At 34.3% G+C, this 72,089-nt stretch overlaps 2 protein-coding genes and 1 long non-coding RNA gene across 6 annotated transcripts; all 3 read right to left on the bottom strand.

Moving 5' to 3' along the window:
- Window positions 1-1,283: 1,283 nt before the first annotated feature.
- On the bottom strand, window positions 1,284-4,586 carry LOC128211175 (uncharacterized). The gene is made up of 4 exons (XR_008257231.1): window positions 4,522-4,586; window positions 2,487-2,537; window positions 1,981-2,058; window positions 1,284-1,839 (listed from the first exon to the last, which is right to left on the bottom strand). It is a non-coding gene; the product is annotated as an uncharacterized LOC128211175 (long non-coding RNA).
- Window positions 4,587-12,273: 7,687 nt separating this feature from the next.
- LOC128210209 (aquaporin FA-CHIP-like) lies at window positions 12,274-34,161 on the bottom strand. Of its 4 annotated transcripts, none has more exons than XM_052914409.1 (8): window positions 34,148-34,161; window positions 19,444-19,601; window positions 18,816-18,947; window positions 18,445-18,632; window positions 17,928-18,132; window positions 13,880-13,960; window positions 13,425-13,536; window positions 12,274-13,036 (listed from the first exon to the last, which is right to left on the bottom strand). In XM_052914409.1, exons 2-8 carry the CDS (start codon window positions 19,534-19,536, stop codon window positions 12,954-12,956), a joined length of 894 nt encoding a protein of 297 aa, XP_052770369.1. In that variant the 5' UTR covers window positions 19,537-19,601; window positions 34,148-34,161; the 3' UTR covers window positions 12,274-12,953. The 4 variants fall into 4 exon arrangements, with proteins under 4 accessions (XP_052770369.1, XP_052770366.1, XP_052770365.1 ...); XM_052914406.1 differs by lacking the exon at window positions 34,148-34,161 and adding an exon at window positions 25,025-25,333; XM_052914405.1 differs by lacking the exon at window positions 34,148-34,161 and adding an exon at window positions 24,415-24,912.
- Window positions 33,444-38,749, bottom strand: LOC128210208 (histamine H2 receptor-like). The gene is made up of 3 exons (XM_052914404.1): window positions 37,932-38,749; window positions 35,902-36,255; window positions 33,444-34,225 (listed from the first exon to the last, which is right to left on the bottom strand). The coding sequence occupies exons 1-3, from the start codon at window positions 38,601-38,603 to the stop codon at window positions 34,142-34,144; spliced, it is 1,110 nt and encodes a 369-aa protein (XP_052770364.1). The 5' UTR covers window positions 38,604-38,749; the 3' UTR covers window positions 33,444-34,141.
- Between the last annotated feature and the right edge of the window lie 33,340 nt (window positions 38,750-72,089).

Raw genomic sequence — 72,089 nt, 5'->3', positions numbered from 1 at the left:
TATTAAGTATAAAGTAAAGGAGTATTTTTGTTCTATTTCAATTAATGGCATTTAAACAATTATTTCAACTAATATTTTGCTCAATTATACCAGTATCAACAGTTCATTTGCAAAACATGAAAATCAGTGAAAAAAAAACAAACTCAGATCATAATTTTCTAATATTGTGCTAACATATATTATAATGACATAGCCTCCCTTTACTTACAGTGTATGTTAAACTTTAAGAAAGCTCAAGAATAACCCCTTTTCCTTCATTATCTTTACTTCGATTCCGTTAAGCAAGGACTGCAGAGTTTTCTCATTTATGGCTGTAATTATTTAAGAATATAAGCTAAGTCCATTAACACCCATAGCTATAATACAGAGTTCCTATACCACTAAGACAGTCTCCTTTTAAGCTTATCTTTATAGGTTTAGATCATTGTTTTCAAACCAACATCCTCTTGACCACAATGTCCCAATAAAAATTGACGAACTGTATCGAAATCGAACAAATTGACATAAGAAGTAGAATCTATGAAACTGCTTTGGCGGTATTACATTTATTATAACTGTAACTGAATAATGTAATTACATTTTTTAACCTGTGCTACTGAAAGCGACATCTTGAATGATGTATTTCGTTGTATTATCATTCATGGTTTTTTGTTTATACGTGCTGTCAAACATCATTGCTATAATATTGTTTTTATTCCTACATTCTACATAAATTAAGTTGAATACATATATATCATGCGAAGTTCGCAACAAGGATGATTCATTTCTTTAATATGACTGCTGTACTACATAATTAGAAAACACAGAGCACAGTACAGTCGAAACTCGTTGAATCTATATCGCTTGGCTCGAATTCCTCGTTGGTTCGAACTTGATGTAAAGGACCGAATTTCCTTTACTCTATGTAAGCATTCCACTTGGCTCAATATTTGCGAGGCTCGAAGTATTTATGCGGCTCCTGGAGCTATCTAGCCAACGGGTTCAGACTGTACATGACTTGACTCAGTCACATGCATTGATTTTTATGAAGCTACGTTATTTGCTTAACTTCTTACCAGTACATTTGTCTTATTGTGTATCTAAATGTGCAAAGACGGGCGCTGGAGCTGATGTGGATGTTGGGGCTATTTTTCGTGATAGAGCTGTAGTGAAAAACACAGCTGGTATTTGAAATGGTCACACGATCCTGTATTATCCACAACAATTTAGAACAAATTACATGAACGTAAAATAAACAACCAAAACGACAACAACAATAATTGTTTATTGCCCTTCATATTGAACACATATTCATACATTACAGATGTTTACTAGTCCTTAAGTGTATACTTATAATTCAGAAGGCAGCATATTTTTTTCTGGTGCTTGCTTTTATATCCCGATACATACCTAATAATAATGAATTGTTAATTAGATTTAAGAATGACAGAATTTTATTTCACGTGCGACAAAATTATATTTTTAATTATCCAACAATTTTTCATTATAAACACTCTATACTTGTCTAAAAAATAAAATTGTACGTCGATTGGTATATTTTTAGTGTAAAGCTCATTTAAAGCAAAGTGGCATTGGAAACAAAAAATAAACGCTGATTAAAATACTGATAATAACTTAAACCCTTATTACTTATGTATAATGGCATATATTGTGATGGTTTCTAGGTGAAATACATAAAAGTCTCGGTTATTTTGATATATTATGTCATAACAGTTTCAAACGGTACGTAAGGCAGCAGTTTGGTCAGTTTTCATAAGTAAGTATGCGGGGACATTCTGTTAAACACAAAGGTAGTTGTTCCGATCCGTGCCCTGCCAATACGATTTTTTGCACTCGCACCTGCAAAATAATATTGCCAAGATTAGAGAATTGCCAAAAGGACATCAATTTCCCATTAATGTTGTTTGTAAAAAAGTGAATAAATGAGATCATTTTAAAGTATGTAAAAATGTTAGCTATATAAACCAAAATAATGCATACCAGATACAACCATATATGGAAATGTACTTTCTCTTGCGTGGAATTCACTTGCAACCGGCATTGCAGGTAGTGGAACCACTGCAAATATCATAGTGCTATTAATCATTAAGAGGTAACTTGAGAGGGAGACAGGGAAAGAGTGGGGGAAAGAGGTTTGGCACAAAACAACAGCTTTTTTTAAACTTGCATAAGCGATTACATTCATGTTAAAACTAGTGTAAACATGACACATTAATTCTATCAAATCCATACTGAATAAAACATTTGGCAATGGCGTTGACAGTTGAATCGACCTAACCTTTCAAAAGGATGATATAGCAACAATTGAAAGCTTGTTTGATTATGGAATGATCTTGAAAAAAGAACGCGAATCCTTGATTACCGTTGAAATATCGATATGGCATCCTCCAGGTAAAAACAAATTATAAAGAAATCTACAGAAATGGTGATAATCCGAGAAAATAGCAAGCATAATTGTAGTGTTCAAGTAATTTAAATATGTTTACCTGACAACACATTTAAGACGACCACTTGACCGGCATTCGCTCTACCTTCATCTGAAACACATATTGACCTTAAATTAATTGCAGGAGGTGCCTAAACAAAAGAACTTGAACATTTGGTCGATGCATATATTGTGAAGCTTATTCGGTGTTACCGCCGACTGTAATCCTTTTTAATATTTAGCCTGTAACCACCGGGGTTAAATAACTTGGAACATGTTTTTCATTCCAGTATTGATTACTGTACATGCATAGTAGCCTTCAGTATGCTGATTACCTGAGACTACAGGTTTTCATTGATCAGCCTCATTGAATGCATTATGTTATATACTGTATAGGGCTACTTAAACACAACATATACCTTATTAAAAATTGACATAATTTTTACTTAGTTTAATCTAACGTTCCCTAACCCCATTATCATAAAATGCTTACACCATCTTTGTAAATTGAACTCAACTCAACTTTACATAATTGCAAGCCCTGATCTGTGCTTGGGACAATGGGGCTTCAATCTACAGATGGACGGAATAATGTTAGTGGTTACCTTATTTCCTGGTACAAACTATATGCTTGAGTATTTGTCTACTAGCACTAACCTGTTTGAGTTAAACAAGCATGTAGTTTGACATAAAACTAAGCATGTAACACAAGCTAGTGCTATGTGAGAAATAAAAATAGCAAAAACTAATTCCTATACTGTGAATAATGGAATAATGTAACCACTGATGAATTGTATTCCCTTATTCTCAATTACCATATTCCTGTTTCAAACTATATAAATGGCTAACTCTCAACCGACCAGTTCATGGACAATGAGCTTCAATTTACATATGTAAGGAATAACGTTTTAAAATGGCTTCTTTATAAGTACAAACTATATGTGTGTTAACCTCTCAACTAACACCAGCTTGTTGTCGGGACAAGGGTCTTCATTTACAGGCTGGAGGAATACAATTTCTCAGTGGCTACCTTATTCACAACTAAGGAATTAGTTTTTGCTATTTTATTTCTCACATAGCACAGGCTTTTGTTACATGCTTAGTTTTGTTACAAACTACATGCTGATTTATTACCCAACTATTACTAGCCTGTACTTGTAACATAAGACCACTATCAACAGATGCAATGGCAAAGATTGCACAGTAACACCTGAAGTCCTAAAACTGTACTCTCAACTAGCACTAGCCTATGCTTCGGAAAAAAGGGGCTTAAATCTACAGATGCAAGGAATAACATTCCTGGTAAAAATAAGTGCTTGTTTTGACAAAACAAGCACTAGCCTGTTCTTTGGACAAAGCGCCTAATTGCCAAATAAAATAAAAATGAAACGTGGCTACCTCATTTATGGTGCATTGTATGTGCTTGTTCATGTTCAACTAGCAGTAACCTGTCTCAATACTTTTTTACAAGAGGCTAAATTACACAAATACAATACATCAATTGAATGTGGTCTGTTACAAACTGTATGAATAGTTAACCCGCAACTGGCCAGTTCTTTGGACAAGGGGCTTTAATCTACAGATGCAGAGAACATTGAACAATGGCTTCTACGTTCCAAGTATTGACTATATGTTTGTTAAACTTCAAACTTACACTAGCCTTTGGTCGGGACAAGGGTCTTCATCTACAGGTGGAAGGAATATACCAGTGGTTACCTAATTACTTGTACAAACTAAGTGTTTTTCAATCTTAATACAAGCACCAGCCTGTGCTTGAAACAAGGAGCTTCAGTAAACAGATGCAGGGATTAGAATTTAACAGTGGCTACCTAATTTTAAGTGATCAGTGTAATTGTTTAGTTATTTTTTAGCCCTAATCAGTGCATGGGACCAAGGCCTTAAATATGATTATTGAAGGAATACTAGCACCATTAAACAATGCTTATGGAATGATCTTGAAAAAGGTATCTCCTTGCTTACCGTTGGAATATCGATATGGCATCGTCCAAGCTAAAGCAGATGATAAAGAAACATACCGAAATGGTGATAAAATATCGAGCTTAATAGCAGTTTTCAAGTAATTAAAATATGTTTACCTGACCGAGGATTTTCGGCGACAACTTCATTCACAGTTTGTCAGCCATTTGCTATTCCTGCATCTAAATAAATATTAACCTTAAATTAATTGAAGGAAGGGCCTTAACAATAGTAATTGAACATCTATTTGGACGGTGCATGTATTGTCAAGCTTATTCGGTTTAACCACCGGCTTTATTCCTTTTTTAATGTTTAGCCGGTTACTTCCGGGGTTAAAATAACTCTTAACATATATTTCATTCCAGTATTGATTTACGTACATGCATGTATAATATACCTTCTTCAGCTTTCGGTATGCTGATGACGTAATCAGCTTTATTGAATGTATTATGTAATGTACTGTATAGGGCTACTTAAACACAACATATACCTTATTAAAAATTGACATAATTTTCACTTAGTTAAATCTAACGTTCCCTAACCCCATTATCACAAAATGCTAACACCATCGTTCTAAATTGAACTCAACTCAACTTTACATAATTGCAAGCCCTGATCAGGGCTTGGGACAATAGGGCTTCAATCTATATATGGACGGAATAATGTTAGTGGTTACCTTATTTCCTGGTACAAACTATATGCTTGAGTATTTGTCTACTAGCACTAACCTGTTTGAGTTAAACAAGCATGTAGTTTGACATTAAACTAAGCATGTAACACAAGCTAGTGCTATGTGAGAAATAAAAATAGCAAAAACTAATTCCTATACTGTGAATAATGGAATAATGCAACCACTGATGAATTGTATTCCCTAATTCTCAATTACCTTATTCCTGTTTCAAACTATATAAATGGCTAACTCTCAACCGACCAGTTCATGGACAATGAGCTTCAATCTACAGATGCAAGGAATAACGTTGGAGAATGGCTTCTTTATAAGTACAAACTATATATGTGTAAACCTCTCAACTGACACCACCTTGTTGTTGAGACAAGGGTCTTCATTTACAGGCTGGAGGAATACAATTTCTCAGTGGCTACCTTATTCACAGGTAAGGAATTAGCTTTTGCTATTTTATTTCTCACATAGCACAAGCTTGTGTTACATGCTTAGTTTTGTTACAAACTACATGCTGGTTTATATTTCAACTATTACTAGCCTGTATTTGTTACAAATACCACTTTCAACAGATGCAATGGCAAAGATTGGAAAGTAACTACCGCAGTCCTAAAACTGTACTCTCAACTAGCACTAGCCTATGCTTCGGAAAAAAGGGGATAAAATCTACAGATGCAAGGATTAACATTCCTGGTAAAAAAGTGTTGTTTTGACAAAACAAGCACTAGCCTGTACTTTGGACAAAGCGCCTAATTGCCCAATAAAATAAAATTGAAACGTGGCTACCTCATTCATGTTGCATTGTATGTGCTTGTTCATGTTCAATTAGCAATAGCTTGATTCAATACTTTTTGACAAGAGGCTAAATTAAACAAATACAATACATCAATTGAAACGTGGTCTGTAACAAACTTTATAAATAGTTAACCCGCAACTGGCCAGTTCTTTGGACAGGGGGCTTTATTCTACAGATGCAAGGGATAACATTGAACAATGGCTTCTACGTTCCAAATATGGACTATATGTTTGTTAGACATTCAACTTACATTAGCCTTTGGTCGGGACAAGGGTCGTCATCTACAGGTGGAAGGCATATACCAGTGTTTACTTAATTACTTGTACAACCTAAGTGTTTTTTTCAATATTGATACAAGCACCATCTTGTGATCAGTGTAATGTTTGTAGTTATGTTTGTAGCCCTTATCTGTGCATAGGACCAAGGACTATAATTTTGGAAGGAATAACATTAAACAATGCTTATGGAATGATCTTGAAAAAGGTGTATCCTTGATTACCGTTGGAATATCGATATGGCATCGTCCAAGCTAAAGCAGATGATAAAGAAACATACCAAAATGGTGATTATTCGAGAAAATATTGAGCTTAATAGCAGTTTTCAAGTAATTAAAACATGATTACCTGACCGAGGATTTTCGGCGACCACTTGGTTCACCGTTTGTCCGCCATTTGCTATTCCTGCATCTGAAATAAATATTAACCTTTGATTAATTGAAGAAAGTGCCTTAACAATAGTAATTGAAGATCTATTTGGTCGGTACATGTATTGTCAAGCTTATTCGGTTTAACCACCGGCTTTATTCCTTTTTTAATGTTTAGCCGGTTACTTTCGGAGTTAAAATAACTCTTAACATATATTTCATTTCAGTATTGATTTACGTACATGCATGTATAATATACCTTATTTAGCTTTCGGTATGCTGATGACGTAATCAGTCTTATTAAATGTATTTTGTAATGTACTGTATAGATCTACTTAAACACAACATATACCTTATTAAAAATTAACATAATTTTTACTTAGTTTGATGTAACGTTTCCTAACCCCATTATCACAAAATGCTAACACCATCTTTCTAAATTGATCTCAACTCAACTTTACATGTTTCATTCTGTGCTTGGGACAATGGGGCTTCAATCTACATATGAACGGAATAATGTTAGTGGTTACCATATTTCCTGGTAAAAACTATATGCTTATTTATTTGTCTTCTAGCACTAACCTGTTTGAGATATAAACAAGCATGTAGCCATTGTGCAATGATATCATACTTGTTACACATTATGTAGCTTCTTTATTTCTGTGAAAATCTATGTGTTAGTTATACTCTCAACTAGCACTAGCCTATGCTTGGGACAAGCGACTTGAATCAACAGATGAAACGATTAAAATTTACCAGTTGCTACCTAATTCCTGGTTAAAATCGCAATTAGCAATTACCTTTAATTCCTAAAAGGAGCTACAATCTAGAGATTATAGGAATAATATAAAGCAGTGGTTACCTAATTATTGGTACAGATGTAGTGCTTGTTTACAATTTCTAGTACAAGCCTTGTTTTAGCCTGTGCTTGTGACAAGGGGCTAAAGTCAACACAAAACAGGAATAATACTGAAACTGGGCTATATCATACTTGTTAGACATTATGTGCTTGTTTAACTCTTAACTAGCAATAATCTTTGCTAGTGACAAGGGGTTAAATCTACAGACGCAAGGATATCCTAACTCCTGTAACAAACAACATGTTTGTACTCTGTTTGGGACAAGTGGTTTCATTCTGCAGATGGCAGAAATAATCATACACAACGTTGAACAAACCATATGCTTCCTGCTCTATAAAAGGCATTTATATGTGCTTGGAACAAGGGGCAACAGTTTATTGATTGCAGAAATGAAATTTAACTGTGGTTACCTTGTTCCTGGTTCAACATTAATGCAAGTTTATCTCTGAATTAGCCCTTGCCTGAGTCGAATGTATACTTAAGGTCTACAGGTAGAAAGAATATCTTTTAACAATGGTTACCTAATTCCTAGTACAAAACCAGTGTTTGTTTATTTCGATACTAGCTCTAGCCATTGCTTTGGGAAAGGGGTTTCAATATACATGAAGATGCATAAAACTAGATTGAACAGTAGCTACCTAATGACTTGGATATTGGGCTTCAATCTGCAGGGAGATGCATGGAAAGAGATTGTCAGTAGCTACATAAATGCCTGGGGCAAGGGGCTTCAGTCTGCATGAAGATGCATGGAAATATATTGAAAGTAGCTATCAAATTCCTGTTATAAACTATGTTCTTGTTTATCCCTCAAAATTCCGCGCCTGTGCATTGAGCAATGCTTGTTTATTCCTCAACGAGCTCTATCTGTGGTCATGTGCAAGGGGCTAAACTCCACAGGTGCAAGGAGTAAATTGATATTTGGCTACCTATTTTCTGGAACACACGTTCTACTTGTTAAACTCTCAAATGGCACTCGCCTGTGTTATTGACAAGGACCTTCAATCAACAAATGCAAGATTCAACATGGCATATGGGCTTTTTCCTAGTACAAAATAAGTACTTATTATTTTGGTGTTTTCGGTTTACCCAGCCCAATATCATTGATGCGCTCTTACTACATATTTAAATGTATTTTTACGCGTTAAATTACTGTAAATACTTTGTGCAGAGTTTTAGGAAGACAAAAAGCGATAAACAATTGTCATTGCGTTAATAGAAATAGTGTATAATTCAATAACAAAACCAAATATAAATCATCAAACCGTCAGCCATTTGGAAATTGTTGGAATCCCATTTTTTTTAAATAGATCATGTGTAAGGAAATAGCCTTTAAACAATGCTATTGTATACTTTAAGCTACGGCTTATTTCGAATTCTAGCTGTTGATTACATTGTATTACATACTAAATAATTTCGTGTATTTTTTAAAGTTCATGTATTTCATGTCCAGGAATGATCTTTTCTTCCATAATACTAAGATCCTTATATTTAATCAATTGCTTTAAACTAAAACAAAGCAAATTAAATTACTCAGTAAAAACAATATTCAATGCATTACAACGGTTTCCACTGCACCGATGAAATCCGCAGTAGCCTTTGCAGTGAGGTTGTGTCTAAAACATAGAACGTCGGTTCTGTAAACAAGATGCCACTGTTATACTCATGTCAATTGGCCAGTTTGTCAATGCATTCGGAGATGTTTGTAACTGTAAAAATCAGCGAAGAAGGAGCGGATATTTGTTGATTTCAGTCTAAGTCTTCAGGCTAGTGTCATAGAAAATATAGTTTTTCATTGGTAAGAAGCAAATCGATATTTTCAATGATAAAACCACATATTTCATTGCAAAACATAAAAGGAAAACAATAAAATTTCACCTTCGAGTATACAGTTTTGTGTTGTATTATGCATAAGTTATGGGTCATGTATTACAAGTAAACGAATTTATTCATATTGAAAGACAGCAACCTTTTTTTCGCAAGAACTCGGACAAGTAGTGACGTTAATATGACGTCATGGCCAAATAAATGAATCAGCTTAATCGCGTATGCTTACATACAACAATACTACCATATGTAATGCAGCACATATAAACAACAGAAACGCTTATGTATGGCAACGCAGACCATAAACGCTGGTAAGTGCTTTTCTGTTATCCTTTTATCGCCGAAAATAGTGTTTCCCGTCAACCATAATGAGTATACCAGGTTATGACATGCGTCCTGTCTGTACGATACGCTGTCGATTTTGTCCTCGAACATTTCTAGTTTAAATATGATCTGATATTTATATCAGCCATAGTTTAATATACCGTGTTTTTACGTGAACAAGCATGCGACAGTATCATTCAGAGACGTTGACCTTTTATTTTTTAAGTATATTCATAATATAATTTGTTTATAATGTACATATTTATACATGTGAATTTGTGTTATCGGGTGTGATAATATAAAGTCTAACCCCGTTGGCCCGAACTACCTGGAACCGTCAAAACTCCCTCGATTCTTGGAAGACCCAAGCCAAGCGGGAAGGCTTATCTTTTGTTTGAAGAAAATCGGACCTTTACATTTAGTTTGAGCCAATGAGGAATTCGAGCCACGCGATATCGAATCAACGGGGTTCATGTGTATTTTTTTAAATAACACAAAATGCAAGATTTAACTGAATCAATTCAAAACACAATGATTATTTAAGCTTTTCATTTGAAATAGATATGATCAGGACATTACTACCTGAACTTGTTTTAAGCCATAACATGAATGATGTTGCTCCTGGAAGGAAAAAAACAATTAGGACAACACTAGGCTCTGTCAGCTAATAGGTACATTGCTTTGAAATAATCGAATGCAATCAAATAAAGCAATTGCTTGGTGTTCCCATGATCAGGGAAAGGCAATTAGACGTATACTATACAAAGATAGTAGTGGTGAACACTGGACTCGTATTAAATCTATTGATCTAAATGAATTATATCTTAAATTTACAATTGCGTGGTAGGAAAAAAGTCCTCTAGCGTTTGTTTCAAATATAGCAAATGAGGAATCTTTAAGGTAAGACATCCATCATTATTACAACTATTGCTAATGGAAAAGTTTACTTTCAAAGTTACGAATTGTTTAGTTTAAATATGGTTGAAGTTTTTTGATATAGGCAAAACGTTCATAAAAACAAAATGATATATTGCTGTATAGTTTTAGTACAATTTTGTTTTATTAACTCAATTTGATATATTATATCATAATAGTAACGTCATTATGATGGTGTTACTCAAATATGTAATTCATGTAAAAATAATATATTGATAAATCAATACAAAACAATGAATGGTAATAGTATCGAGGTTTGTATCTAAAATGCACTAACTCATCTTTGCAATATATATGTAATATAATTATTTTACTCTTTAATGCCGAAATTGCAGAAAAAAAATACAATTAAAGTGAATTGGTTGAAGTCGAGCCGGTACAGTCAAACACACAGTCAAACACTTATAGTTTTAAACTTATTTAATTTTACAACGACTGTGAAACAACTTATTGCAACTTTTATTATTCACTCTCGTTGGCACAATGTTGTGCGACAGTGTGATCTCGTGTTGTTGGGGAAACCGGATAACCCGGAGGAAACCAACCACAGGGTGACCACAAACCAAACTCACGTGCGCCCAGGCCAGGAATCAAACCCGGGTCGCCTTGGTGAAAAGCGAGTGAACTAACCACTGCGCTAACCGGACAGCAACCAATTATAAACAACTGATGCAATACCCAGTCTTATTTCAGTTGAAGTAAAATCTTAAATAATACCCTTTAAAACGTTATGAATAGTATATTTTGAGTTATTTATTTCACATATAAGTAATCAGCAGATAAATACCTTTCAACATTATAACTAGTCACCAAGTATCAGCATTTAACATTAAGTTAAATGGGGCTGTCAGAGAACTAGTTTATTTGTCAAATTCTATAAACAGAAGCATTGCGACCCATATTTAGTCGGATAAAATGATTTGTTGTTTGAAGTATGTATTTGCCCTAAACTGTTTTGCAAAAAAGATAAGGATATTACTTCTTTCAGCAACTTCTAAACCAGAAAAGAGACATACCTTGTCATCCCCAGAGATTGTCAGCATTGTTCTTTTGCAAGCCGTTCGGTAGATTGACATGTAACTGAACACGAATATAAGAGCGGGATAGACTTAAAAAACACTGAATACGCATGATAGGTCCACGGACGCGTCAGGAGCTCATGTAGCTATTGTACCATCACAAATGGACGATGCCATAGCGGTCCACGGCAATCAGCACCGTATTCACATATGACTTTTTAGTAGCGTGACTTCTAGTATATCCGCATATATTTTATGATCCTCGTATTATTGACATTAGTAATTCTCACTGTATAAATGATAACGGAATGTAGCATTATTTGGTCAGCTGGTTCGGTACTTTCTTGTCAATACAGGGTAAGTCTCACACAGGCATTAAAGAGGGAGGAGGGTTTACGTGACTGTTGTATACACTGGTGAACGTTAAAGGAACACAGTAGGTCTAACATTTGTCTTTGCAATATGCCCCACAACCAAACAATATTGATACTATCACAGGGGCAAAAGCAACCAGATAGTTCATTTGCGTCGTAAGTTCAATGAACAACCCCACGGGGTTTTTTGGAGTCGGGAGATAATTCCTTATTGCGGACTTCTTTAATAAAGGTTTCACGTAGAGTATATTCAATGAAATATATCTGTCATTGGTTCCATTTTGGAGAATTCTGAGTTAGAAGTTTACCATCATAAAATCCCGTTTGAAATCGTTCGTTTCGTTTTGTATTTTCACATATTAACAAATATCTGGAGCAAAACAAATACAGCATATTTATTCATTTATTATTAAATATACAACAGCAGTATAAATCAGAGTTCAAGGGTGCAAAAATACAAATATTTAAGCTGCACGAGTACGTTATAATAATGCTATGAGAATATTTTGTACATAATTATTATCAGATAACACATTTCTTATACCATTTTAGGGTCAAAAATAGAACGCTAGGGTGACATGTACATGTTGAAATACAGCTTCATTTGTTTGTCACGTGATAGCTTCTCGACCAATGATTACATGAATATATACCAAGCATTTAAAAGTATCAGGTATAATACAATACACAATTCGTCCACTGTTTTAACACATACAATATGTCCATCGTTAATAATTAAGATACTCTCAGATACAGATAACGGTATATAGTATACGCAGTGGTTCATGTTTACTGATGTATGGGTCTTTGCAAGTGAAACAGCGTTCTCAGAACTTGGAACATTCGAGACGAAGTCACCGATGTGAACAGTTTGAACATACAAGCGCAAACAGGTTTGTCACGTGATTGCTTATGCCAATGAAAACGATGAATATATGCCAAGCATTTTATAGTATGAGATATAACAGAATACACAATTCGTCCACTTTTTTAAACCCATGAAATATCCCCATGGGTTACACTTAAGAATGGTATATAGAGTACGCAGTGGGTCATGTTTGCAAAGGTATAGGTCATTGTAATTGAAACAGCGTTCTCAGAATTTAAAAGATTCTAAAATAGTTCTGCCCGATTCACCAAAGTAGTCCTTGGGTAGTACGATCACATCTTTGGAGTCCACTGTAAAATATATAGATGTATTAAAGATAATGTGAGCTGATGTGTTTTAAGCGTTGTGCCGCGAAAAGCTTTGTGCCTTAAATATAGCTGCGACAAGATATCGCTGATACAAGCGATATTCCTAAGATATCACGATAACTGTTATCCTCTTACGTTAGGAAAATGATTAAGAATGACGTCATATACAAATTTGTTCGTTTAAACGGCTGAAAATATAGGTTGATGCAAACTTTTATTTGTAATGTATTATCATATAACCGATTTAACTTCGATGATAAAAAAACATATGATTAATAGTGCATTAAAAATAAAAATAAAAAAAACAGCATTTTTGCATCAATCTTTTTATACTTGATTAAATTTACTACGAAGGCTGATTGGTACTGACTAAGCTGTCTGGCGGTCTCCGGGAAGGAGGGTGTCTTCTGGTACGGAGATAACAAGTACTTATAGGCAACCGCCGCGGCCACACCGCCCACCATCGGACCCACCCAGTATACCTTAATAACACAAATATGGATTTTAATATTAATTATGAGTATCATCATCGTAGTTGATACCATCAACAACAACAGCAGCAGCAACAACAACAACATCATCAACAGACAGCAACAACAAACAGCAGCAACAGCAAAAATAAGCCGCTGCATAACCTCCAACATCACCATAATCATCCCCACCACCACTACCACCACAACCATCATCATCATCAGCAGCAGCGGCAGCAGTATCAGCATCTTCATCATGATCATCACCATCCTCACCAAGCTTTGCATAACTCAGTTATATCATACTATTTCTTTACACAAAAACATGTAATCTGGATTTAATTACGTTATTTACCCAATGCAAGTCGAAATTATTCGAAACGACCGAGGATGCGAGGGATCTGGCGGGGTTCATGCTTGCGCCGGTAAACGGAATCTAAAACAAGCATTTACTTATAGTTTACACGTTATCATCAAAACTAGTCGATGAAGGATATCACCGCAATTAAATTCCAATTAAAATTCCCTACGAAATGACTGTCACAGACATGTATTCAGCAAAACCTTGCACTTCCATGGATCAAAAGAAAATGTTTTCATTATAAATATTCTATGAGGTAATGATGACTTGAATGTTACACTATATAACGCAAGAGCAAGTTTTCAAGTCCCATTAGTGTGTGTGTGTGTGTGTGTGTGTGTGCGTGTGTGTGCGTGTGTGTGTGCGCGTGCGTGTGCGTGTGCGTGTGTGTGTGTGTGTGTGATTTGTTATAATGTGATGTATCTTCAATTCAATTTATAATCCTTTTTCGTGCTTCTGGAGAATTTATTTATCATTAGTGGGACTGCCTTCGCAAGCGCTTATCAGATCTAAAGCAATATGCTGTTGTGGTAGAGTTTATAATGGTCAAGCGAAAATTCAGTTATCCAACATTGGTTAAGTGCAACATTGGTTAGCAGCTGCCTTTTCGTAGATCGTAATGTTATTATTGTCGAAAACTAGGGATCTCATTCTTGCAATTATGTCAAGGAAATATAAATAAGTGATCATTAAGAAGCGTTAATATGCTCCATGAACAAGGCTTAAACGTTAAATCAGTTATTCAAACTTTGGTTAAGTGCAACATTAGTTTACACATGTTTCTTTCGTCTCATGCCTTGTCATTTTAAAGTGTTTTGATTACGATGTGTTACAGCAGTCTACCATAGCATCACTAATATAAATACAGATCATAAAATGCAGAATCTGTGTAAGACCGACCATTAAAGAAACAACATTAGCAATACACATCCCAATTGGAGACGAAACGTGCTACTTTAGGCTTAGATTTTCTACAGGTGGTGTTTCGAGTTGTCCATAGCAATTTGTGCCCAATTCTATCACCATTGACTTGTGTGCAAAACTGGCCTGCTGGAAATTGAACTTACGGTGGTCACACGTGATACAGGCACTATTAAAACTGATCTACCAAAAATCATTGAATATGAACTTCATTTTAAAGTATTAACTCAAATAATATTGATGGTGAATGGATATTACTCGAGGTGTTGTATTCTTTTCTTTTTGATACCCAAATCCGATACGAAGATGGTAGTGGGTCGATGGAGAAAATAATGGCGGGGCGAACTATTTTTTCATGACGTGGGAGCAGGGAATATATTTCTTTTAGGCCGGAAGAAATGCCATCCTTACAGTGCTTTGATTTGTATTATGTAAGTGATTTGAACCTTTGGTGGCTCATAGTTTCAAAAAGTGTTATGAAATATTGTAAGGTGAATGAATGTATACTTACGGCTATTTAAAAGATCTGTAGGAATATGAAATGGCGGTAATGTCTTGGTTAATCATAAAGCGCATTTGAACACAATACAAACTGCTCTTGGTAAGCTTCGGTGATCAATCGGTCGTCTATCGTTAACATTTTATAGCCTTATTTCCATGTCGTGTTTCTAATGTTCTGAGTAAATCATATTTAAAGTCTAAATAGATTCTTTTAAGGAATATATTGCGTGATTGTTGTCATTAACGATGACATGAATGCAGTTGGGCTGGTAAATGTGTGTGAAGACCGATGATGACATCAATCACGCAATTCATTTCTTATTTTTACACCAGTAAGTCAATATTTATTTCCAGAATTGTTAAAAACATCTTAATTGCATTTAAGAAAACCCTACAGTATTTTTGCACTCCAAATGAAGTGTTTGGTATTATTTATATCTCTATCATATATAGTCTATGGCTGTCTATTGCTCATGTATTGGTAAACAAAGTCGGACATGCTGTCATATGTTTAACAACCCTCATTAACATCATCAAAGTTAAATGTTAGCGTAGTTGTTTGCTCACCCGCTTGTCACCAAGGCGACCCGTTTTTGATCCCCGGCCTGGGCGCATGTGAGTTTGGTTTGTGGTCGCCAAAGCGGACAAGTGGGTTAACTCTGGCTTGTGCGGGTCCCACCACAACACAAGACCACACTCTCGTGCAACATAGTGCCAATGGAAGTGACTTACTAGTTTAAGTTAATATAACTTTCTTTACACTCGTTGTTCAATAAACAAAATATAAACTAAAGTTATATGTTTGGGCCATTGCTTATAATGTTTCGTTCATTTTTAGGCAAATAAGGTACTTAGATACGATTAAGTTTAAGATCAGGGGGATCTTATTTGTCGACAATGCCGTGCAAATATCAACAACAATTTTAATAGATAAAAAGAGTTTGCACATGAGACGATTATGATTGACAAAACACACATGTTAGTCAATGTGTATAATTTTCTCTTAAAAATGAGTTATGTCCCTTGACTTCTCAGAGGCGCTGTAAAAATCAAATAACGGTATCATTATAACGATCTTTACAAAAAATACAGTCATTGACGATAGTTTGAACATTGGTCGACACACATATCGTTTTAGAGGAAAGTGGCCATGTACCTGAGAGCAGATGGTTTGGAATACAACATGAACTAATAAAAACAGTTAACTTTTAATTTAAATTCAATTCACTGTTTAATTGACTGTTTTGGATTTTGGATGATGTACCCTCATCTTAAACTGTCGTTAAAGCTGATTCATTACTTGTTATTTTATCACACTATACCTAATGGTACGCGTCACCCTAAGGGTATAAAATGGATTTTCCACATGTAACCTATTGGCTTGGTATGTGTATATCATAAAACCAGTGACTGTATAAAACATCGGACAGGCTAATACTGTCTAATAGAGCTGGTGTCTGCTGACCAAGCAGTTATCTGCCGAACTTGTCCATACAGAACGAGTGTATCGAAAGTAAATCAATCATGTTACATAATATTCTATATTATTCAACGATATGGCAGCGTTTAACATGTTTACCTTGTGGTAGCATTTAAATAGGTAAACGAATGTTAAGAATACAATTTATTACAGCCAAATAGTAATGGCAATTGACCAAAGTTCTTCAAAAAACACCTCCGCTATCTACGCTTGTTTTCATTGTTTATTTTCAGTTTCTTTATTTAAGGATGTGCACATACCAAGAAGAGTTTTGACGACGCCCACTAAGATAAAGAAATATATGTGCGTCAAAACTGCACCTTTTCTATTTAGTAATATATATATATAATCAGACTGAGGTGGTGTAATTTGATAACCGGAACCGTCAATATCTTTCTATTTATCTAATATATCATGAAACATTCCACATGCTTGCAAAACATTAAACTTCAAACTTTAAAATTAGCAGCATTTTCACAAATTATGCAATTATTATCACCCTGAAAAGCGATACCTATCACGAAAATGTAATCTGGTGGATGCAGACTGGAATTCAATTTTCTGTCTAAAATGTTTTTCTTTAAACTTTTATTTCATGCATATTTTACGAACATTTTAATGAAACAGATGGCTACCTCCAAATTGTTCGCAAACGCTTATAAAATATCAAATGGATTTTCTTTTTGTTATATAACGTGAAAGTGATCGTTCGCTTTCAGTCTTTCAGATTCTAAGCTGCAAAGAACTATTTTTACAAATGTATTTTACAAAACTGAACGTTTTCACTGAGGTCAGTCATTTGCTTGCAAGAACTCCATGTTGTATGAGCTAGTATCCAAAATAAAGTTTACCGCAGAATTCGAAAACTCGGAACCCAATTATCAACTGGCTAAGTCGCATAGAATGGCAATGTAAAGTAATTACGATGAAAACGTAGAGCAAAGATCGCTTTCGGTATCATGTGAGTAAAATAATCTTACCTGAACTGTCATTCAATATTAGAATTGAGGGATATTGTCGCTAAAGACTCGTTTTATAGCCTTTCCTTAACTTGTTTCATACTCTTTTTGGATTCAATAGTAAACCATGTAAGATCCTGTTTTCATCTCATGTTGGCAGGACAAATCCTTGCTCACTTACAGAGGCGAAGTGAAGGACGGACACAGTGAGTCCAATACCAAGGGCCGGGGATCCAAACAAGGCTCTGCTGGGGTCTGTGCACCCGAATATGGACATGACCAAAATAAAAGTGAACACTATCTCGCACGCAACCGCTTGGCCTCCATTAAGGTCAGGATTTATTGTGGTCAATCCAAGGTTGTCGTTCAACTCACCAGGGGTCACACTGGTGAAAAGAAACGGTTAGACAAACGTTGGTTAAAGTCAAAATGTTATGGGATATTGTGGTTTTCAGTACTGCGTACCTTTAGATCAAAGGCAGACCATAAGCCTCACTTTGAAATAAAAAAAAATGCCTAAGCGTTAGCATATATCAAAATATGTGCATCGTATACATACGATGAAGTTCGTTATGCATTAATTTGTACACTAGTTCAACCCTTAAATAAAATGTTAAAGTCTCGCAATGAATATTATGTCGAAGTCGTTAACTTGATGAAGACATTTTATACTAATATAATGCTCTAAAACCAAGTACCCTTTCAAAAGAAGTGAACCAAGCATCCCACCACAACACTGAGCCACGGTGTAAAGAACAGCACGTGCTGGGCTGATCTCCATAGCTACGGCCATTGCCAAGGAAACAGCTGGGTTCATGTGACCTCCAGACACGTGACCAATCATTTGGATACATACGGCAATCATCAGACCAAATGTTAAGCCGATCTGAAATGATATTTCATCATCACCAGCAGCAGACACAGCAACATCAGTAGAAACAGTAATAATATAAGCACCATCATCAACAACGTCAAGCACAAGCATTTGTATATGCAATAAATAAATAAACGTTATAAACGTATGTAAATGTTTTATAAGATTATATAAAGCTTAAAATTAACGCGTTACCCTGACGAATTTCCCTGCTGGGTCTGTTAAAGGGACGATATCCACGGCAGACATGGTTCCTATAAACACAAACACCAGCGTGGCTAGGAACTCTGCCAGAACAGCTCGCCATAGGGGCCACGTCTGCAGCTCCTGTGATTTGATAAACAAAAACAATTAATATTGTTTCTTTTATTGTGAAAACCAACGTGTATAATACTTTTCGCATACGGCTTGCAACATAGACCAACTCGGCCACTCCAAGAGAAATCAATAAAATTAGTGTGTGTGTGTGTCAAGATAGGGAAAATTACTTGGCTAAGGCTTTTTAGATTAAATATAGTTTGCAAAGGCCGAAGTTTCTCCTGTTTTAACAATGAATATCCTTTGATATAGATCTGACAAAAAAGAGAGAACCTTTATAGTGCTGCAGGTCATGGATATTCGAATAACTCAACCAGCATGGTACATCATTGTAAATATATTTACTAACATTAAATTTAAATTATGGACAACACGATATGCGTGTTATAACTCTTAAAACACGTTTTAAGGCAATTTGCCTATGATATCAGCTATCTAATTATTTAGTGGTATAAGCCGTACCATTTTTGTAAATAAGTATGCTAAAATTATAGTTGTTTGTAACCTGCAGCCAATTCCCGGTTTCGGTATCGCCTCCCTTTCGTAGCTTGTCGAGGCGGGACGCCAGATATATGAAGTAGCCGTCAACTGGCGACATGACGTTATCGGTAGTTGAACAAATAAAGCTTAGTTACGCATTCCGATCAATAACACCGCTTTCACCTACAACACATGCAAACAAAATTATAACCAACCTTCAGCAATAATTATGTTATTTGTAAAGATTATATTTGATAACGAAAATAAAATTAAAATGGAAGGTATTTTAACTGCACACTCGGAACAAAGTTACTGTTACGTGATACCGCGTCTTGTATTGATATATTTCTAATAAAAGTCACTTTATATGAGAATGCCCCCCATAGCACAGCTGCAACCATGTGTATAATAATTGAGATGAACAGGATGAACTTACTTTGAATCGTGTTATTCTAACAATATGCTTGTTAAACAGTTGCGCTCGGTACACACGGTTATTTTATATAAGTGTAAATGATAAAAGTCTTCTTAGATATTTTTCAGCGAGAACTCTTTAATACTCTTAATTGTTTAATTAAGTGGCATTATTACAAAACAATTACTAAAACTAAGGTTTAAATACTATGGCACATTTTTAGCACCATATAATTTAAGAAATAATAAGGAAAGAAACATCGGCTCAAAGGTACATTTTCACAACTCATAGTAATATTAAGCCAGCCTTGTAATGCCGAATGGATGGAAATATAAAGTTTTTTTTGGATGATTAAAGACCAATTTTAGCTGTATATAGATAATGGATAATATTGCATTTTTTCTACTGTGTATATGTTATTTCAGAGAGTAAGACTTTTCCCTTTCATTATGGTTGTGGATATGTGTTGATTTTTAGAAAGATTTGTAGCCCTCTGTAAATTAAAAGAGTATTAGGACTCTTACATACATGTATATTTTTACTATCAGCAATTTTTAATTCACTGTTCGGATCATTCGCCTGATAATGATTCGACTTTTTACAATTTAATGTCACTACAACCCGTTAAAAAGTTTTCTAAATTTATTGACAAATTTACTTTTCCCTCCTCATTAATTTATCCTTTTATCTCCCAAGTACGTTGAAGTAGGACATGCACAATCGGGATGAATTCGGATATTGTCTAAAGAAAACGTCTATCGTATCGTATTGCCGGAGATGGCCAAGTAGTTTCTATTGTAACATGCAGTATAAATTATTACAAGGGTACCACTAAATTTATATTGACATAAAATAAAGTGCCTTAAAATCAATTTCTTTTCATGGCTTTTATATTTATCATGTGATACCCTTTTAAGTTGAACTCCGTATTGTGTATCAGTTTCAGAATCAATACTCAAATTCGGATTATTTTTTTTTCTTTTAAAATTGTTTCTTCTAAACCAGTGATGGTATTTTTTGTAAATGTAACATTTAATTAGCTTTACTATTTTCTATATATATATATATATATATATATATATATATATATATATATATATATATATATATATAAGAATGCTCGTTGCATTTGAAAGTTTTCCATGTTCTGGGTCTGATTCCGAAATTTAGACTCAAGACTGGTAGAATTCCATCATGCGTGTCAAGTTTTAACTAATTATCTTTCACTTTTATGATTCATTACTGAACTGAGTTAAATTGCTATAGTGTGCTGCGTTTGGTGAACTGTACTTTACAGTACTGTTAATTGTACTAAGCTGCACTATATTGTGTCACACTGTACTGCTCTATGGTCAACAAAGCTACACTGTACTGAACCACACTGTATTGCGTCCAACTGTATGGTTTTATGCTCAACTGTACTAAACTGTACCTCACTATTCTATTCCGCACTTTTCTGTTCTGTGCTCAGCTGTATTGCACCACACTGGACTGTTCTATAGTACGATGAATTCCGATATGTACTGATCTCATAGTATTGTGCTGTACTTTCCTGAAATCGACTGCTATATTCACTATATTATGGTTTAAACTGGTCATCAATATAATATCATTCAATATACCAAGCCCAGTTGTTAATTACTTTTGAATATATTTTAATACACTATACATGGCTGTACTTTTATTGACTGTGCTGCATTGCATGGCAGTACTGTAATATTCTACACTGTACTGGGTGAGTACCTAAATCGGAACTCTTTCGGCACTATTTTTTAAATATTTTTAGTCAGACTTGCACCACAATTACCAAATTTTCCATCAGCATACTAGGATTTAAGACCAATTGGTTGACATAAATGGCATTTTTCAAGATACTATCAAACTGCATGAAAAGTTCTTTATTAACCGCACAATTAAGGACTGCCATTTTCGTCCTCGGAGTACCTAAATATTGAACAGTTTTAATTTGTTATTTATATTTATGTATTCTTTTAAAATTATTGCTGCATGATTTGTTTAAGTAAATTAATATTTTTTTGTTATTTCCAGCTTGTTTTTTTTTGTCATTTTTGTCAGTAAAATTTGATGATTTCAGTAAAATACAGGCTGTACCAGTATGCTGTGATTGTGGCAAGAATGAAGTCTTTCCCCCGCGTACCATGTATTGACATTTGAACATGAAAATCTTCAAATGTTAGCAGAATTTGAAATACTTATCGGAGAATCGTGTTCTTTGGAATATGTATCTAAGACAAATGTCTTTATTGATTAAAATCGTAAATAAACTTATCTCAATCAGAAAAATACTTTTATGATGGGTGTTCCATATTTAGGTACTGTTCCGATTTAGGTACTCACCCAGTATAGCACTACAAAACTAGTATGTTTTGTACTATACTAAAGCTTTTATTGCTGTGTTGTCCGATGTTGTGCAAGTCTGCATTGTACTAAACAGGGGTATAGTCTGTACTACACTGCACTACACTCTACGGTACTATATTGGAAACAAAAATACACACGCAGACCATAAACATCAATATAAAACACTATTACATTACCGCCATTGAAAAATATGAAAATATTAAACATTAAAACAATCAGTAGACTATTAGAAGAAGAGGAAATAGCCACTTAACTTTTGGTACAAGCCGTTCAATAGTACCGATGGTAAACATCCTTAACTCTTTCCCATACACAAATCAATACCATTTGAGATACTGTGCAATAAATGATTTTCAAAGAAACAGATCAAGGAGTTGGTTAAAACTTGGTGGTAGTATCTTTATCTCCGTGATTTTTTTTATTATATCAACACTTTAACCAGCCTTTAATGGAAGGCTGAAATAAAAATGTACCCGCTATCATTTTATTTATCAACTAAAAGGAAAATAAAAGTAAGGTTGTTCATAATTTTTAAAATGGCAAACCTGGCGGCTAAAAATTATTTTCAGTGACAGAAGTGACAAAACAATGTTAGTAGAGTTATCCCATGAGGGAACCATCTGCCTATTTCGAATGAAAATCAAACGTTTGCTTAAACAATTCAAAATTTTGGTATTAAATAATTAAAATCCACAATTCTACATTTCAAATCATAGCTTGACCAGTATCAAAACGTCGGAGTGGCTATTGCTGCACGACAAAATGCCCGTTACGGTAATCAAACTCGCACCGGAATTATATATTGAGCTACTTGAATTGTAATATTTGGCAAGTATTGTAATTCTAGTAAATCTAAGTTAAAGTTGTATATAAGCTTAAAAAAATAACACTCAGTTAAATCAGTAACGATGTTAACAATACTTAAATGAATAAAAACTGTTCATGAAACTTTTCCATACACCCAAACGAAATCTACATATTTCGGTTAAAAACCAATATATTTTGAACTTACCCTTTGGATCATGGGCCAAACAAAATTGAGCTAAGTTGTATTGAATTGAGTACAGCTAGGTGTTGCATATATTTGTACAGTTACATTTCGAATTGAATTCAATTGAAGTGGCAGCGTTATCAGGAAAAATATGAAACTTCAGTCATTTAAAATGAAGACAAAATTTCACTTTTCGAACATAAATGTATGGCTTTGCATACTATATTGTATTTCTACTTTAAACCTAGGCATTCTGTTATACGTTTTTTATATTGTTTAGCATAATTTATAATGTATAAATACAATTTTAAGAAACTAGGTATTACCATGTTTTATGGTTTATGTTTATATACAATTTATTTAGCCACGAACGATTTTAGTGGAAATAAAAAACGAAATTTCCACCTTTTTATATTTTTGGTCATGTTTTTCACGTATTAGCAATAAAGAATCGATACCTTTTTTAAGTGATTCACAAATGTAATGGTTTCACAGACATCAATACCATCCCGAATGTCTTGATAACCTGACAAGATAATACCAACATTGGAATGGTTTTCCAGCCATGAATATCATCGCCAATGTCTGAATCAGACTGACAAGATACTAGTACAGAGCATAATAGTTTTGTATATCTGATACCTTAAAGCTGCACTCTCACAGATTTACCGTTTTTACACCTTTTTTATTTCTTATCTTGGAGAGAGCAAATTTTTGCGTAAATATCTGCAAACCAATGATTAAAGATTGCAGACAAAAATCAGATTAAGATTTTTATATTTCCATTCGAAAAATAATGTTTTATGGCTTAAACCGTTTAAGAAAAATGCATAAAACATCAATTTTTGAACTTAAATATAAAAATCCGTGATCTAATTTCTTGTCAGCAGTCTTTTATAACTGGTTTCCATGCATTTTTGCAAATATTGGCTCGTTCGAAGACAAAAAATAAAAAAGTTGTCAAAACGTTTAATCTGTGAGAGTGCAGCTTTAAGGGATACAATTAGTTCTTTGATCATTTTTGTGTGTTTATACATTTAATATTATTATATTTTAGTCAAAATTTCAATTACAAAGGCAAATTAGGATTGAAAAATGTCGAATAGTCAAGTTGACAACGGTTAAATTAACTTTAAACTGGTTAAAACTCTCTTGTCTACAAACAGCACACATCATGACATATGATAATACAATTTAAATTAACTTACAGTTGGAAAATTCAGGCGGGTAAAATCTCAAATCTCTTCAAAACGTTTATTCACAATTTAAAGTCCTGAATTTAAAACTATTTCCGACGAGTTTTAATTTGCTTTCACATTCAAACCCGTCCTCTTTAGTGTATAAAGCTGGGTTTTTCGTTTTTAAATTAGTACTGCATTATAAATGAGCGAGTCTTATTCAAGAACACTCAAAGAAATTCCAAGTTGACATTTAATTGAGTAATGATGTAACCATAAACATATTTGATATATCTTTGCGTTCTACACTCTTTTACAGCGAGGCTGGAACAGATGATAAAATTAGAACAAACCAGAGCCTGTACTAAAACCGTTAAGCAGTTTTATCAAGATCTTGCAAGCTTTTAAGGGATAATATACATCATAAGCATGTCCGGTAAACCAACTTCAATCACGATATTGCAAGTAAACTTAGACCGTAGCTTTTCCAATTATAAATATTTAAATAAGTATCGAAGCATAAACTAAGTTATATAAATCAAATGGTTTGTGTAATAATTATGTAGTTTCTGAAAGCTCTTTTTCCACAAATTTGATTCATTCTGTATTTTTTAAGTCTCAAATGCATTATATCACTTACTTTACCCAAGTCACTGTTACTACAAATACGTTTATCGATTCAAATCCGGGAACTATATTTTATGTAACGAATTCATTCCAATCTTGTTAACCGACGCTGTATTTAAACATTCGTATAGTCTGTTGTAACAATAGTTACCCTGACAAATAAAAATAATTGTTGATGGTAGATTTGATCTAGTGAAAGCTTTAAAGATATTCCAATCATCATAAGGATGCCCTGTAAACCAACTTCAATCACGTTTTGCAAACTTTCAAGATATTTCATCTATCATAAGAATGCCTGGTAAACCAACTTCTATCACGATATTGGAAACGATCAAGGCATTCCATCTATCATTAGAATGTCTGGTAATCTTAGACTCGCAAAATAGTTAGGTAGTATTTGTGAAACAGAATTCGAGTAGAATATAAACTGAGTACATAACAAAGGTGTGATAAGGGCCTCAAATTATATCATTTTAGACAGCGGGAACCCATTATAAGCCAATCGGGATAACTATGGAAACACAGTCCATGCAGTAAAATGCTGCTCTTAGATCATAAACATTTTCTTTAAGATGTTCCAATTTCAATTATACACAAACTTAAGGTCTTATTTTCTGTTAACTCACCAAGTGTGATGATTGATATCAAGTGAGGCGATTTGGTCAAAATGGTCCCAGAGTTATGACATTGTACAATACTAATATCTTATTGACAGCTATTGATGCTTCAAGTTTTATTTTGTTCAATCCAAATTTGTTCAAGTCGTAAAAATTCATTTGCTAAAACATTATTTCAAGAGAGACAATTATGGAAATGGTGGCCACATAGTTAAGTATTCACTTTTCTGCACATTTTTTTTCTTATTAAGGAAGGCAATTCGGCTACAATGTGCAACTGGGTTATTGTTCTTGTTCTACATGAACGTTAACATTGATACTTAAATGTTATATATTCCTTTGAATACTAAACATGCTGTTAAATGTAAATTACTTTGCTACATTTTCATCAGTTTACGAAGGGCCAAACATCTGAAAAGATTTCAGTTTGAGTTACATAATTTGTAAAACACAGAGGGTTTTGGTACTTCGAACGTCCTTTGGAGAGAATACTTTAATTGTTTAAAACTATGTTTAATAAATAAATTAAAACACAACGATAAAAAACATGTAAACAGACGGGCGAACGGGCAAACAGGGTGATAACTATTAGGGCAGCCGTAGATATTTTGCGGGTCACTAATGAGTATTCGGTACACACGGGACGGGGTTTACAACTTCATCTATATCAAAGATCCAAAGAAAAAAACATCCACTCTGTTAAAATCAAATGAAAACTTCCCTCGCTTGAATGGTTTGGTCAAAATCCTGGCCGTTCATCTTTTTTTTATTGTAATTGACTGAATGTTCATTCATATAATATGTGACCCAAAAATTACAAGATAGACTAGTCTGACCACTCAATATCTTAAATCCGGTTTATCAAATTATCTTTACATTCAAAAGGATTATTGATCGGATACCTTTGTTGTTTACTCAGTATGTTCATAAATTTGCAATCTTCAGGAATGCAGTCAAAGATTTAAAAGATAACAAAAACAAACGCTGATTTATATATTAATTAAAGCATTCTAACTTTACTGTATTTATGACGTACTCTAGAAGCTCATAAATTAAATAAATACGATCATGGGTTGTCATGCTACAGAGGAAAGTAAACACCCGGAGTTTGCACATCCAATCCGTCTGACGTCTTTATAAATACACAAGTGGGATTGTATTTAAAGAAACTTCTTAAAGTGCATACATATAGTACATAAAACTTACATCCTTAAGACCCTAAAATACACTATAGGTAAAAGGTTTTTGATAGGTGTTTTTCCACTGTATATTCTAATCGTGATATTGTCTTCTTATGGCGCTAAAGAATAAACTTATTCATACACCACTATGGTCAAATATTAATACTTCACGTAGATAGTGTCTCTCTTCATTCAAAAAGTTACCAAATTCGTATCGAGTAAAGGATACTTTAATTCAGTATAACGCCATAAACGTAAACAAAGAGCAACTAGTAGTGATATAAATGCAAAAAAATATCGTTGTATAACACACTTTGTATATTCAAATATATTTTTTATCAATTGGAGCTCTTAAAAATATTAGTTGCGCTTCATATTCATTTTGTTTCTTTTCATTTAAACTTTTACCGAATGCATATTCGGTACCTACATGGCATACTAGTAAGTTGGATTGACACCTTTATTTATTATAATGTCATAGCAAAAAGTTGTAACAACATCAGTCAATTTGCTTTAACATTAGATAAGTTGTCCGCAGGTTATTTTAAGTTGGTTTAGATAATTTGATAAGTAAGTATCAATTTTTTTGATAAATATTGACCAATCGCTCAACATTTTGTCTAACTTTGATCAAACAAAACAATTATCCAGTTTTATTAAATCGGCTGTGGTTCGTTATTTAATAGTATTTGTTTTATATCTATTTCGGTAAAGATAATATTGAATGCTTACAAGGTTGGCTACAACATTGACCATTTACTGAACCTCATGTGTAACCAGGTTTTAATAACAGAACATTGTGAATGTAGCGAGCATCCTAAGTCACCTGTTATTGACTAAAGGAATAAAACAAACTGACCGACGTATGGCTTTATTTGCATTCCGTTGTATTTCTCTTTCTGTATTTGCAGGACAGTTCACCATGATAAGTGAACTATCAAATGGATTTGTATCAATTTCAATCATATTTATGAGCTGAAAATATTTTTTTTGCATTAAAAGAAATATTACAATAAAACATCAGTGTAGATAAGGTACAATCACATTGTTTGAAATCACTTTACATACAGGGTTGTGTAAGGTTAGGTTTTACCAACATTGTGTGGACCTGTCCCTTTCTGTAACATTTATACTTATGCTTAATATAGATAACATATTCTCATGTTGTCCGAGTAACTCATTCATTAGAAGTCCCCTGTGTAAAATATCTATAGTCATACTTAAAGCTATATATATATAAGACCAATGATAGCGAAAACTGTCGACAAAAAATATATCTCGGAGCTACATATGCCGTTAACAGTAAGAATAAAACACTCGTCAAATATTAACAAGTCCTTTTTCGGTTAGCAAATTGAGAACGCCCGTTACCATTGTGACTGCGTAACTTTAACAGCCGACAGTAGGCCAATCATGTTTGAATGTCGGCGGGTTCACATTTTGTTGCTAGCACATATTAACTGTGGACTTTCCCTCTTCCTTTGTTCTTTTTCTCCCTAGTGCATTCTGAAATAGTTTTGTTTCTTTACTTGTTTTATGTATGTATAAAAATATTAATCGTTCATCGCTTCAAATTGGCTAATCAGACACTTCAAAAAATCAAAATGTGCGTGTTCTATATCACGTGACTGAGTCGATTCAAACATATCATTCTTAATGACCTGCTTTCGCTCCTTTGGAATAAATTCCGTATGCAGACTCTCAAACTAGTTTAATATGATATGTGACGCTGAATTCAGGTAGAAACAAAAAACACAAAAGAATACTTGATACACAAAGTTATGGGGGTTATTCCAAATTCAACAAATACAAATGTCAAAAAGGTTAAACGTACTGCATATTTGCTGAATTACCTTTTATGAAAAAATCACTATTTAGAATTAGTATAGTTACACTTTCAATCATACGTCAATCATATGTATAAATATATTCCCATTAAATGGCAAATTAAAGAAAATCTTGTGTTTATTTGGATAAAACAGAATGGTTTTAAGCGATGTACTGTTAACCTTGTGCTCGTTATGTTAAAAGTAAAAGTAAACCACATTTTTGTCAATATATCGTGACTTTTGAAATTGACGTGACTTTGGCTTGGAGTAAAGATATAAAAAGAGGGTATACCTAAAAGTGCCTTAAAGTGTATGCCATTATGGAAGAACAATGCGAAGGCAAGGACGAAATTGATGAGAAGATATTAATCTCTCTTTTACATTAATGTATATGATTCTAAATACAAAACATATTAAAGCTTCGATTCTCAATCGGTTGCTACAAATATGTTTACAATGCGTTTCCTTGAGCGTGCATGTTTCGTTACTTTTGATAACTAACTTATGGTATCTAATCATCAAATATGTAAATTCTGTATGCCTGGTAATTACATATTTTTGTATCATTTAAGAGGGTTTTCTGTGTAGAAAATATGAATTTAAACATATTACCGCATTTTATATATCAAACAAGCTGTTTTGACATTCCCAATTTGCCAAATAAGTTATTTTACGTTCGATAGTTGAAAAAAGAGCAAATATACAGACAACTGTAATAACATTAAGATAATGTACATAAGCACTGCGACCAGCAGCCAAGGAAGCGCCTAGCGGAAGGAAGTAATTGTTCACCACAGCCTCATGTATTACAGACGTACTGCGATCGCATTGTTGCAATAACAAACAAATCAGATGTACGAGCACAACACACTCGAGACTTCGCGAGTCACCGATTCATTCAGTACTTGAAAGTGCTTTATAAGTTTAAATGTTTCACTTTATTATAAATTGTTTTCAAGTTGATAATGGCTCTGATGAAGCGTATATTTCCTTTGCAATAAGTGATACATGACAGAACAAGAGATATGAGAATACAAACCAGTTGACAACCCCAGTAATCTTAAATCCCATCATGTATTGATAACCTATTTTGATGCCTGTGTGGTCTGTTTTAGTATTTGTACGTTTGTGTCTCTCGTTCAGTGGCATTTGGGCCCTTACTTTGTGCTTTTAAACAATTTTATATTTGAATTTTGAATCCTTGTCTTGGAACTGTAGTTTTCATTATTCAATTGTTCCAGTAGTTTAGCATGTAGGTACAAGCTGTAGTCAAAGTAAAACTCGTTTACGAAATCTCATTTTCAAGCATACAGGTAGACCCACCACTTTCACATAGAACACCTTTCTCGAAATTGTTTAGATTTCAATCTCTTTTACTATGTAAGATCTTATCCATATATGTATAACGTAAAGTGTCCTGGATATCGACCGCACGGTTAAAGGTTGAACATGGTACAAACAACTGGACGTATTATTCAAAGTTAGCATATACACGCATATACGTTCATTCAGTGATTCGCACCGTTCTATTGACCACCAAAACATATTGTGATTAATGACATATAGCAGGGTAAGGCGGGTGAGTTAATGCTCCACAACTCATATTTTCATATTATTGCACCCCACAAAGAATCTTTCTTGCTGGAATACGTTTTAGATGAATATAAACACATATAAGCTACCATCAAACAGAGGTTGCCTGCTTCTGTATCTTGATACATAAGATCGTAGTACCTTCGCTCCAGTTACATAAAATCAATCTATGATATTAAAGCAAGTAATTTGAGAAAGAAAATTACACACAATCCATGTATGGTCACTATCTAGTCAATATCATTTTCCGCTTCAATGCTCCCCCCCCCACCCGGAACCATGAGAATTAGAGCCTACTATTATAATAAAGCATCAGAATATGGTATGAAAAAGTTATTTTTCGTATGGGATTGAAATACGCTGATGTTATGACCTAGAAGAACCAACGAGGGTCCGAGTTAGTGGGAGAGAGGAGACAGAAGCGGAGGCTAAAGCACGGCGACAAGAGAAAGAAGGCCGTTGCAAACGCTTGTAAATTGGTGTATCATAATAGCGCTCACCATGTGCATCGTTTGGTAACCTCTAGCACTGTTCATTTTTTACAATGTATACTCTAGGATAGTTTTTAAGGTTATATTTCCAATGGTGAATAGTAATTGATTTTGTACAAAACAACAAAGAGCACTTGAAGCATTAATCGGATTAGATTCCAGGCCTGGGCCTATGTGAGTTGGTTGGTGGTTTACCAAGCCAGACAAGAGTTTTCTCTGCACACTCCGGTACCCAAAACAACAAAATACCACACTCGTACTTAGAATGACTAAGCATAAGTGAATACAATTTTCTTTAAAGTCGTTGTAGATAACGTTTAACCTAAAGTCATTGTGATTGAGTATTATCATTTTTCATCATTGACTAGAAACAATTAAATGCTTAGGGAGTGTACGTTATCATTTTCACTACGTCAAAACTGCTTTGTAAACGGACATTTTGTTTAATTTGCGTTGACATTTTGGTAGAAGTAGATATGAAAAAACAACAGAACTACACCTACCTTATAGTTTGTCCAACGTAAGACACACGCATCAATTTAACAGAAGAATTATAAATTATAAATATGTTCCTTACCCTCCGTTTTTAATGTTGAAGTAGTATGTATTATATATATTTGTTGTTTGCATTACCGTATATAACGTTGGCTTAGTTACGCTCGCTTGACATCCTTTCATTAATATCATTTTTTCCACCTTCTTAAATCATACAACACTTTCCTCGGAAGACGTTCAATTGATGAAACTTTTACAAAAACACCCACACTGAACCACTTTTAAATTATTGAATACCAACCGCGACATCGTTATGTTCTATCACGGATATACGTCCGTGGTTCTATTAAGACAAATAACGATAGTAATACTGACCTCTGTGCTGGGATGTTTTCAAACGAACATCAACGATTTATTAGTGTCAGGGGAGATCAATGAAATAACCTTTGAAAGAATTCTTGTTATGGATTCGAAACGTCGGATATAATACTTTTATAATGCATTTGCTAATACAAATTTATGATATGTTTTGACATACAGTTGGAAATAAAAGCATGTACATGTCACAATTAATCATTAACTGATGCTTTCGTTCTTAAATCGACAGAAGACAATGTAAGCCTGACGCCACTTCGTCCTAATCCATGGTTTTTGAATATGTCTGTAAACAGTTCATGAACGGTTTCACATTTTGATACGGCGCAGTAACCATGGTTGTGTTATTATCGACAAATTGGTTTGCCATATTCATGAAGGAAGGAACAGTATCTCATCAGTCTATCGCAATATAGAAATAAATATTTACGAAGCAAACTTATACCAGTTAAAATGCTATGGACTATCTACATTTTCTTTGGTTTAAAATTATAATCTGTTGAAGAAAATACTAGAAATAATGGTTATTTTATGCTCAATTAAAAGTAATTAAGCCAATCATCGTCGAACACAAATATTGAATGTGACCGATAGGTTCAATTACCTGACGTCACAACTGACGTCACGATCTATGTCAGAATGATTACCCATGACATATTAAAACAGATTCAATTTATTTTTCAAAATTGCTAGTTGACATGAACTGAACTGAAATCACAGATATTCTTCAAAGTTTCATTATTCTTACATTTACTATATTACAGATATCATCCGTTGCGAATGACAAACCTTTTTTCTGGTAAACTTAAAGTAATTGTGTAGTAAATTTCTATAGAAATGGACAAAATAGATTTGCATTAGCGATGAAATGAAAGTGGTAGATTAATGTTGTCTTAAGAAAATTCTGAATAGTATATATAAGAGAATTAAACATTACAGTCGAAGTACGATTACTTGTTGAGGCATATTAAAAATCACATTCAGTGTTTCAGGAGGAAATGGCCCCAATTTCTCGAAACTTCTTAAGTCCCTTATAACAGGATTAAGCTTATCTCACTATTTTTGTTGTTCTATAAAATGTGTTATATTAACTTCTTCAAGAATTTTTAGAAATTATGTAGGAATAATCTGTATGATTATCAGAATAAACTATTTTTCATTTATCAAAATCCATTTTCAGTATGTATTTTGGCTAATTGAAATAAGCGACTTAAGCCTGTTAAGCTTAAAAAGTTTCGAGAAATTGGGGCCAGGTTATTAACACTTACATTGTGAACAAAGTACGAGCTGTTCTCCAGTCAACAGAGAGATAGCGAAACACGTGTACTTGAACGTGAATCTATGCGTACATGCAATAGATGCAGTTGGGTTTAAAGGCACACAATATGGATTAAAACATTTTTTTAAATATACTTTGCATTTTCATGTTGAAGTCACTTGACTTTAATGAAAAGAAACAAAATGACGCTTATCATATAGATATAGATATGAAAATACTTTAATAATTATTGTTTTATAAAAATGAGTTAAACATGATTATCCATTCATATCCATTATTTTTGTTTCAATGCTATTTTCGTCGACTTTATAACTCGTTGGCGAAATCCTTCTTTAAACTCATACTTATAAGCTGACATGAACTCACATGAATTACATGCTTTTGTACGTGTCATTTTGAATGGATGACGTAGTAAGGCTAGCAATCGCTCACGTTAGCAAACGATTAAAAGCTGTTTTTTTATTTCTGTTATACCACAATCAAATCGCAATTGTTTGTCCCAAAACCTCTACTGAGAGCAAGATTGAACCTCATGGTGCACGGGGGAAGTTATTAAAGGAAGTATCAATGAAACTACAAGTTCAATTTTAAAGATTTATTTCGCAAGTGCCTATTTAATACAGCTTCAACTAGCGCATGCACATATGTTATGAAATACGAGGCAAATAGACGGATTACTAACTAAGGGCCGAATTCAGAACATCCACTCTCACTCACACTCCAACCATATTCCCGTAAGGGACACTCAAATGATCACTTGAGTGGAATATGGGGAGTGACGCTCAAGTGATCTGTTCGTAATCACACGCCTCGCTAACACTCCACTTCATCAAGTGACCAATACAGTAAAAATGCATGTATGTTTTCATGATCATAGCGGATTATCTGTTTGACTATAGTGATGTTTACAGTAAACATATGTTTATTTGCGATTTGAGTACCTTACTGGTAGATATGGCAACAAACAAATGACAATAATTGTTATTCTGAAACTAAACATTTTAAAACATTTGGTTAATAAAAAAAACTCTTGTAAATAACTGTTGCAAAATTCGTTTAAATGCATGGTTTTTTTTGTTGTTGTTGTTTTAAATATGTAGCCGTTTTCCATTGTATCACATGATTTAAATATGTACTGGTATATAATCTTGCTTTTGTAGTCTGCATAAAGCGGTCTTTGACGTTTGGAAATAATATGAAAGTTGAAAACACTTTATTAAAAATAGCGTATGGATAAAATTAGCGAATGAATCTACCTCTTATGGGGAAATTATACCTCGTAGTGAAAAATGATGATGATGATGATCCAACTGAATATAGGCTGGATACTACATATCAATTCTCCGACCACGCTCTGAAATGAACATGAACATTGCGTAAAACCGTGTACATAAAGTCTACCGGCCTATCGGCGTATAGATAGCGGCCGGGTGGCCTAGCTGCTTCAAGTGCCTAGCGGCCTATATATTTTTTTCAAAACAATGATAAATTAAATGTTGTATTCATTAATCCACATCCTTTAGCGCATATCAGCATTTCCCCCTTTCCTGCTGGATTGAGGTTTTGGGAACATTTGGCCACAAGTCCGCTATTTTCCCGCCACTAGGCCGCTTGAACGCTTGATCGACTTTTTGAAGAAAACAATCGCTCCAGCGTTATGAATTTTGCATAGAAAAACATGATTTTAGCATTGTTTAAGAGGAAAACTCATATAAACATGCTTTGATGTGGAAAACAATTTAAGACCGCTATGATTATGTACGAATGTATTTCCCAATTAAACGCATGAACAATAACTTTGAAATAGAGAACAAATTTAGGTCGCTAGTCCGCCAAGTTCACGCCGTTAGGCCGCTAATTTCATGCCGCTAGGCTGCTTAATTCGCGTACATTTAGCTGCATGTTCTTGCAGCCATCGATGAAACGCAACCATCAAGTTTGCTTGGCGTTAAATATCATTACGAAAGAGAACAAATATACGTTTTGCGCATCTTTTTGAAAATTTGATTTCATTCAATTCGTATTCACAACCAATCCTCGAGGGCTGTTCAAGTGGCCTAGCCGAGCACTCACAAATGTCCCACTAACGCAAAACACTTGAGTCTCACTCATACCTGTGAATACGGATATACTTTTCACTCGAAAATATCTGGACCGTTATGTGATTACAGAGGATTAACTCACTGAGTGTGAGTGAGAGTGGTTGTTCTGAATTCGGCCCTAAGTCACTTCAAAGGACTCAATAATCTAAACAGTTGAACAAAACGGATATGATTGTGATAACGACTTAAATCTTTAAAGTTGCATTTCCACTCCCAAATAAGATTTACCACAATGAATATTATTGATTTATATTACAAAAAGGATGAATAAATGTCAAAAACAATGGTAATTATGAAGGATATCGAGTTTAATTTGAAGGAAATGAGCATAAAACACAGTATGTCTACCTTATGTCTACCTTGTGAGACTATGGTAGGCCACTGTAAATCTTTTAGCATTTACCAATCATTTAAAAAAAAAATTGCGCTTTCAGCTATTAAATACACGGTTACAATCTTGTAATCAGTTATTAATATTTTCCATAAATGCATTATTTCGTATGTAGTTTAAGGTTTTTCAGTCAAAATTTATGTTTGTCACACATGTTAATGATTGATTGAATGTATTAATTTTGAATAAGAGTGTCACTTTAAATGAAAAACAAATGTTGATTTCCTTTATATAAAGTATGCAGTTTCGTTTTATTGATAACATTATAATGCACATGCACTCAGTTTTTGAAAAAGAACTCACCAATAAACGAAAGCAAAGTACATGTTATACATATCTTTGAGATAAATGCGCAGCCAATATTTTATTTATAAATAAAACTACTTAATACATCATGCCCTTATTTTTTGTTGTGAGGAAACTAATAAATACTACACTGATAATATTGTCCTTTTACATGATAACAGTTTCCTTCACATGTCTAACTGTTTGTGGTGATGTATCAGAAACTGACGTTTCCATGTATCTGTTTCTAACCTTCTGAATAGAACGCTGCTTGTACCGCGAATACGTCGAATCCCCAACGGCGCTAAAATCTTCCGTTGACTTATCGGTAGATTCCGTTTGTGATTTAGCCAAATATCCACACGCAAACTGCTTAGCCGCACGTCGGAACTTCCGGTTCATGGCGCCGTAAATAAGACAGTTCCAGAAACTGTTGCTAAGTGACAGCCACGTCATGGTGAAGTCTACGTGAACGTTGACACTTATCTTCGCGGCACTAATGATAAAAGTGGTCATATTCCAAGGTGAAACCGCCACAAAGTAGCCCACCGTTATCGCCGCTAGATACTTTGATGTTCTTATGTTAGCAGACACCATTCTTCCATGCTGAAATAGATTTCAAAGGTCAAGACAACATCTTTCATAACAGTGCATTTACAACGGAAGGAGGTACAATACGAAGAAAAGAACGAATTTAATTAATCTTTCTCCAATATTTATGCGAAAAGCTACAGAAACAAGCTCAGTAGCAAAAAGTTTAAACATAAACCCGGTTTTATGGCACTGGGTAAACGCCAAAGACATAGAACATAAAATCACAAACAAGAAACATGGAAGAACAGCACAAAACTCCACAAACAGCACTGTGCATACATACTATAAATAAAAAACTAAGTATGTTTATCAAGAATTGTTAGGTACCGCCTTTGAACGGTCAGTAAAATGTAACCCTAGATAAGTAGATCAAAGTATTTGGCCATACAGAAATATAAGTATCTTCCATGGCCGAGAGTGTAAGATAGGTTCATTCCGACCCGAGCGTAGGGTGTTTTGTGGAAACGAGGTTTACCGAGTTTCCGCAAAACACCCTGCGCGAGGGTCGGGATGATACTATCTTACACGAGCGGCTATGGTTGATGCTTTTTCTCCCACCTCAGTTAAATAAAATTAAGTAAAAATGTATTTTTTTGCTGGAACTCTTTTGTGCTAATTGAGAATAATTGCGTATCGATATGCGATAGCACGTGGTTGTCATGGATATGCGCGCAGTGATCCAGTTAATGTTGATAGTCAAATCGGTCTTTTTAAATAGTGGTAAGAAAAATGAAGTATTATTTCTTGAATGGTGTGTGAAAACTGTTTTATGGTGACATTTGAAACGAGAAATAATTAATTAGCGTTCTATATTTTACCATAAGACAAGATTTCCTTGATGCTACTGACGACAGGTAATTATATAGTGGTGACCGTTAAAAAGGAGTTCAATACGGGCATTTTATCTTCGCCTGTGGGCAAGATAAGAATATCTAGCATGGTTAAATTATTGGATATACTTATCTGAGGTGGGAGAAGTCCTTATCTTGGCAAACGGACTAAGCTTATAGCTGCACTCTCACAGATTTACCATTTTTACAACTGTTTTATTTTTTGTCTTGGAAAGAGCGAATTTTTGCGTAAATATCTGCAAACCAATGATAAAAGATTGCTGGCAAAAATTAGATGGTAGATTTTCATATTCCCGTTCGAAAACTAATGTTTTATGGCTGAAAGCGTTACTAACGGTTTAAGAAAAATGCATAAAACATCATTTTTTGAATTTAAATATAAAAATCTGCGATCTAATATTTTGTCAGCCGTCTTATATCACTGCTTTCCTTGTATTTTCGCATATATTGGCTCGTTCCAAGACAAAAAATAAAAAAGTTGTCAAAAGGTTCAATCTGTGAGAGTGCAGCTTTAATAGTAAACCTCGCTTCCGCAAAAATCCTACACTTGGGTTGGGATGAATCTATGTTACACTCGTTTATAAAAGCACATGTGTGTTTATTTATGGACACATTTAACTCTAGATGTCGGTTGCTAGAAAAAATTTAAAATGTGTTTAAACATGTTTTAGTGTGCATGTTTTGTAATCTTGATAACTACTTGATTAGTTTCGGAGTATTTTCGGAACAAGATTTTTGGGATATGTTATAATAATTATGCATTACACTTCTATTGCTTAAGTAAAACGCATATAAAACTATTTATGTTCGGCAACTTCTTAACCAGACAATACATACCTTGTCATCCCCAGAGATTGTCAGCACCTTTCTTTTGCAAGCCGTTCGGTAGATTGACATGTAGCAGAAAAGGAATATAAGAGAAGGCAAGAAATAGAAAATGCTGATTACAGACAATGTAACCTTTTCGTTTTTATAAAATGGTTCACAGTTTATTCCAAACTCATCGAAGTAATATTGTCCTCCGGCAAAAATGACGATTGAATAACAGGTAAAAACCACTATCCACGTTGAAATGATAAGCTTCAGGAAGCGTTCGGAGCTCATGTAACTATTGTACCGTCGCAAATGAACGATGCAATACCGGTCCACCGCAATCAGCACCATGTTGAGAGTTGACTGGTGGAAAAGCGCAGAGATTAAGAGAGCTTCAATGCGGCAAAAGACATCTCCGAACGGCCAGCAGTGGTATAGCGAAGAGTAGATAGTTGATGGGCAGACGAGCAACCCGAACCCGAGGTCCGAGCAACTTAGTGACGTCATCATGTACCTCACACGCTTCATAAAGAATCGCTTTGACCGAGGATGGTTGAACACGACGATGCAGCAGACGTTGCCAACAATAATGAGCGTCATGACGACCACAATAATGAAACATTTTAACTTGTCCGGCCCCGTAGGTTCGTGCAGGTTTCCTTTGCATGTCATATTTTGTTTCAATACTCCGTACATGTTGCTGCTTGTCCTGTTTTGCCTTTTTGCTATTATTTATAAATATTGTGTTATGTATCCTTAATTTATAATGTTGATAGATTTATATTGTAGGATTGCAAGCCTAACTCAGATTGCATCCTATTTAATATTATATTATTCATAAGTGTTTCCCCGTATGTTAATCATAACCGGAAGAGACAATGTGTTATAGTGCACGACCTTTCGAACGAGTATTTGATGCATAAACCAATCGTACTTAATAATTGGAGATGATACTTGATTTGTTATTTGCTCAGTGTAGACAAAAAAACGGCATACAATCTTGTCTGATGTATTATAGTACACGATCTCTCAAAAGAGTAATTGATGCGTAAGTAAATTGTACTTAATAAACGGTGATGATACTTGTTATGTGCTCAATGTAGACAAAAAAACACGGAAAACAATCTCGTTTGATGAACACCTTTTGGCAAATCATTGTTCGTTGTGGTTGGTATTAACATGCATCCTTTTACGCGTCATTTATAAACAAACATACGTTTAATTTATTGATTTGATTTTATTCAATTACAATTTCAACTTATAACTGAAGACATAATTTAGTTGGAAATATATTATTTTCTAACTCCATTTGCTAACCATCCATCCACAATCGTAGCTCTATGGTATGGTGTGTCATCGTTCTGAAACCAGAATTTATTCCCATAGCCAAGATTAAAAGCCGAGGGTACTGTGCTGTCACATTTAATGTGACATATACTTTTCATGTACTAGTAACCATAAACAAAAAGGTTTCTCAATAATATATAGCAGCCAAAATCATACAGCCACCAGCATTGAACTTCACAGCACATAGCACACAGTTAACACTGAACTGCTTACCTTTATTACGGCGACTTAGGAACGTTAAACAGGGGTCCCGTATGACAGTTCGTTGCAAGGGCTGTGTATCGTCACTTAACTCACGATACGATGGGTATCACGATACGGAGTACGCAATTTACGATATATCACGATACATATATATATATATAAATATTTATTTAGGACTTTAATGTTTGCCTATTTTGTAATTTGTTGGGCATATCCTACCCAAAACTATATTTTTAATGTTTTTATTATTTTGCATCGGCGAAGATGCCTGGTCGTGTTTGTAGTGTTTCTACAGTGTAGTGTTATATTTTAATTCGAATAACTAGTATATTGTCTGACTTTGCAAAACCAAATTTCTCCCTAGCTTTGGACTTATATTTTGCCGGCGCATTTCTCTAGGGTTTCTTTTTACTACCGGTAGTATTTCCTTCCGCCAATCTTGACTTTGAAGACGACTGAAAACTGTCAAAACAGCGAAAGCCACTTCAGCCGCATTTTCGCATACAGCTAGTTCGCAGATTCCATTTTTATTCCATTTCTTTTGTCATTCAAATTTAAAAAAGAAAATTAAATTGCACATTTTTTAATAATTTTAGTTTGAAAAATAAACATGGTGTAGATAAGTAAGGTAACAAGTTGTAACGTATTTTGCTAGCTCTACCTGCTGTTTACAAAAATGCGGCTGAAGTGGCTTTCGCTGTTTTGACAGTTAAAAATGAAAGTTAACAAATTGACCGGATCATGCAAAGATGTTTGGAAAGTGTTTTAAGCATACAAATCTTAAGTCGAAATAACGAATCTAACGATACGCGATACACACGATTTTTAACAATGCGATACGATACAGTATATCGTCGGATACCGAATCGCGATTTCACGATGCACCGATGAATCGTTACAGCCCTATTCGTTGCACATATTAGGGTTAAAGGACCAGATTAGCCTAACCAGATCATTCTGGTTACATTCTGTCCTTGCACCTTGCACCAATAGCCTTACAAGAATGATATTCTCTCAGGGAACGAATCGTCCAGTGGCGTGGTAAAAGTACACTGCGAAGCCCAAGTATTCACAGCTATATATATAAAAGAAGACAACGGGTCGAATTTTTGTGAGATATTCGTCCCACTCCCGTAGCAATCATTCGTCTATTTTAATATGATTGTATTGTGTATAATGAGTGAAAAATTAACCGATGTCATTGAAAACGAATATCATTTTCTTCTAGTTTGTCCATATTATAATAATATAAGGAAAGAATACGTTTAACCTTATTTTTGCCATTGGCCTACAAAACAAAAGTTTATAACTTCCATGTCATCAGATTCAAGAAAAACTTAACGAAATATTAGTAAATGTATGTACTTTTTTATATGACGATCACGAAATGAACATGATGTGATAACTTAAACTTAAACCACTGTTACAAATATGTTAGAAATTATACAACATCTCTTTATTGACCATTCTCGACTTTCCAATAGACTATAATCCTTTGCGGCATGGTGACTTCCGGTTTATTTCCGGGTTATGACGAAGTACAATAACAGCGATAAATACGGACAAATGATCATTCCAGGTTTGTTATAATTTATTTATTTTTATTAAATTTGTAATTTTAATGAGTTTATATTACATTATTGTGATATTATTTGAATGTCATGAGCTATAAATCGCTTGACTGTTTACTTGGACAGTTAGTTCTGGTGGGTGGGGTAGATGGTTCAGAAAAGACTGCAGTTACTATTCTTATTGGAGTATTATAAACAACAAATTCTCATCTATTCTAAAACATTTGTTTTGAAAATTAACACAAATAATACATTAGTCTGTTTTACTATCTGACAGTCATAATCTAATGAGGAATCTGTATGTACATTACCAGGTATAACTAATAGTCTTATGAATGAACATAAATAAATCATCATCAATATAAATTCTGATATTTATACTGCTGTGTGCATTTTATTACTATGTAATAAACATTTTACTTAGAGTAATTATGTCATGCTGTCACCTGTGTAGTCTTCTTAATGATTTGTTATTTTCAAATATTATGATGGCTACCGGACTAGTCGCATACCCCCAGGCCTGGAATTAAATCGGGTTCCAGATTGTCTTAAAACCCATTCATAAAAAAGTCTGAGAATAACTTACTTTTTTTATAAAAATATGCTTTTTATGTTCCATTCCTTTCTTTACAGATATGATTCAAATATGCTGATGTTAGCTTCCGAGATCATTACTTTCAATGAAGAACATCACTACAATTGGTTGGGCTGCTAGATTGGTAGCAACGTGATGGACAGCTAGTACCTGACATGCTATTGTTGGTTTGGCATCTATTGCTTACTGGGCCGCTATATTGGATGGACCATACGTGTTGGTTGAACAATTATAAATTGTTGGACTGGAAGTGTTGGTTGGACCACCAGTGTTGTTTGGACTGCTTGTTGGACAGAATGTGTGATAGACAACTAGTGTTATTTGAATCACTGTTAGGTCATATTGGTTTGTTTCCCATTGCTAGTACTTGTTGGATCTCTTTTGTTGGTTGAACTGTTGTTTTTTGACTGTTATTATTGATATTCATACATGTATAATATGTTAAGTGCTTAGTATTCAACACTTATTATTATTATTGTTATCATAAGAAATATTATTATTCAAAAATCATATAAATATATAAAATTAAATAATTTTTTATGTCCTTGTACTTTAGTTATGTTTTACATTTACAATGTGCATCATAATGTTTTATTATATGAACAACTCTTTTTATAGATATTTAAATAAACATTAATTATGTACAACCATATTTTGTTTCTTTTGCTACAATTTGTATGATAGTGTCAGACATTTTCTACAGAAATGATAAATTTGTCATAAAAAAGCACAGCAAAAAAAAATCAGAGCTCATGGTAACTTCTTTAAATGCTGATTCTCATCAAAATGAATAAGTTGAATTGCATCATTGAATGTATGATTCTTCATTAAATTTGATGAGATCTCCTGCCAATTGACCTTTAGGGACATGCACCTTTAAAACTGCAATCTTACAGATTAACTGATTTTGATATCATTGCCTTCAATTCAGTCAGTCATATAAGATGATTCACAAAATAACAGATCTCAGTTGTTTGAAACACTGTCAAAAGACTCCATTTTCTTAAAGCGTTAGAAACGCTTTTTAACCTTAAATATATCCATTTTCAAACAAAGATACGTAAAAATGTTATCTGATCTTCTATCAGCAATCTTTTATCACTGGTTTTCAGACATTTTTTTGTCAAAACGGTCAAGATAATTCTGTAAAAATGTTTTCTGATCTTCCATCAGCAATCTTATATCACTGGTTTTCAGACATTTTTTTGTCAAAATGGTCAGTCTGAGAATGCAGCTTTAAACTTGAGCACTGTATTTACAATGATGAACAATTTTTGTTATGAAAATTAAAATACATAGGAGCAGATGTATTGAATCATTCAAGTCTTGAAATATTATGTATGATCTTGCTGGATATGAGCCTATTGTTTCTGGAAATTTGCATGTGTACCAAGTTTCATTTAAATCTCCAGGCTGTTTGAAATTGGGCCAAGAAAATATTCGGCCTACAGTACTGCGCTAACGACACCTAGGCTTATTGACTATAACAATACTAAAGTAACATGATAGGAAAAAGCTCGAACCAAGGGCTGCCAGAAAAAGCACGGTGCTCCTACAAACTAAGTTAACCGGGTGGCTAGTTATTGCCCACAAACGTTAACTCGATTTTATGTCTTTTTAATATTAACCATGGGAGTTTACACAGTCATTGGAATAAAAAGATCATAGACAATCATATTAATAACAACGGTATTTTTTACAATTTAATAATAACATTAAACATGATATAATTCAATAACAATAAATTGTCCTTGGTATGCAATAATCCCTTTAAAGGTTCAGTTGCCAAGGGTTAAAAAACCACATCTTGCTTCTTTTTGAAAAATCTCTTGTTCGACTGTTATCGGCTATAAAGTGTTGTTTCACATCCTGTGTCATAATTTTAAGTTCTAAATGTCTACTTTTTGTAACAAACATTTAAATTTATGTCACTTGTGTGCATTTCTTTAGTCCTTGCAGTCAAGGAAAGTTTTCATTCATATTGACACACTTCATTTATTTTATCTCTGTTCTTGAACCGTCTCTTGTGTTTTGCACAAATTTTTCTTGTAAAACCACTGATATAGCAGGTGCTATCAGATCAATGGTATCAACTGCCTACTCCTGTTGAGCATCAACTTGGCAGAATCAAACATCCAGAATGTACATCTCTGAAATAAAATAAATAGTTTTATCATCATCCAACTTAGCCAGAAAAAATAAAAATATAAAAGACTCTTAACTGTTAAAGCTGCACTCACACAGATATACCGTTTTGACAACTTTTTTTATTTGTTGACTTGGAAAGAGGCAATTTCTGCGTAAATATCTGCAAACCAGTGATATAAGCCTGCTGACAAAAAAATCAGATCACCGATTTTCATATCTCCATTTAATAAATATTATTTTATGGCTAATTTTAAAAGCGTTACTAACGGTTTAAGAAAAATGCATTAAAAATTATTTTATTTACTTAAAAATGAAAATCTGCGATCCAATGTTTTGTCAGCAGTCTTATATCACTGGTTTTCTTGCACGTTTGCATAAATTGGCAGTCGAAGACAAAAAAAAAACAGTTGTCAAAATGTTTAATCTGTGAGAGTGCAGCTTTAATATCAGTCAGATATTTAAATAGTTACAATTTACTAGTACAATATTAATAAGCTGTTATTTTAAGACCCGCATATTTGTTTACATACAGCACAGCAGTCAGTATTTAAATGCCCTTCTTAATCACATTTAAGCTTCATTTACTTGACTGTTTTGAAGTTCGGATTTTAACAATTTCACACTAATTGCAACATATCATTCATTAAATTTAATAACAAACTCAACAAACCACGATTGAATGCATACTTCATAACAACCAATATGTATTTGAAGTCTTTGAGAACTACTCTGAAAGTCTTTACCATTATATTTGTTATTTTACCCCACCCACTTAAATGTGTACTGAAGTTGGGTATAAACGTCGAAAACTTAATTGACATTTACAAAAAACGGTAGATATTTATAGAAGAATGTATAACCTGATGTTCCTAACATGTTTTACTCACCTATCGATCTATTTTGCCAATTATGCTCTTCCTTTCACTCGTATGGATAACTAGGAAATTGAATGCGGAAATAAACCGGAAGTCACCTTTGTCGCAAAGCATTATGGGCTTCTGGAATAAGGCGAATGTCTTTGCTTTTTACGACAAAGTGATATAATTTATGTTGACCATGAATGTTGTAAACGTTTAATGCTAAATGAATGTTATGCTATGTTATGTTATGTTATGTTATGTTATGTTATGTTATGTTATGTTATTACCGCCGATGTTCGTTTACTGCACAACGGACGTTTTTAAAACAATAGTCATTGCTCATGTAATTTGAAGGGACCCATAACTGAATCTTACAGGCCTAGTTTAAGGAATGTTTGGCATGATAATTTCCTGTTGTGCATTTCTTGCTAATTGCACAGGTCTCCCAGTAGAGGCCAATTTCCAGTGGATTCGTTAAATGACTAGGGACCATATAGGGTCCATTTTTATAATAAAACATCCAAAACTGCACAGCAGGATACTCAGATTGGAGATCTGATAAGGCAATTATTACAAGTTTGTGTACAAATACACGGTTTTGTTTGTTTTTTTGTTGTTGTGTTGTTTTTTTGGGTTTTTTTGCTGTTTTTTTTTTGGGGGGGGAGATGGTGGTCTATTATAGAAGGCTTAAACTAGGCCCTTAACCAGTATTCAAACAAAGAAAAATAATCTTTAAGGAAACATTTACATCTATATTTCACCATTGTTTTAGTTTCACTGTGACAAAAGTGACACATATAAGATCAATAATTTACATCATTCTTTCACTGCTCAACGTAATTGACATACAAATTCGTTAGATTGGCTGTGGAAAAATATTAAGTCTGATATATTCATACTTTATTCAACTCAAGCACTGAAAACAATAATAAATTATGAGATTTCGAATCCTCATTCAAAGAAAAGCGGTTGTCATACTGACGTTCATCAGAAGGAATGAGCTGATACTTTGATGACAATTAATATTGCAAAATATATACATGTTTCCTTTCTTGACTTAATTTACACTGAATACAGGATATAATGATGCTTTTCTGACGTCTTGTATCACGTTGAGATCGGTATGCATGTAAGCGTATCCTTCTTAACCTGACGGATGCATTTTTGCATATAAAGTGAGACGTGATTCCGGTCGATAAAAAGGCGTCCTGTTGTAATATTCCATTCCGTAAGTCGATTCATAATGTTTTAATGATTTTATAATAGTTCTAACCAAAATGTATGCACTTAGCATGTACACGGTATTTAAACACGCGTGTTTGAATTAGGATACGACGTCATAATTAGGTTGCAAAAATAAGCATGTGCAGTTTCGTTATTAACAGTGGCGGATCCAGGACTTTCTAAACGGGGGACACCACTTATAACAAACATATAAAACTATTTCGAATGCATTATTTTAATCATATTATGACATGGAATCCACAGTTGTCGACGCTGTCAATGATGTTTGGTAGATCAATTGAATTAAAAAGATAGTATAAACTGATATAAGATAAACCTTTTAAAATAATTATCATGCCGGTTTGCGCAATAAAAACGGGGTCGACGGATTTGAAAGCAAAGTCGTTAACCACTCGGCCACCTCAGAAACAATGGTGACGTAGAATAAATACTGTATAAATCTACAGTAACTTAAGTATATTGATTGCACTTAACGATATAACTGAAGTACAAACAACTTGACAACAGCATGCTGCCGACTTTAATAAAAGCCGAATTTGAGAGTTTCAAGGCGACAACGTTTTGAATTTAGATTTGTTTAATGCACCGCCATGCACATTCAAATATGTTTGACACACACTGACATTATTTTTAGCAATGACGAACATATAATGTGCACATGTTAACAGTTTAAAACACATTATATTTCTTGTATATGATATATTCTGAAAAAAAAACAGTAAACTTACCCGTATAACTGCAGCCAAATGTGTTTACTTTTGATCAGCAGTGTAAAATTATTCGCCGATTTATCATTATCGAATGTTCAGACCCCGATGTCATTTTCATGAGACTTTTTCGTGTCGAATACTATATTATACTTTGAAATTGGCATACCATAAATAACGAAACACGAGAACCAGGTTCAATTGTTTGTTTGCTGAAATATGTATATTTTTTTTGGACAAAACAGCTTATTTGTACGATTGAATCAATAAAGTTGTGCCCAAAAAACATAACTTGCCGACCAGCAAGGGTTGGGGGTACACGGGCCCTCTGTGACCCCCGGTAGACCCGCCACTGTATATCCACAAGAAGGTAAGGTGTCTTTCAGATCGGATCATTTGCAAAAAAAACTGTATTTTGCTAACGATTTTTTATTTTATTTAACTTACATATTTCTTAAATCCTTAAAGTCGAGCCACCTTACGGTTGTATTGATAATTATGATAGACAATAGCTCCGACGTAAACGTTGGTTTTAGGGTGGTGCTAAAAGCCGGTACCCGGTATCGATCGTGGAAAAAGCCGTAGCAATGTTTATGATACCAGATTATGTTGATACCGAGGTGTTCGCCACAGTCGGTACCGGGTAATATGATATTTTCTTAAGAAATCCCGATATCGATGTCCCAAACAATCAACCATGGCTTTGAATACGTTACTCAAAACAACAGAATAGTGAGATTGATTAAACTAAGAATAGTAAAGTTCACATGTATAAATATGATGACAATTTTTACGACTTTTAACAAACTGTTAATCTTTAATACAGTAGATTATAATGTGATAATAATTGACATTTGATTTTTAATGTGATATTTGAGAAATAGATTTGAAAACAAATAATTTATTTCAAATAACACCCAGTGTCAGTGTTGATCTTGAAAACCCTGGCTATTTATCTAGTTCAAACAAAAATACTTCTCTAAATACAATTTTTTTCAGAAACCCCCCGCTTTTTGCACAAACTCGTTCAGACGTTAGGGATTGGAAAAACCCGTATAACACGTCTACTGTTTTAGACTAATCACTGACCTAAATATTATAATAAAAATACCCGTATACCTTTCATTTCGGTAAGCACATGCCACTGCATTTACTGTGATATTCATAACAAAATTGAGTCATTATATTAGAATGTATTTTGCCTCCTAAATTGTTTGATCCTGCTTTTGTAAAACATGATTTTTAAGTATCAAAAATCAATCTTAATGAATTTTTAAATACAGATGCAAATATGTTTAAGTATTTCAGGAAGAGAAGTTGTATCAAACCTTTTCCGAAAAGCAGTTATTTTAAGTGTATATATGAATGATCGTCATACTAACATATGTTGAATAAATTGTACGTATTAGATAATTAATCATTATCCAATAAAGATTCTGTTTAAGATTAAATTCCAATGGCTTAAAGCACAATTATATAAAACAATCTTTATAGAGATGATAAGAAACATTTTTTTCGCTTCTCGCTTGCTTCGGGTTTTATGAAAACAGACAAAATTGTTGTTTTACGCTCACTTGCTCCGAATTATTTTGGCAAAAATCCAGGGAACAAAATATTAATTTGATTCAGATTTCGACCACAAACTTATAGTAGACAACTCAATATCTGTCTGCACTCTATGGCTCAAAGCGAATACAAAATCCGACAGAGAGTATGCAATAAGCGGTGGACATGCCCTAACATACAGAAAGTTTTACAGAACTGTTACATGTCAGCTATGTCAATTAAAAACTAGTGACATTATATTACATATTATATGTGAAAGTGAATGTTTGCGTCTTAAAAGACTTGCTTTTATAGAATCCTTAGATATTATTGATGCTTCCGCATTTAACAACGCCACCGTGTTATCTTTTTCGCCTTGCTTTTTAAACATCAAAGAAATCACTACAGAGTCGCAATGTACTTCATACATGAAATTATGCAGAAATATGGATTCAGGTATTAATCCCTACTTTCAACTTGCTGTAGGTGTTAAGTCTGCATATTGTCCATATACAGTTAAATGCTGTCTTTAAATAATGTGTAACTTAAGGTTCGTTTTGATTAAGTACCAATATCTAAACGATAATATTCATATAAAGACAACGTCTAATGACCGACATCATAAATGATCTATGTTCCCGCTATGTCCATTTTAAAAGTGATATCGTTATTCTGACTGAAAATAATGTAGTCAAGTGTTAAATACCCTGTCGCTTTTTTGAATTAGCTGCCGGTCTTGTCAATAATTACTTTTATTTAGCAATGAAACACTTTTTCTATCATTTTATCTTTCATTATTGATCATTAAATTAACAAGTTCAATACAAATAACACTCCAAAAATATAGACAGTTAAGAAAAACGTTTTTCATGAGAGACTGTTATAAAAACTTCTGCGCAGTACAGTATTGTTTATGATAGATAATTGCAGATAAAATAATATATTTTATACTTGAACTTCAAAATTTGATGAAAAGCATTTCATGAAACACAAAGTTATAGATATAAAAGCCAGCGCAATTGTACCAGGTTACTGTTTCAAGATTTTCAAAACCTTTAAACTACCAAGAGACATAACGAGTGGTCGTTTTAATATCATGTGCTCGAATCGTATCAAGTGCTTCGCAAAAATGTTTTAGTATGGTGACTCTCATATTGAATTACCTTTAACGAACTATTAACTGTAGTCAAGCCACTTTACGGTTGTATGGATAATTTTGATAGGCAATACAGGTCGTATCATAATCTGTGATAGACAGTAGCTCCGACGTAAACATTGGTTTGAAGGTGGTGTTAAAAGCCGGTACCCGGTATAAGGAACAAAATATTAATTTGCTGTGGCCTTTAGAGCCAATGATAATTTAAAAATTCAGGTAGTGGTCGACAACATTAGAAGTGAACAAACACTTCAACGGAAATGATTTAAACTTATTGCTTAAATTGTTTTGTTTTTGTTTGGCTGGTTTCTTTTGTCTTTTTTGAAAATGTTTTACAAAGAAATCCAATTTAAAATTGTCAGACACACAGAATCAACCCGTTAAGATGAATGAAACTGCCGCAGTCAACTAAGTGTTTAAAGGTCGATTTAAAAAGTGATATCGTTACAAGTGTTAAACACACTGTCGCATTTTACAAATTAGCTACCTGTCTTGTCAATTGCTACTATTATTAAGCAACAAAAACAACAACAACGACAACAATTACCTTTATTTGCCATGGTAACATTTGTTAAAACAGACTTTTAGAGAATTGATCATTTTATAAACAAGTTCGATACAAAAATATAGTTAAAATATTACATTGTCAAGAACATTTTGGCACAGACGCATATTCATACTGTTAAAAGACATACTATAGTTATGTTAAATCATCCATAAGATTTTGACACAAATGTATATTCATATTATTCAAAAACATAACATAGTAAAAATAATAAATTGAACATTTTGACACAAATGCATATTTATATCGATGCAACAGAGAAGAAAAAAGGAAATTGTCGAAACTAACATAAACTTGGTATCGATGTGTACAATGCATTGAAACTAACTAACTGAAGTGCCACAATTATGATATCAAAGAGTAAAACACTTTATTAAATAATTGTCCTGAGATTAATTACAGAAAAAACAACAACATTTGGTTACCAATCTGGTGTACAGTCCCTTTAAGACATAATAGTTATAATAATACATTTTCTAGAATATTTTGACACACATGCAGTTTTATATTGTTAAAATAAAGACATAACAAATCGTTGAAAACATTTTGACACAAGTGCAGCTTTATACTGTTAAAATACCTTATATAGTTATAAAAATATATTGTCTAGAATAATTTGACACAAATGCAGTTTTATATTGTTAAAAGACATAATATAGTTATAAAAATACATTGTCTAGAGCATTTTGAGACAAATGTAGCTTTCTACTGTTAAAATACCTTATATAGTTTTAATAATATATTGTCTATATTAATTTGACACAAATGCAGTTTAATATTGTTAAAAAACCTAATATAGTTATGAAAATACATTGTCTAGATCATTTTGGCACAAATGTAGCTTTATACTGTTAACACATAGTATAGTTATAATAATACATTGTCTAGACTATTTTGACAAAAATGCAGTTTTACATTGTTAAAAGAAAGACGAAACAAATCGTCTACAAAATTTTGACACAAGTGCATATTCATATAGCTAAAAGACATGTCCGTAAAATACAAACAGAATTTCTTCACATCTGATACATTTCTCTTCCGTACCATTTCAAATTTATTACTTAGCATAAACAGTATGAATTTCAAACATGAGCTTACAGACGTGGTCGACTGGCCGAGGAAAAACTGAGATAAAACCCTCTCTTTTTGGGAAAACTCAGAAACCTCCACCCGTTTGTCATCCAGAATTACAGGATTTGTCTCGTACCACTAGATGTCGGGCCTCATCACCCGTAAGCTCCCTAACAACGATGTATAGAATAAAGTTCAATTTACATGATTAATGTATACGAGAGATATCGAGTTGTCCATGAGTATATTCTATCGTTATTTTCTTCGTAGAAAGGTTCAAACGTTTTGATGACATCCTTCTTCCCTGAAAAAAAATATATAAGTATGAACACAATCATCATCATCATCATCATCAGCATCACCACCACCATCATCATCATCATCACCAGCAGCAGCATTAACAACACCACCACCACTCAAAACAGCAGCAGCAGCAGCATCAACAGCAAGAACAACAACCACAGCAACAACGCAACCACCACCAACAACTACAACATAACCAGCCCCTACGTCATTTTCACATAAAATCTTAATTCTGGTACAATGTCATTATCCGAGGTTTATACACAACGCTCACCTAACTAAACAAATCCTGCCATAGAACCATTGAGACGTCATTGAGACCTCCAGAAACGCTCGGGCCGGAAGGGGGCCGGGAAGGGGGCCAGGAGGGCGGAAGGGGGCTTGAGACGCGGCTGTTTGGCATCTTCTGCAAAATAAATACTACTATTGCTCATATTAAGTTAAACATGTCATATTTTTACTAATTTTAGTAAATTTGAAATAATAAAAACAAAATCCTAACAAATCACACCAGCTTATGTCTTCATTACAATTTATATCAATCAAATTATCATTTTTATTCATTTTTTGTTGGGTCGCCGTTACACAAACGCATGCAGTTTAATTCATACCATTGCCGTTCACTGATTGGGCATCAATTCATGTGGCAAAGGGCACTTCTTCCGGAAACGCTCGGGAAAAATGAGGCGGTCGTGGTTTGGAGACGCAGTTGGGCATTATCTGCAAAAGGTATAATAAGACTATCACTCATAGTTATTATCATATTTCTGCTACCATAAGTATACTGAAAATACAACAACCAGCTAGTCTTCTTGAAAATAACAAAAAAACAGAAACATAACCAATCACACCAGCTTATATCTTCATTACAATTTTGATCGTCAATTCATATTTTATTTTTTGTTGGGTCACCGTTACTCAAACGAAACCATCAGTTTGATATATACCATGGCCGTTCACGGATTGAGCATTACTTCCTGTGGCAAGGGGCACTTCTTCCAGAAACGCTCGGGAACAAGGAGGGGGTCGTTGTTTAGAGACGCAGTAAACTGAAAATACAACAACCAGCTAGTCTCCTTCAAAAATAACAAAAAACAGAAACATAACCAATCACACCAGCTTATATCTTCATTACACTTACTCGTCAATTCAAATTTTAATTATTTACATTATTTGTTTGGTCACCTTTACTCAAACGAGATGAGCAGTTTAATTCATACCATGGCCGTTCACTGATTGAGCATCACTTCCTGTGGCAAGGGGCACTTCTTCCAGAAACGCTCGTGAACAATGAGGCGGTCGTGGTTTGGAGACGCAGTAAACTGAAAATACAACAACCAGCTAGTCTCCTTCAAAATAACAAAAACAGGCACATAACCAATCACACCAGCTTATATCTTCATTTCAATTTTAATCTTCAATTCAAATTTTAATTGTTTTTATTTTTTGTTGAGTCACCGTTACTCAAATGAAATAAGCAGTTTAGGTCATACCATGGCCGTTCACTGAACATCACTTCAGGTGGCAAGGGGCACTTCTTCCAGAAAGGCTCGGGAACAAGGAAGGGGTCGTGATTTGGAGACGCAGTCGGGAATTATCTGCAAAAAGTATAATAAGACTATCACACATGTTTATTATCATATTTATGCCACCATAAGTAAACTGAAAATACACCAACCAGCTAGTCTCCTTCAAGATAATAAAAACATATTCAAATCAACCCTAATAGCTTATATCCTTAAATTCTTAATTATCAACTCAAATTGCAATTCTATTATATTTCTTGTGGTGGCATTGCTATTCAAATCCAACTAAGCAGTTAAATTCATACCAAGGCCGTTCACTAATTGAGCATTTGTGGCAAGAGGCATTTCTTCCGGTTTCGTGGAGGGACATTTCCGGTAGCGCTGACACTGAAATTACGAGCCCTTTTATTTCAGTTCAGCACATAATGTATATATCATAGTTAAAATGTGAAAAATATGGTCCCACATATTGATATCAATATTACCCGTTCTGAGTTTTGAGAAATTTCATTTCGTTGTATTTAATATAAGACGCTGGCCCGGGGAACACACACATTGGTACCCATTGAGTTGCACTATACATTAATATCACCAGACCCCCTTTGGGTGCGTCATTAGGTCAAGAGAAGGTTTTGTCAAAAGAGGCATCACTTCCGGTTGCGGAGATGGACACTTTCGGTACAGTGGATACTGAAACACCAAACTGTTTTATGAATATTTATGTTAAAAAAGAGCTTATATCATATATCATAATAAACAATTGTTTAACTTTTACATATAGGAAGAAAAGAATAATCATTCAAGCATAATTAAACTTCATATTTGACCGTCGTAATGTTAAGTAAAAGTGACCCCAATTTAAATAAAAACAATCTCACTCAAAACCGTATCATTATGTGCAATAAATATGGACATACACGAACAAGAAATAAAATGTTTCTGCTACACGAGTTTGGTTAAAGAAATCTTGGGAAAGATGCTGGCACCTTTTAGCATTTTCACTGTAAGATTTCTAAAACCAACAGAAATACTTTGTTCGATTTGCGTGTATTTCGAAAAAACTTTATACTTTTTGATGAAAAAAATTAAACATAATTAAAACCTAAGTAATTACACTTCAGTTTTATGAGACTTGTGATTGTTTTTTTTAGTAACTTACTTCTACTCTGAGCTTATTGAAGTGTGCGTATTTTCCTTGATATATATACTCAAACAGAGATGAATGTTAAGAAAATAATATACAGACTTGATTATATAGATGAAAACAATCGCTTTGTCCCTACTGTTTATTATTACTTTTTTTATTTTATTGAATTTCCTTGTATTTGCTTAACTTTTAATCGTTTAACTTTCGCTAAATCTTAGATGCGAAACATACTGTATGGCTAAAAAAACTTCTAGAATTTAAGTGAGCATAATGAAACTAACTTTTGCTACTGTTACGAGACGAGATTCTGTCGACGGGGCATCACTCTAGGCGGCAAGGGACATCTTGCGGTTGCATGAGGAGTCTCCTCTGGGACGGTGGATGCTAAACTAGCTATCGAGCCAATTTATGTTATTCTGTAGCAATATAAAGCTGATAATTTATAATAAAGAAACCAACTAAATACCACATTATTTCGAGATTGGTCATATGAATAAATTTTTATTTGACACATGAGGTTGGCCCCTTAAGAAGATGAGCTACTGTTGAGTATGAAATAAGCCCCATTTCAGATAATAACATAACCCCACACAAATAAAGCCTCCTACTGTTGTATGCAATACATAAGTATAAATATAAACATACACGAAAACGAACAAAGCGTTTCTGCTACCCATGTTCGGTTAAAGAAATCTTGGGAAAGATGCTGGCACCTTTTAGCATTTTCACTGTAAGATTTCTAAAACCAACAGAAATGCCTTCATTCGATTTTCGTGTATTTCGAAATATATTAGGTTATACTTTTAGATGATGCCCTCCCCCCCTCCACCATTCAGGATTAAAACATAAACAACTACACTTCAATTTTATGAGACTGGTGAAATATTTCTTTTTAATAAATAAATTCTACCGTAAGAAAATTTAAGTGTGCGTGTTTTCCTTGTTATATGAACTGATAAACAGAGATGTAAACAATGCTAAGAAAATTATATACAGACTTACTTATAAAAATGAAAACGATTTTTGAGCCTTCTTGTGTGTTATTACTTTTTTCTTTAAATGATCCTTGCATTTGCTTGACTTAATTGTTTTACTTTCGCCTAATCTTAAATGCGAAACAGACTTTATGGCTTCAAACGACTTCTTAAAACATAAGTGAACACAATGACACTTATCTTTTGCTACTGTTCCGAGACGAGATTCTGTCGATGAGGCATCACTCTAGGTGACAGGGGACATCACTTCCGGTTGCATGAGGAGTCTTTTCTGGTACAGTGGACTCTTAAACTATCAAATCAATTCATGTTATTCTGTTTCAATATAAATATGATAATATAAAAAATAAAATATCTACTAAATACCATGTTATTTCGGGATTGGTCATGTGAATAAATTCGTACTCGACACATGAGATTGGCCCCTTAAGAAGATGAGATTAACCAATCGTTAGTTGGTCCATCGAAATGACCTCAATCATGTAATTATATTTCAATATAAAGCTGATAATATGCAATAGAATGAAACTAACTAAATAACACGTCAATTCGGGACTGGTCTTATGATAAGATACGTATTTAACACATGAGGGTGGCCCCTGAAATACAGATAAGAGTAACCGTTGGTAGCTCAATAAACTAATATTGAAAACACCCGCTGGATCCATCCCTAAGTTTTGGGGTCCTCATAATAAATATTTTGTACTTGATATCAGACGTTGGCCCGTGAAATAAATACATAGATACCTCGTGAGTTGCAACTAAATAGAAATATGGACAATGCCCTTTTTTCCTTCAATAGGTGAACACGAAGATACTGCATCCATAACTGGAAACGTGACATAGTTTAGAAGATTTCAACCGAAATATAATTGCATGGAAGTGTGAAAAAAGAAACTTATCTTTTACTGCTTTTGTTACCCAAGTCAGCTGGGGCGAAGACTGTCCGAGAAGAGGTCCTGTCGATGGAACATTACTTCAGGTGGCAAGGGACATCACTTCCGGATGCATGAGGGGACACAAGAAACTAAAACATGAATTAAAATCATGTAATTCTTTTTCAATATAAAGCTGATATTATGTAATAGAAAGAAACCGACAAAATAACACGTCAATTCGGGACTGGTCTTATGCTAAGATACGTATTTAACACATGAGGGTGGCCCCTGAAATACAGATAAGAGTAACCATGAGTGGGCCAATAAATTACTATTGGAAACACCCGCTGGATCCATCCCTAAGTTTTTGGGTCCTCATAATAAATATTTTGTACTTGATATCAGACGCTGGCCCGTGAAATAAATACATAGATACCTCGTGACTTGCACCTAAATAGAAATATGGACAATGCCCCTTTTCCTTCAATAGGTAAACACGAAGATACTGCATCCATAACTGGAAACGTGACATAGTTTAGAAGGCTTCAAACGAAATAGAATTGCATGGAAGTGTGAAAAACGAAACTTATCTTTTACTGCTTTTGTTACCCAAATCAGCTGGGACGAAGACTGTCCGAGAAGAGGTTCTGTCGATGGAACATCACTTCAGGTGGCAAGGGACATCACTTCCGGTTGCATAGGGAGTCTTTTCTGGTAGAGTGGACGCTAAACTATCAAATCAATTCATGTTATTCTGTTTCAATATAAATTTGATAATATAAAAAATAAAAATAAAACACTAAATACCATGTTATTTCGGGATTGGTCATGCATATAAATTCGAACTTAACGTGAGGTTGGCCCCTTAAGAAGATGAGATTAATTAACCGTTAGTTGGTCTATCGAAATGAAGACCACTCACATTATAAAAAATGATCATTAAACAATTATTTTTAAATTCTTCAAATAATTTCTTATATGGCTTTTCACTCAAATTTTATACATTGTACTACTGTTAAGTATGCAATTAACCCCATTTTAGATAATAACATACCCCATTGAAGCCTCCTACTGTTATGTGCTATCCCTCAGTATAAATATAAGCATACACGAAAACGAATAAAGTGTTTCTGCTACCCATGTTCGGTTAAAGAAATCTTGGGAAAGATGCTGGCACCTTTTAGCATTTTCACTGTAAGATTTCTAAAACCAACAGAAATACATTTTTCCGATTTTCGTGTATTTCGAAAAATATGAATTAGGTTATAATTTTTGATGACACCCTCCCCTCCCCCCCCCCCATCGAGAATTTAAACATAAACAACTACACTTCAATTTTATGAAACTGGTGATATATTTCTTTTTAATAAATAACTTTTACCGTAAGAAAATTTAAGTGTACGTGATTTCTTTGACATATGAACTGATAAACAGAGATGAATGTTAAGAAAATGATATACAGACTTACATATAAAATGAAAACGATTTTTGAGCCTACTTGTCTGTAATAACTTTTTTCTTTGAATGATCCTTGCATTTGCGTGACTTAAATTGTTTTACTTTCGCCTTATCTTAAATGCGAAACGGACCTTATGGCTTCAAACGACTTCTTAAAGCATAAGTGAGCACAATAAAACTTATCTTTTGCTACTGTTCCAAGATGTGATTCTGTCGATCAGGCATCACTCTAGGTGACAGGGGACATCGCTTCCGGCTGCATGAGGAGTCTCTTCTGGTGGATTGGATGCTAAACTATCGAACCAATTCATTTAATTCTATTTTAATATTTTTAAATTCTTGAATTAATGTCTTATATGTCTTTTCACTAAAATTTGATACACCGTCCCACTGTAAAGTATGAAATAACCCTCATTTTAGACAATAACAAAACCTCCCACAAATGAAGCCTCCTAATGTTTTGTGCTATACCTCAGTATAAATATAAACATACACGAACACGAAATAAAGTCCTTCTGCTACCCAAGTTCGGTTAAAGAAATCTTGGGAAACATGCTGGCACCTTTTAGCATTTTCACGATAAGATTTCTAAAACCAACAGAAATGCTTTTTTTCGATATTCCTGCATCTCGAAATAAAAAAATATATGGGTTATACTTTTTGAAGAACTAATAAAGATAGCGAATTGAAACACTAACGATTACACCTTTACTAAATCTTTTGAGATTGATGAAATTGTTTTGTTTTTAAATGACCCTGCCCAAGCAAATTTAAGTGTTTGATTTTTCTTGATAATTGAACTGATAAAAAGAGATGAATGATTAAAACATGACAAACATACTTACAAAATGATAACAATTGTTTTGGGATAGAATGTTTTTTTTATTTTGGTTTTCATTAAATGTCCCTTAACCGTAAACTATTTAACTTTTAGCATTTCTGAAAATTTGAGGTTTTGGTTACAAACGATTTCTAAAACATAAGTAAGCACATGAAACTTATCCTTTCCTGATGTTGCTTTCAACGTAGGATGGCGTAAAGACTGTCCGAGAAGAGGTCCTGTCGATGGAACATACTTCAGGTGGCAAGGGACATCACTTCCGGTTGCATGAGTGGACACAAGAAACTAAAACATGAAACCAAATCATGTAATTCTATTTCAATATAAAGCTGATATTATATAATACTCGACACATGAGATTGGCCCCTTAAGAAGATGAGATTAACCAATCGTTAGTTGGTCCATCGAAATGACCTCAATCATGTAATTATATTTCAATATAAAGCTGATAATATGCAATAGAATGAAACTAACTAAATAACACGTCAATTCGGGACTGGTCTTATGATAAGATACGTATTTAACACATGAGGGTGGCCCCTGAAATACAGATAAGAGTAACCGTTGGTAGCTCAATAAACTAATATTGAAAACACCCGCTGGATCCATCCCTAAGTTTTGGGGTCCTCATAATAAATATTTTGTACTTGATATCAGACGTTGGCCCGTGAAATAAATACATAGATACCTCGTGAGTTGCAACTAAATAGAAATATGGACAATGCCCTTTTTTCCTTCAATAGGTGAACACGAAGATACTGCATCCATAAATGGAAACGTGACATAGTTTAGAAGATTTCAACCGAAATATAATTGCATGGAAGTGTGAAAAAAGAAACTTATCTTTTACTGCTTTTGTTACCCAAGTCAGCTGGGGCGAAGACTGTCCGAGAAGAGGTCCTGTCGATGGAACATTACTTCAGGTGGCAAGGGACATCACTTCCGGATGCATGAGGGGACACAAGAAACTAAAACATGAATTAAAATCATGTAATTCTTTTTCAATATAAAGCTGATATTATGTAATAGAAAGAAACCGACAAAATAACACGTCAATTCGGGACTGGTCTTATGCTAAGATACGTATTTAACACATGAGGGTGGCCCCTGAAATACAGATAAGAGTAACCATGAGTGGGCCAATAAATTACTATTGGAAACACCCGCTGGATCCATCCCTAAGTTTTGGGGTCCTCATAATAAATATTTTGTACTTGATATCAGACGCTGGCCCGTGAAATAAATACATAGATACCTCGTGACTTGCACCTAAATAGAAATATGGACAATGCCCCTTTTCCTTCAATAGGTAAACACGAAGATACTGCATCCATAACTGGAAACGTGACATAGTTTAGAAGGCTTCAAACGAAATAGAATTGCATGGAAGTGTGAAAAACGAAACTTATCTTTTACGGCTTTTGTTACCCAAATCAGCTGGGACGAAGACTGTCCGTGAAGAGGTTCTGTCGATGGAACATCACTTCAGGTGGCAAGGGACATCACTTCCGGTTGCATAGGGAGTCTTTTCTGGTAGAGTGGACGCTAAACTATCAAATCAATTCATGTTATTCTGTTTCAATATAAATTTGATAATATAAAAAATAAAAATAAAACACTAAATACCATGTTATTTCGGGATTGGTCATGCATATAAATTCGAACTTAACGTGAGGTTGGCCCCTTAAGAAGATGAGATTAATTAAACGTTAGTTGGTCTATCGAAATGAAGACCACTCACATTATAAAAAATGATCATTAAACAATTATTTTTAAATTCTTCAAATAATTTCTTATATGGCTTTTCACTCAAATTTTATACATTGTACTACTGTTAAGTATGCAATTAACCCCATTTTAGATAATAACATACCCCATTGAAGCCTCCTACTGTTATGTGCTATCCCTCAGTATAAATATAAGCATACACGAAAACGAATAAAGTGTTTCTGCTACCCATGTTCGGTTAAAGAAATCTTGGGAAAGATGCTGGCACCTTTTAGCATTTTCACTGTAAGATTTCTAAAACCAACAGAAATACATTTTTCCGATTTTCGTGTATTTCGAAAAATATGAATTAGGTTATAATTTTTGATGACACCCTCCCCTCCCCCCCCCCCCCCCCATCGAGAATTTAAACATAAACAACTACACTTCAATTTTATGAAACTGGTGATATATTTCTTTTTAATAAATAACTTTTACCGTAAGAAAATTTAAGTGTACATGATTTCTTTGACATATGAACTGATAAACAGAGATGAGTGTTAAGAAAATGATATACAGACTTACATATAAAATGAAAACGATTTTTGAGCCTACTTGTCTGTAATAACTTTTTTCTTTGAATGATCCTTGCATTTGCGTGACTTTAATTGTTTTACTTTCGCCTTATCTTAAATGCGAAACGGACCTTATGGCTTCAAACGACTTCTTAAAGCATAAGTGAGCACAATAAAACTTATCTTTTGCTACTGTTCCAAGACGTGATTCTGTCGATCAGGCATCACTCTAGGTGACAGGGGACATCACTTCCGGCTGCATGAGGAGTCTCGTCTGGTGGATTGGATGCTAAACTATCGAACCAATTCATTTAATTCTATTTTAATATTTTTAAATTCTTGAATTAATGTCTTATGTCTTTTCACTAAAATTTGATACACCGTCCCACTGTAAAGTATGAAATAACCCTCATTTTAGACAATAACAAAACCTCCCACAAATGAAGCCTCCTAATGTTTTGTGCTATACCTCAGTATAAATATAAACATACACGAACACGAAATAAAGTCTTTCTGCTACCCAAGTTCGGTTAAAGAAATCTTGGGAAACATGCTGGCACCTTTTAGCATTTTCACGATAAGATTTCTAAAACCAACAGAAATGCTTTTTTTCGATATTCCTGCATCTCGAAATAAAAAAAAATATGGGTTATACTTTTTGAAGAACTAATAAAGATAGCGAATTGAAACACTAACGATTACACCTTTACTAAAACTTTTGAGATTGATGAAATTGTTTTGTTTTTAAATGACCCTGCCCAAGCAAATTTAAGTGTTTGATTTTTCTTGATAATTGAACTGATAAAAAGAGATGAATGATTAAAACATGACAAACATACTTATAAAATGATAACAATTGTTTTGGGATAGAATGTTTTTTATTTTGGTTTTCATTAAATGTCCCTTAACCGTAAACTATTTAACTTTTAGCATTTCTGAAAATTTGAGGTTTTGGTTACAAACGATTTCTAAAACATAAGTGAGCACATGAAACTTATCCTTTCCTGATGTTGCTTTCAACGTAGGATGGCGTAAAGACTGTCCGAGAAGAGGTCCTGTCGATGGAACATCACTTCAGGTGGCAAGGGACATCACTTCCGGTTGCATGAGTGGACACAAGAAACTAAAACATGAAACCAAATCATGTAATTCTATTTCAATATAAAGCTGATATTATATAATAAAAAGAAGCCAACTAAATAACACGTCAATTCGGGACTGGTCATATGATAAGATACGTATTTAACACATGAGGGTGGCCCCTGAAATACAGATAAGAGTAACCGTGAGTGGGCCAATAAATTACTATTGGAAACACCCGCTGGATCCATCCCTAAGTTTTGGGGTCCTCATGATAAATATTTTGTACTTGATATCAGACACTGGCCCGTGAAATAAATACATAGATACCTCGTGAGTTGCACCTATATAGAAATATGGTCTATACGCCATAGGTCCTACCATAGGTAAACACGAAGATACTGCATCCATAACTGAAAACGTGATATAATTTAGAAGGCTTCAAACGAAATTCAATTACATGGAAGTGTGAAAAAAGAAACTTATCTTTTACGGCTTTTGTTACCCAAGTCAGCTGGGGCGAAGACTGTCCGAGAAGAGGTCCTGTCGATGGAACATCACTTCAGGTGGCAAGGGACATCACTTCCGGTTGCATGAAGGGACACAAGAAACTAAAACATGAAACCAAATCATGTAATTCTATTTCAATATAAAGCTGATATTATATAATAGAAAGAAGCCAACTAAATAACACGTCAATTCGGGACTGGTCATATGATAAGATACGTATTTAACACATGAGGGTGGCCCCTGAAATACAGATAAGAGTAACCGTGAGTGGGCCAATAAATTAATATTGGAAACACCCGCTGGATCCATCCCTAAGTTTTGGGGTCCTCATAATAAATATTTTGTTCTTGATATCAGACGCTGACCCGTGAAATAAATACATAGATACCTCGTGAGTTGCACCTAAATAGAAATATGGACAATGCCCCTTGTTCCTTCAATATGTAAACATGAAGATACTGCATCCATAACTGAAAACGTGAAATAGTTTTGAAGGCTTCAAATAATTTCAATTACATCAAAGTGGGAAAAAAGAAACTCATCTTTTACTGCTTTTGTTACCCAAGTCAGCTGGGGCGAAGACTGTCCGAGAAGAGGTCCTGTCGATGGAACATCACTTCAGGTGGCAAGGGACATCACTTCCGGTTGCATGAGTGGACACAAGAAACTAAAACATGAAACCAAATCATGTAATTCTATTTCAATATAAAGCTGATATTATATAATAGAAAGAAGCCAACTTAATAACACGTCAATTCGGGACTGATCATATGATAAGATACGTATTTAACACATGAGGGTGGCCCCTGAAATACAGATAAGAGTAACCGTGAGTGGGCCAATAAATCAATATTGGAAACACCCGCTGGATCCATCCCTAAGTTTTGGGGTCCTCGTAATAAATATTTTGTACTTGATATCAGACACTGGCCCTTGAAATAAATACATAGAAACTGAAAACGTGAAATAGTTCTGAAGGCTTCAAATAATTTCAATTACATCAAAAATGGAAAAAAAAAAACTTATCTTTTACTGCTTTTGTTATCCAGGTCAGCTGGGGCGAATACTGTCCGAGAAGAGGTCCTATCGATGGAACATCACCTCAGGTGGCAAGGGACATCACTTTCGGTTGCATGAGGGGCCACTTCATGTACAATAGAAGCTAAAACTTTGAGCCAATTCATGTAATTCTATTTCAATATAAAGCTGATAGTTATCACTTAATATAATCTTTTGCAATCAAATAAACATAAATTGATCATTATTTCCATAATCGAACTGAAGAAATATGTTTTGAATATATTTATTACGATAAAGATGTCACACTGACTTTGGCAGTTTATTTTATTTTCGAAAGCTCAGTTTTTCGGAACGCTTTGTTTACCGACAATTTTAGCAAGAAAAATAAAAAATGAATAGAAACATTTCTGTATTATCCGAATATTTCATTAAAGTATCAGCTATTAAATTAAATAACAAACCAGCGAGCAAAATACGTACCTGCAACCTGGAAATGTTGCTCGGTGGCCGCCAGAATGAAAACTGATCAATGTGTTGGCAAGGTTGACCAAATATCTCCCAGTTCACTCAAATTTATGTCAACATGTCCACAGGCTAGAAGGCATTGTTTAAATTCAAAAGAATCTTTATACCTATTATTCTTGTTATGAAGCTTGAAAGTAGAGTTTGTGCTGTCCTTGCGGGGTGAAGTTGTCGTGTGTATGTATTTTATATAAACCCCAATACCATTTTCATTTTATAGCAAACTCCACCTCAGCTGTCCTGTGGTCATTTCGATCGAATCGTTCTTATCAACATATTTCACAATTCGCACACGACTGGTTTTCATGTGTATAGTGCAGATTTATTCGCATTTGCTACGTACATGTACATATTGTTATAAATTATATTCTTGATGATTATGTATGGTATTGAATAACATGAATGCATGACAGTGCATTTTGTAACATTGTTTCAAAAATGTATTTCAAATTAGATCTAGTCTTATTTGCAATTAACATCGTTTGTCCAAGGTATTAATTTAATACCCGAGTTAATTATATCAAATGTAACATATAACCTGAAAACCTATTTTTATTACCATAGATGTCATTACTCATTGCACTTGTCATATGCATCTAGACGACCAGTCGAACTTATATATGGCTTTGAGGTTTGTGACTGCAGTTACACAATATAAAGTACCACACTAGCTAAAATGATATGCCAACTCGGGTGCACCTATACTTACAAATAATGACTGTGTTACTGGTATGTTGGGGGGTGGGGGTGGACGCCCCCCCCCCCCAGTGAACATTTAAATACTAATATTCATTTCCATTTTAAGTGAAATTCGATGGAGTCATATTTACATATCACAAGTTTTTATTGTGATTTCGATCTAAAGTTTAAATTGTTATAACCACATCCGCATGAATGAAAAAAAAATCCATTTGGATGGGTTTCTTATAAATGCCATGTCACACCCATCCCAGGCACCCAAGCGTATCATAACGGTTAAACCTATATGATACCCTGGGTAAATTGGCTATGGAAACTTCGTAACACTTGAATATTCATAGGCATTTTCCGACCCTATTTTTTCACCTTATTAATTATTCATGAGTACGAGATTTTTACAGCTGATTTGCCCAGGGGTATCATATAGGGTATGATACGATAGGGTGCCAAGGATGGTCACACCTAGCCGCCTTGCCACTGCGAATATACGGCGTTGTTAAATTTCCCAGAGCGTTGAAAAATAATGATATTTTTCATGAAGATGGTGATGTCACGGCGTTCTCACGGCGACCTTGGCGTTTCTACGGAGCTCCATGGTGTTCTACTGCGTTCCTACGGAGTCCTAGTTGGCGATTGTCTAGGCTCTCATTGGCGCTTCCACTCCGTGTATCGAGTTGCCAATGCGCGAGCATTGCATGTGCACTGTGCTATCATGGCGCTCACACTGCGCTGTCGGTGTGTTGTTTTGCAATGCCTACTTAAACGATAATTTCACCTGTTCTTCATATCTCCATTTGCTTTCGAACAGTTTGAGACCATGCTGCAACAGTCTGCCTACGTCCATGTTCAAATCCAAATTGGCTCTCCTCCGCCCTTTCAGAACGAGACCCAAAGCGTCTACACCATCCTGGATCTGCTTATCCGACATACAGGCAAGCAGTAGCCCTGCATGCTGTAGAACATCATTTATGGTGGAACTAAAGTTTGTTTGCACAACTATATACTCTAAACACCTTTGGGTTGGTCCATTGTCATGCAAACGCCTATTGACGCGGTAGAAGCGAATTGGGAATGCAATGAACGCCGTAGTGACTCCGTACAACCGTTGTCAAAGCGCAGTAAGAAAAATAAAACTCATTGTTAGTGCCGTTGAAGCGCCATATAAGCACGATGGGGAAACCGTGTCATCGCTAAGAACGCCGAACGATCGACGTGCAAGCGCCACCGATAACCATTACGTTGGCTACCTCTGTGCGCGCCAGCGGCGCTCCTATGGCATTGAAGGAGACCTCACTGCGCTGACACGGCTACCTCACAGCGATCCCAATGCGCTCTTATCAGACTGCCGAGCGACGGCGTTTTTCTTTTGTTGTTGTTGTTGTTGTTGCTTGTTTTTGTTGTTGTTGTTTTGTGGGGGTTTTTTGGGGGGGGGGGGTTTTTGAGGGGGGCATGCTCAATTTGCGCACCGCCGCTCGGCGTTCTCTGCGATCTCACCGCGTTCACTAGCGATGCCTGTGCGTTGCCACGGCGATGCTTGTGATTCCACTGCACGCAGATCTGCGTTCTTGATTTTTCTGGAGCTCCGTGGGGACGCAGCCTAAGTGTGACAGGGTTTTACCATTGGAAAGTGGGATGGGCGCAATATGTATTTTCCGAATTCAAATTCATTAAAAATAGGTATGAAGAACCTAGCACGTATTAATGAGATCCAGATACAAAATTATATATATATATAGTGTATTTTTATGGTTCCTAACTTATTTTGTAGATTGTACACATACTACCATATTACTTTCGTGTGTTAAAGGTTAAACAATTGACATGTTTACGAGTACATAAATAGACACGTACATTTTAAACAACGTCATTCTTCATTAAAGTACCTGACATTCATGAAATCAACTTATTATTTTTCTTTTTTTAAAAATGTGTTTTTAACGATGATGTAATATTATATTTAATAAAAAGCCCACATGGTATCGAAATAAATATATCCGGTGTCAGAATTAAATTTCAAATTAAATTCTTAAGATGAACACTGTGTAAACTTCGAACGTCTAGAAAATATCTTCTAAGACAACATTATTTATGTTATTGTTTTTCCGTGTGGTAAGGTCGTCTTTACTTTAAAGCTGCACTCTCACATATTGACCATTTTGAACAAGTAGGTATCTGTTTATACAGAAAGTCCAAGGATGGCTTTCTCAGCCCCGAATGTGGTGAATCGTCCGATGTATAAATATCAAGTCAACTTTATCACCAAAAGACCCCGCTCCAGCTGCACAAACCACTGTGCCATATGTAAGAAGAATACTGACTTTAGCATGATGCTGTTCTCATTTTAGATTTTTTTTACTTATCTCTATTAGCAGATACTAGCGTTGGTAACTATTTAATTGGCGACAATTATACATCCAAACAACAGTTAATATTACTGAAACAGCATTACATATTTTCCCACAAGAAACAAATCAAACTTTAAGTGCATTTATTTGTAAGGCCATACCATGAACAAACATGAACCCTTTTTGTTGTAAAGAAATTACAGATACGTTTCATGTCGATCTCAATATCAATTAAATTAATGCAGAAAATAATATTCATTTTAGTTTCTCGATCACCCGTTTCAAATCCATTCCGTCATATCAGTTCTGGCAACTATGTTAAAATACCTGTCTTGCAATGTGTCAATAAACATTTATTATCTAACCATAGAAAATTGAGTGATTGAGCTAAACCTAAATGCGCATATTGCCTGCGGAATACAAAGATATAAGTGGTATTTTGATTTTATGAGTCTTTATATTAAGGAACAAGATCCAAACCGTCTCGCTTTAGTTCACGTGATCTAAGTCGGATAGACACCTCGTGGACGTATCTATGACAAATATACCCTCGCGACGCTCGGGTATATATGTCATAGATACGTCCACGAGGTGTCTATTCTATGCGTAACACTATGAGTTTCTCTATCTTAAAGTTCAAAGTAACACTTAGAATATCTCTATCTTAAGGTTCAAAGTTACACTTAGAGATTCTCTATCTTAAATGTCAAAGTTACACTTAGAGTTTCTCTATCTTAAAGTTCCAAGTAACACTTAGAGTTTCTCTATCTTAAGGTTCCAAGTAACACTTAGAGTTTCTCTATCTTAAGGTTCCAAGTAACACTTAGAGTTTCTCTATCTTAAGGTTCCAAGTTACACTTAGAGATTCTCTATCTTAAAGGTCAAATTACACTTAGAGTTTCTCTATCTTAAGGTTCCAAGTAACACTTAGAGTTTCTCTATCTTAAGGTTCCAAGTAACACTTAGAAATTCTCTATCTTAAGGTTCCAAGTAACACTTAGAAATTCTCTATCTTAAGGTTCCAAGTAACACTTAGAGTTTCTCTATCTTAAGGTTCCAAGTAACACCTATCTTAAGGTTCCAAGTAACACTTAGAGATTCTCTATCTTAAGGTTCCAAGTAACACTTAGAGATTCTCTATCTTAAGGTTCCAAGTAACACTTGAAGTTTCTCTATCTTAAAGGTCAAAGTTACACTTAGAGATTCTCTATCTTAAAGTTCAAAGTAACAGTTAGAGTGTCTATATCTTAAAGTTCAAAGTTACACTTTTTTTTTGAGTTTGATCATTATGGAATACTTCATGTGTGAAATATAGTGTAGTTGATTGTGTCTGGGCTGTTACTTTGTTATGCATTGCTCTTCCTGAATGTAGAAATTTTAATAAATACATAATCCATTGAACTGGACAGCATTTCGGGAGCATTCCGTCGTCAGTTGCTTTGACAGCTCTTGCGTGAGTTAATGTCAACTATTAACATACTAATAATGATTAGATAACTAATTTTTAAGCCAGCATTTTATGATAACACAGAACAGGCAGATTCAGGATTTGACAAAGCCTTGGGTACAGAATTAATGCGACCTTTCGAAGATTACAACTGTGTCCATTAAAGGGACCATACACCAGATTGGCACAAAAAAGTGTGTGTTTTTGTAACGAATCTCAGGACAATTATTTAATAAAATGTTTTACTCTTTGATATCATAATTGTAAAAATAATACCAAAATGTAAAAACAAATTGGGTCGGAGACCGGGTTCGAACCAGTGTCACCAAAATTGCAGTCCAGTGTTGTATCCACTTTGCAACGAAAGCTTACTCAACACGGGTGGGTGGGTATGTTAGCTTATTTATACTCGCACTCGGACCTTGCCCATTCGGCGAGTGCTCCGTTAAGATTTTTAGTCATTTTAGGTTTTTTGGAGCATAGTGCTCAGACAGAATGTAACCCTGGTTAGAGCCACCTGGTTCTTTAACGTGCACCAGTGTATAGCACTGTCACACGGGACCCCCATTTAACGTCCCTCCCGGAAGACGATCAGTATTTATTTAGTGATCGATTAGCCAATCACGCATAAGGAATGAAATCTACTAGGTGGACATAGATAACCTAGTAATCTTTTTTAGATAGACCACTCACCTCGCGGAGACAAATGACAGTACATGGTTATAGCAACATGCGATTGAATTACAAATTATTAACATGCGTTTTATATAACTATGTTCTATTAATGTTGTCGCATATATCGTAACTTGTATTAGTAATAAAACGAATTATGAGTTTAAGTTGAGTATGCAACATGCGATTGAATAGGAAGAAGAGTTGTCTACCCTGTCTCATGCATATTCTTATGAACGAGATTTCGTCAGTCAATGTTCTAACGGTATGTATGAAGGGTAACGAATGAAAGCACCAGGGTTGCCGACATTTTAGACCAAAGCTTAGTTTATAATTACAATTAAAATAATAAATTATTGCATGTAATATAAATAAATATTGAGTAATATTTCCAGCAAAACTTCTAGTGTATGTTTCAAAAAATGATCATACGATATAACCGTTGATTAGATAACACGAACATCTGCATATATATATATCAGTGTGTGTATACCACACTATAAGCAAACTATAGCCTTCCGACATAGCATTTGTGACGCATTTTATCACGTGATATACACACACTGTATATGGGGAGCTTTAAATATTGTAATGGTAAACAAGTCTCACGACCAAATTTCATGTCAAACTCTTCAATCACATTTTGATATTAAGCTTTATCTCTTCAGAATACAGCCTAGCAATTAAAATGTTTTTATAATAAATAATATAATAATATAAGTATTTTCATTTATTTTAACAAATTACCAAATAACATTGTGGGGAAATACAAATATATATATACCGCCTCCGTGGCCTAGTGCTTAAGGCAGCCTACGGAGCGGGAGATCGTGGGTTCGATCCCCGGCCGCGTCATACAGAAAGACGTTCAAAGTAGCTCCCTTGCCTGGGGCTCGGCAATTAAAAGGTAATTCTTGAAAAAGTGGTAGACTCTAGTATTGGTTTAACTCAGGAGAATTGTACCCCGTGTATCGGTGCTTTACGCCGAGCACGTAAAAGAACCAAGGGATCTCTACGAAAAAGAACTATGGTATCGCACCCGGACTTCCTAGTTTCCCACCACTATCTATTTCGCGTTCTGTCCCTTCAGCAAAAACAAAGGACCCCGTTGGAAATAAGCGCTTTCACTTTCACGGGTTATCCTTGACCGCAAGGTCGAAATGTCGAAAAAAATGCAAACATACACATACACAAGGATTTAATAAACTGTTGACTGTGTACATGAATGTTGGTGTAACGTAACCGCTGTCACTCGGGCGTTTGCATAGGTCGACCCAGTTGAGACAACTGGGTCGACCTATGCAAACGCCCGAGTTTAACTATGATCGGACCTGCTTCGAGGCCATCACAAATATTAATGTCGTTCACATTGTCGTGATTTTTTTTAACTTTTTCTGTTATAAAAGAATTGGCAATATTACTATATTATAAGCATATTCGATACTTCTATTTGATTTTTAGGAGTCTATAATGAACTATTTTAGTGCAACATTTATAAAAACATGTACGTTGATGCTGTTGTCGATCACAGTTAATATAGAATGTCGAATGGGCTATTGAGCGAACAGATTATAGGCTTAAAAGAAAAACGATTATGGAACTGTTGTTGGCATCTTTAAAGCTGAATAATATGTACCTTAAAAACTGTCTCGGTAGTGTCCATCAAAGAAATATTTGAATTGATATTAATGTATGTCATTCAAAACCCCTATTATATACTATTTCTTTGATAGACACATGAAGGTACATATTAACAAAATTAATTGATATATGTGTATATCTATAGTATGAAGAAGAGTAAATTGATCAAAGAAGTGTATATCAGAAAGAAATTGAATTGGCTTCAATTGCCAATCGATCTTGTCTATCATAGATTGTTCCACGGCACAACAAAGTTTGCTTTTTATTTCAAAGAGTTTTAAATCAATAAACTACGCCTTTCAAATGCCATGATGTGCAGGGGACGTGAACTCTTAAAAGCAACAAATTTAAACAGCACAACTTCCTTTAATAACGTCTTCTTGATGTTTCATCCGTAAACAAACAACTATTTCCTATTCTTCCGATGAAATGTATCCATCATCCGTGTGATACCTGTTGAAAACTAGAAAAGCATACATGCCATTAAACTGAGAAAAAAATTGTTTTCTTCTGTCTTGTAGCAGACCGCAATCCTTGAACATGTGCAAGATATGCCTTTTATGAATCAATGTCACCACTGCTTGTATGCCACCGATGTGTAATGTCCTCTTTAATGTTAAGTATTTTCTTTTTTATCTTTACAAATTGCTTTCAACTTGCGGATCCGTGTGTGTGTTTGGTTGGAGGGGGGGGGGGGGGGGGGGTACGCCCCTCAGGTATGCCCTCTCTAACGTATTATCCTGAATCCTCCGCTGCTTTTATTTCGTAAATTTGTATGACTTTAAGTATAACTTTCATTAACATAACACTTATTGCCTTATTATCATGATTCATTATACTTATATTATATTATGGCACATAAACAATGGTTAAATGAACAGTAACGTTCATTTCTAATTTGTATTTTTCATTGTTATGATTATTTCCAGTATGGGAAATTCATTTTATAATAGAAAATAAATATTATATAATATAATATATGTTGTGGAGATTTGTGTTGTTGTTCCATGTTTCTGGTTTGCGATTGTTTGGTTTTGTATTATGTGTCAATGGCGTTGACCCTGTGCCATTAAACGGGATTTATGTTTAAACTTTTGACTGCTGGACTTGTTTCTGAAGTTTTTCACATACATATTGTTACATATAAATATGGAATTTAATTTTAAAGCAATATAACCATTGACCAAGGTTTTTATATTAATATTTTTTTAAGTTGTAAGATGTTAAAATCATGTATGAAAAATGTTTCATTGTATATATACTTAGTTTTAATAATAGTATTTTAAAAATGTTAATTAATTTAAACTTAAAGCAGATTAAGATTTTTCGCTGGAAATTTATCTAGAAAGACCTTTTAACTTTTTGTTTTTAATCCCGTTAGGGTAATAACCATGTTGACAAAATGTTCCTAAAGTATATCATACACTTTAACATACTCGTATTTTCGGTCAAATGAAATATTTGGCAGTTTGCATTTGGCTGGGGCGCTTTACTTTAAAGTTGCACTCTCACAGATTGAACGTTTTGACAACTTTTTTATTTTTTGTTTTGGAATGTGCCAATTTTTGCGAAAATCCATGGAAACCAGTTATATAATACTGCTGACAAAAAATTAGATCGCAGATTTTTATATTAAGTAAAAAAAAATGATGTTTTATGCATTTTTCCTAAACCGTTAATAACGGTTTAAGCCATAAAACATTAATTTCCGAACGGAACTGTGAAAATCTACAATGTGATTTTTGTCAGCAATCTTATATCATTGGTTTGCAGATATCTACGCAAAAAAATGCTCTTTCCAA

This window comes from Mya arenaria, chromosome 12 (genome assembly GCF_026914265.1).
Source record: "Mya arenaria isolate MELC-2E11 chromosome 12, ASM2691426v1".
Taxonomy (NCBI): Eukaryota; Metazoa; Mollusca; class Bivalvia; order Myida; family Myidae; genus Mya; species Mya arenaria.
This window is presented reverse-complemented; position numbering and strand designations above follow the sequence as displayed.

What these genes read in the sequence shown, in the direction of transcription:
- LOC128210209 (XM_052914409.1), bottom strand. Translation starts at nt 19,536, where the DNA reads ATGTCGCCAGTTGACGGCTACTTCATATATCTGGCGTCCCGCCTCGAC. An exon ending in CCGTCCTTCACTTCGCCTCT is followed by an intron (nt 13,961 to 17,927) that starts GTAAGTGAGCAA and finishes TGCTTGTTTTAG; the next exon opens with ATTCCGTTTACCGGCGCAAG. An exon ending in ATAATTTCGACTTGCATTGG is followed by an intron (nt 13,537 to 13,879) that starts GTAAATAACGTA and finishes TGTGTTATTAAG; the next exon opens with GTATACTGGGTGGGTCCGAT.
- LOC128210208 (XM_052914404.1), bottom strand. Translation starts at nt 38,603, where the DNA reads ATGTACGGAGTATTGAAACAAAATATGACATGCAAAGGAAACCTGCAC. An exon ending in CAATCTCTGGGGATGACAAG is followed by an intron (nt 36,256 to 37,931) that starts GTATGTATTGTC and finishes AATCTATTTCAG; the next exon opens with CATGGAAGAATGGTGTCTGC. An exon ending in AGCAGCGTTCTATTCAGAAG is followed by an intron (nt 34,226 to 35,901) that starts GTTAGAAACAGA and finishes TGTTCATTTCAG; the next exon opens with AGCGTGGTCGGAGAATTGAT.